Below are 70272 nucleotides of genomic sequence, written 5' to 3'. Positions count from 1 at the left end.
CTGACCACATGGGACTGCAGTGGCCAAGGTCTCAGCCATGCATAAATGGGGTGCCCCGTTTGCAAGGAGCAGGACTCCACCGAGCAGCAGCCAAGTCCTCCACCACTCCTCCAAAGCCCTGCATAGCTCTCAAGCCACCAACGATCCTGTGCTCTGGCAGTCTGGGCCTAGGTAAGACTGGTTTGCCTCAGGGGACACATCCTGGGCTTAGCTGGGCTCCTTCATCACACCCACAGTATGGCAGTGCCTGCTGCCCCTGGTCTCAGTCCTAAGCTATTCCTGGTTGTCTTTTGCAGGGGACTAACCCTTCTGGTGGTTGCTGCTGCCTGCAAGTATCAAAGAGTTGCCGGCAGACTCGCTGGCTGTTCCTTTTTCCTATGCATATACTTCTTTGTGGAACTGGTCTAAAGAGGTATAGCGCATGGGAAAATGGAGCAGTGACATCTTCCCCACCAGAAGGATGTGCTTAGACCTGCTTCCTGACCAGGCGACTTCTGCTTCCCTCCCACTGGACCTGGGGCTGGGCTCTTTCCTGTCAGCTCCTGGGCACTGTAAGAGGAGAAGAGCCGCACTACCTTCCCTGTGTCTTCCAGGGGACAGATCTTAGGAGCTACTCAAGTGTTAGAATGGAGGACCTGCTCTGGGTAGGGAACTCTGGGGCAGAGCCAACTGATCCAAGGTCTTCAGGCAATGTTAGAACAGGACTGGAGGCAGATCTGTCTGAGTTTGTGCTTAGGCAATCCTGGGTTCTGGGGACCTTGGAGGGGTGGGTAGGCTCTGATCTGTGAAATTTTCTTTACAGGTATGAAATCAGGGTATGAACTCATTTTCACAATAGTGGGTGACCGTGGGGCTGATGTTGGAGGAGATAAAAGGGCCGTCTGAGGGTTCAGTGGGCTCTGGGTCCTGCCTGTGTTGTTCCTGTCATCAGTATTACATTTTTACGATGATGGGTATGGTTGATTTTTTTTTCTTTTTTTTTTTGAGCTGAATGAAGTTCAGGCTGAGGCTGGGTGCCCCCTCAGTGGCAGAATGCTTCCCATTAATGAGTGAGGAGATCGTGGGCTCAGTTTCCAAAACTGAGGGAAAATACAAATCAGGAAAGCTGACAAAATAAAATGTTTTGAACCAAGCTGTTCTGTTACACTGTTCTTCCTTCCTATGACTGTGGCCTGGTGTGTGTGTGTGTGTGTGTGTGTGTGTGTTTCAGAAAGTGTCATATCAGAGGTATTACATAGGGGTATTGAAAAGTTTCCGCACCCCAATAAGCCTCTCCACTGATGCAGCAGCAATCCAAATCAGAACAAATCAAACTGAACTAGAAAAAGCCCATACAATGCTCCTGGATGGCCTTCCAGTCCCCCAGAGAGGAGACCAGAAAGAGAGACTGGGAAAAAACGCAGGTTTATTTTCTGGGGGGGGGGCAGTTTAAATACCCTGTGGGAGTGGTCTTGAGCATCTCTGGGGGGGAGGGGTCATCATGCAGCTCGGTTTGGAGGGATATAGAGGAGGGGACTTGGGTGGAACCTTCACCATAACCTTCCAGACTCTTTGGGTATATGGATGCCAGGGCTGGGTGGAGCTTCCACCATAACCGGTATTACAACTGGTGGTATCACATCAAGGGAAGGACATTACAAGGACCACACTGGGGTTTGTCACATTAGGGGAGGGGCATGAGGGATGGGACAGGGGAGTGGAACCCAGGATTAGAGAACTTGTGAGTATAGGGCAGGGTCTTTATGGAAGAGGAGCACAAGCTTCTGAGAGCTGAGCTGCTGAGTCCTTCATGCCCTTGCAGTTTGAGTCACTGGTCTCGGTGGGTGTGGGGCCTTCATCTTGTTAGCCTAAATCGAGCCCAGCACTTACTAGCTCTGTCTAGTAGCATCCTTCCATCTACCACAGGCGCTGTCTCACCTGTTCCTTAACCTCTTCTAATTGTCACCAGTGGGCACCTCCCCTAATGGGCCACTGCTTGAGTATGGAGAAATGAAAGGGGAGAGCAGGGATTCCCAACAGGTTCCTCGCTTTTGTTCCCCCCACCCCACTCCCTACCAGCTACCCAGTAGGAGGGAGAGACTGGAGGAGGGGGTAGCAGCAGCAAGCAGCAGAGACTGTTAGGATTAGTGTAATGACTAAGGAAGGAAGGGGAAAGTGGTCGGATCCTCCCTGCCTGTGGGAACACTGCAGCTCTGGAGAAATCGAGAACCCCATGGAGCAAAGAAAATGTGGCTCACACAGTCTGCTAGCAAGGGAAGAACCGTGAGGCAGAAAAAGGCTGGAAGCCTACAGGAGTCACTGTGTCCCAGCAAGGATGGGCTAGCTGGTGACTGCTTCTTTATGGAGGCTGGTTACCTGTGAACCTCTGGCCTGAGAGCCAGTCTCCTCAAGAACTCAAGCTTTATGCCTCACTGCATACTTGCAGCCTGTTGGGCTCCAAGGAACAACTGTAGTCTCTGGGGTAGTCTGCTACAGGAAGAACAGTCAGTTTAAGCTTGTTGGACTATGAGGTGCCCAACTTGCAAATCCTCACCTACTGAGGGAGGGGTATAGGAGCTGTGGTGGCACTCCTTGGTTGGTACAATAAGCAAACTGTCAACTCATGGACAGTGCCTCCCTTGACCTATAGACCTACTATAATCACCTATCTCCAGACTCCCACAGTCCTCAGGGGCTTTGTTTAGACACCAGTCACTGTACATCTCAGTGCAGATTTTATGTAAATCATAGGCTCATTGTAAACATTCCCATAGCATGAGCACTGAGAAAGGGAAGTCTGAAGTGCTCCATGGTCCAAGGTTGGTTTGCTGAGAACTCAGAACCTTAGAACAGGCTCCTAGTTCCTTTCCCTATAGCCTGGGGTACATGTGAACATGACTCACAAAGGTCAGTCTCACCTTCCTGAAGACTGAGCAGGGTCTGGGGACCCAATAACTTACATCCTGGCTGTCAGTGTGAAGGCCCACAGTGTAGGACTGGCAAAGGGAAGTTCACCCTAGATCACTGCACACTATTACAAGTTGGTACCACATACGCCCCACCCAACCCCCTCCCCCCAGAGATAGCTGCTGGACCTTGGCCATTGTGCTCAAAGGAGGCAGCAGGTGTAGTGCTGGAGCAGGAAGACTCAAACAAAAGACTTAGCCTCAGGTCCTTGTGCCTCAGTATATCATCCACTCTGGAAATGCTACTGAGTGCTGTTCCTGGCTACCGATACCCCATGGCCATTGGCTAGGACCTTGTCAGAGGGCTTTCAGAGACTCAGTCAAGTCCAAGCTGAAAAATATATCACCTGCCTTCCCTTCCACTGTTCTTTATTACCTGTGAGGTTGATAATTGTTATTTTTTCAGCAGGAAAACCAGTTTTGCCAACACTTTTTTATTGAATAAGTTATCTTTGCAGATTATGTTTAAACACACACACACACAACTTCACACAGAGGCCTGGTGTGGTGGTGCATACCTTTAATGCCAGCACTTGGAAGACACTCAGGAGGATCTCTGTGAGTTCTAGGCTAGCGTGGTCTACAGATTAAGTTCCAGGACAGGCAGGACTAACTACATAGATCTTGTCTCAAAAAACACCACCGCCCTTCTATGAACACACAGGAATACATCCCCCCAACACACACACACACATACAAGCTTTAAACATATCAATCCCACACCTGGCTTTTGAATCTGTATATTTATCAGTTACTTTACAAATTCACCCTTTGGTGAACTTCAGTGAAAAATTAGCTTTAAAATGTCTTCAACTGAGCTGCATATGGCAGTTCATGCCTTTGATCTCAGGACTGAGTTTGAAGCTAGCCTGGTCTATGGTGTGAGTTTCAGGACAGCCAGGGCTACATAGGAAACTCTGTCTCGAAAAACAAACAAAACAGGGTTGAAGAGATGGTCTGGTGATTAAGAGCACTGGCTGCTCTTCCAGATGACCCAAGTTCTGGGAAGCACCTACTGCCATCTATAACTCCAGTTCCAGGGGATCCAATACCCTTGCACAGACACAACAGTGCACAGAAGGGAAAAAAAAAAAAACATTAACAAAAAGAAAACGACAGACGGTGGTGGCACATGCCTTTAATTCCACCACTTAGGAGGTAGAGCCGGGTGGATTTCTGTGAGTTTGGGGCTAGCTTGGTCTTTGTAGTGAGTTCCAGGAAAGCCAGGACTACATTGAAAACCTTGTGTGTATGTGTGTGTGGGTGGGGGGGATGACGGGTCAACAAAACAAATAAATAAAACTTCTTGGGCCATAAATTCCCTAGTATCTTAGGGCTGAAGTCTCATCCATGGAATGGGAGAGTTCACACCATTGCACATCATGAATGTAAATAATGAATATCTACCAGGCATGATTTTTGAACTCTGTCAGTGGAACACAACAGAATTAAGTGCTTCCTCAAAAGACACACTTTGTCATGGGCATAGCACACAAAACCAGGGACCCACAGACAAAGCTGATCCCAGTGTGTATACCTGGCTGCCAGGGTCTGGAAGATGCTATGCACAGGCAGTGGCCTGGGGGCTTGACTCACTTGACAGAACTCCCAGGAGTCATCAGAGGGCAACACAAAAGCCTGGAGCCATGGCAAGTTTGCCTAAGGGCATAGTAGTTGTAAGTCATGGTTCAGGGTGGGAAACAGGAAGAAAGTCAAGGGTATATGCTGAAGTTCCCAGAAGGGTGCATTTATTTGATGATTCTGAAACCATCTTTGCAGAAATAAACAAGCCTGGAGGAGGGGTGAGAGCTCACTCATCCATACCTCTGGCCAGCTTCATCCATTCTAGGGACCCCAGGAATGTATGGTGCAGAAATACACCCTCCAAAGTACTTAGTTTGTACAGGCTGTGCTGTGGGGTGAGGTGTGATGGTACAGGGCTCCTTGTGCAATCCTCGGGAGGACAAGATACTGTGTACATAAGGCATGTTTCCTAGCTCAGAAGTGCCACAAAGGCTTGGGGTCTGCAGGTGGTAGGCAGATGAAGGGAGATGGAATGGCCCAAATGCCAAATCCTCTTCAATTGCCCATCCCTGTTCCAGAATCTCATTCAGTCCTGGAGAATAGTCAGCCAGGGAGAAAGGTCTTGTGGCTTCCTAGTTCTCATATGAAGAAGAATCCAGAGATACTTGACCCAGATGACCAAAGTTGAGAAGTTATATACTCTGGCAGTTTTCTTTAATGTATCCTACAGTGTTCTTCCTATGTACATACAGACTCTCTGCAGCCCAGCTACCCATTGGGGAATGCATCCCCTGCTGATTTGAAAATGACTACTGTGGCAATCATCCATGTGTTTAATCACCCAGGTGTTTAACATATGAGCCAATCAGTGCAACTGCTGAAAAGAATGCTCCAATTCTACACAAGTTGTCAAGGAATTAAAAACACCATGGCAGTATACAGTACAGAGGCGGCGCTGAGAAAATAAAGCCACACTCCATGGGAAGACGGCTAAAGGTAAAGCTGACATTTTGCTGTTTCCCAGTTTTTCTGCTGTGACTGGTAGAAACTCTGTGCTGAGTATAATAATATTCTGAAGTAATCACACTTTTGGGGGATGAGGGACACTAAGACAAAGTTTCACTATGTAGCTCAGACTGGCCCTGAACTCAAGGTCATCCTTCTGGCTCAGCCCCCTGAATGTTGGGATTCCAGGGTACATCTCCACAGGTGCCTCTAACTGTGCATTTTATGACATGATTCCAACATTTGTAAGTCATTTGATTTCTTATGTGTGTGTGTGTGTGTGTGCTTGTTTTGTTTTGTTTTTTGGAGACAGGGTTTCTCTGTGTAGACCTGACTGTCCTGGAGCTCACTCTGTAAACCAGACTGGCCTTGAACTCAGAGGTCCATCTGCCTCTGCCTCCTGAGTGCTGGAATTAAAGGCATGTGCCACCATTGCCCAGCTTTTTAGATTTACTGATGTGCTTGAGTGTTTTACTTGTATTGTATTATGCACCACATGAATACCTAGGGATCGTCATGAGCCAGTATGTGGGTGTGGGAACTAAACCCAGGTCCTCTAAAAGAACAACAAGTGCTCTTAAACACCGTGTCATCTCTCCAGCCCCTTCATTTCATTTCTTTCTTTCCTTTTGCTTTGAAATAGGGTCTTGCTGTGTAGCCTTAACTAGCTTTAAACTCCCTCTGTAGACCAGGCTGGCTGGCTCTGACCTCACAGAAATATGCCTGCCTTTGTCTCCTGAGTAAGTAGGATTAGAGGTTTACTCCCCAACATTCAACCTTTTTCACTTCCTGTATAGGGTTTATAGGGCAAACTGTTCAAACGCTGGGATTCCAGGTGTGAGCCACCATAGTGGTTTTCCAAACCATATGCTCTACCTTTCCTGCTTCTAATCAATTAATTAATTAATCATTTTTGAGACATGGACTCACTATATAGTCTTGTCTGGTGTGGAGCTTGTTATGAAGTCTGGGCTGGGCTCAAACCCACAGAGATCTGCCTGCCTCTGTCCATCGCCCAGCCCCCTCTCCTCAGTTTTGAAGTTTCCTAATTTTATTCTCATGAGGCTTTGTGTTGTGCTTTTTGAACAGCATTTCTTTCTTCTGTTTTTAAAAATCACATTTATTTATTTATTTATTTCGGAGAAGGAGGTGGCATATGCATATAGAGGTAGGTCAGAGGACAACTTGAGGGAAGTGGTTCTCTCTCTCCACAGAGTGGGACCCAGGGATAAAACTCAAGGTGTCAGGCACCTTCCAGCAGGGTGCACTGGCTCCACCACCAAGGACTCCTGGGCAAGAGTGGTTTCAGGGACCCTAAGACTTCCCTGAGAAGCTGTCCTTAGAGGCAGTAGGCAGCCTACGGGACCCTAGTTTGGACAAAATAGTGTCTTCCTAAAACTACTACCAGGAAGCCCTGGTTTCTATTATGACTATGTCTCAAAATAGGGCCTTCAAGGTGGTAATTAAAGTTGAAAGAGGTTTTGGGTCTGCTAGAATCAAATTTAACCAGAGTCTTCACCAGAGGGAAGCAGCTGGGCAGCCAAGGAGAGTCAAGGCCATGTGAAGACACCACACAAAGAGTGGCCGTCAAGGCAGCCACAGAACAGCCTTGGGTGACTAGGCTGTAGCCTCTAGGACTGTGTGTTGAAGGCATCCAGTCTGTAGGGTTGTTTCAACAGGCCTGGCAATTAAAAAACAAAAAACCAAAAAACCCCAAAACCTTCGTTTCCTTCCCAGTAGTCACCTAAATGTCCAGATAAAAAGAAACATGAAAGCTGTGCTTTCAGAGAAACAACTAAAATAAGCTAATAACTGAAGATCAGGAAGGAGGAGAGGACAGGAGGGGGAGAACACAACTGATTTCCATAAAGCCCCAGGTACAAAGCCACACGCGTAGCTCATGCTTCTACCCCCAGCATGCAGGTTGGCTTAATAGACACCTTGTTTCAAAAACAAAAACACTGAGCTCGCAGGATGGCTCAGAGGGTGAACCGGCTTGCCACACAAGCTTGGTGATCTGAGTTCCATCCTCCTCAAACCCAAGAGAAGGAGAGAACCTTGTTCACAAAGTTGTCTTCTGACTTCCACAGGACGCTGTGCAGGGCAGACATTCTTACACATACACGTACACAGTAAATGTTTTTTGTTTGTTTGAGGCTGAGGATGCAACTCGGATGGCAGTGAGCTTATCTAGCGTACCTGCCACTCTGTACCCCTTGATAGTTCCGGACATCTCCCCTTCACACTCTTGCTTTCAAAGCCCTTCTAAGGAACGAGCTCTGCGAGGGAACTTGTGAACCTCCTTAGACGCCGGCTCCCTTCCCAGCACTGCTCCAAGAAGGGCGCACTGGTTCCGGTAGTCTAGGTATTAAAGGGCTCCAAGTTCAAGCTCTGGCCAGGACCGGAGTTACAGCCACCACATGAGGGGTCCTTGGTCCAGTCAGCCCACTCTTCACTCTTGTGATCAGCTCAGCCTTCCTACACTTTAACTGCCCCCACCCTGCCCGACTTTCCAACCCTCTCCCCCTGTTCCCTACCGACCCCTCTACCTCATTTCTTCCCTAATTCATCACTCATCCTTGTCGGCTCTCCAGATCCTCCTTATCCCCTCCCCCAAACTCGCATGCTTTTGCACTCCTAGTGAAGAGGGGAAGGGGTGAGTGTGGGGGTTGCGTGGGCACCGCCACTCCCCGTGCTCATTTGGGAGCTCTGTGGGAGCATCTAAATCTTTCCGGGGGTGGGGGTGGGGTGGCTGCTCCGAGGGCAACTTGCTTTTCCCAGTATGTTTAGGAAGGAAGAGGCCTGCTTCTGTTCAGCCCACTGTCTATGGGTTATCAGGAGGGCTCGGTGGGAAGGGAATGTGGTGAACCTGGGCCTAAGCTTGAAAAAAGTCGCCCCCCACCCCAAACACACGCGGAAGCTTCGGGATGTGAGGGGAAGCCAGGTCCCAGCAGGAGACTGAGGGGAAGGCTGCAGCTGCGCATCCTGCTTGTTATGAGCTTTGTGGGAAGTCAGCCCCCTGCTGGAACGCTTAAGTGAAGATTAGAGCGCCACCTCCCGGAAGGGGGCTTGTTTCCGCCTCGTATTAGGCTTGGCCTGCGTCACTGGCTATGCCAGTAGTAGAAAAGTTTTGACTGCTAGCTCTGCCTTGGCCGGACCCAGGCTTCCAAGCATCTTACCAATCCCTCTTAATGCGGGTGCTTTAGGGGTCTTTCATGTCTCTTGTGTGACCTTTGAGTGTGTGACTTTTAGGACGGCGTGCTCATAACTGTCATAGAGTACAGGGGCCCCCTATGGGTAGTTCATTAAGATAATGCCATGCTCATAACATAACAGTTGGGGCCCCTTGACTCTTCAGGTGATTTCCCCAGAGATAAAGGTAAGAGGAGTGGGTTCTGAGGTGAATTTGGTCCTTAAACCAGTCCTTAACGGTTAGGGAGCTGCTCTGAGACAGATAACTGAACAAAGAGCTCCGGCGGCAGTGCCTCTCTGTGCAAACTTCAGTCCCTGGCTTATAACCTGTGGTGGAGGGAATGGAACTTAGTACTGAAACAAATCTAAATCTAAGGTGCACCGAGCACAGGAAGGAATAGAATTAGGAGCCCTGAGCACTTGTCGGCAGTGCCTTGAATGAAAGGAAATAAAACATTGTTTTATCAAGGTGTGGTGGTACTCCCCTGCAGTCTGAGCACTCAGGAGGCAGAGACAGGCAGATTTCTGTGAGTTCGAGAACTGCCCGAGCTCTGTGATTATACTGGTCATCCAAGGTCTCAGATAAGTTCTGGAACATTTTGCAATCCCAGGAATGCTGTTCAACACTGCACAGTGAAGGGTACTGGGTTCACTGGTGCTATGAGAAATCCAGACACAGCAACAATTGAGACAGCACAGTTTTAACATAAGGTTCAAGATCTCATCTTGGAAATGAATGACGGAGATGATGAATAGCTAGTGGTTACAGACCACCATGAGGAAACAGAACTGTTATTAAGAGCTCACTTAAGTCCACAGGCATGGTGGCACACAGCTTTAATCACAACACTCAGGAGGCAGTTCTCTGTGAGTTTAAGGCCAGCCTGGTCTACAAAGCAGGTTTCAGGACAGTCAGGACTGTTACTCAGAGAAATCCTGCCCCCACCCCCCAAAAGTTACTTAAACCTAGGTAGCGTATCCCAGGATAGAGTCACACATGGTGCACAGGGACACAGTGCCTCAGGGCTGAGAGGCCTGTGCAGTCAGGAAACTAGAGTGGCTACCAGCTATGGGCTGAGACACAGGGAGCATCAGAGAAGCCAAAGCATGGGGTCCAGGGAGGGATATGGACTTAGGGCCTCATCAGATGCCTCACCAAGCCATGTTTAAAGGCATGGACAGCCACAAAGGCCACTGAACATTACTGAGAAATGCTACAATCAGTCACAGAGAAACCAATCAGGGTCGCATTCTCTTTTAGAATGGCATAGGCATCATAGAGGATGGAGGCACAAGTGCCCTCAGCTTAGCTTGAACAGTCAGGAAATGAAAGACTCTTCACTTAATAGGAAACTTCCATGGGAGAACAACTGCTCCCATGCGTGAGATCAGGCTGAGATGAGGCTGCCAGTCAAGGAAAAGGACTGTGATGGCCAAGGCCTAGGAGTTGCCATGACCTGGCATGGCTATTCTCTGATACAAGCCAAAGATGAAGCTAGATTAACCGAGCATGGCAATGATGATGAGAAATGCCAACAGCTGACCAAGAATAGGACAACCCTACAGTGGGTACCGGGGTCGCCAAGACCAGCCAGTAACTGACTGGACAGCTTCAGGATGTTGAAGTGAGAGCTGTGGGGGAAAGGGAATCGTATGCCATACAAAGAGGGAGCACAGGTTTTCCAAAACCACAGGATGTGTTCTTTGCAGAGATGCTAGACCAAAATTCAATGTCTTGGTTAGTAAAGCCAATAGTCACAGTTTGCTGGGCACAGTGGTGCACACCTTTAATCCCAGTACTTGGAGGTAGAGGCAGGTGGATCTCTGTGAGTTTGAGGCTGGCATGGTCTACAAAGAGAGTTCTATGACAGCCTCCATGACATCTGGGACTGTTACACACACACACACACACACACACACACACACACACACACACACACAAAAAAAAAAAAAAAAAACAAAACCCTGTCTCGAACCAACCAGCCAACCAAACAAGTGGGACATTGAATAAGTGATATAATTCAGAGAAACATGGTAGACCAAGCATTAATTCAGATAGTCAAGAACCAGGAGATGGGAGATTATGAACTTTAAACTGTAAAGTATCTATGTATTGGTAGTACTAGGGCTTGAGCTGAGGGCTTTGTGTGTATAAGAGCTGCATATCAGTTATATTTGCTAAATTTTAGGAAGGATAGAGATGGTGACACAATTCTACTGAAGACCCATGCCCAGCATGGGCAAAACCTTGCCTCTTCTTTCCATCACAGCAAAAAACAAAAAAACAAAAAACAAAAAAACAACCCCAAACAAACAAAAAAAATATAATAAATATCACAGAGCCACCTAGTCTCCTGGGATAAAGAGCCCTGAACTGATAAAGTTGTTTACATATAAATATTCATTAATTAACAATGTACTGAACCACTAGAAGAGCTGACTTTACAGAGGCCCAGATCCCATTAGGCATAAGTTTGAGGAAGCATCAGGATGCTAGTACCCCTACAGCATAGACTTCCAGTGGGATGGGAAGTCCACATAGCATGACCAGTGAAGGAGGAAGTCTGGTAGGCTTACATACAAAGCCTTTGCCTCAGGGACAGCCCAATACCCAAAGGCTCATGCCGGTTTCTTATAGAAGCCTGATCCCAACTCAGGATAGTAGTTAGTACTCAACAACTGTTGTTAGGCGAGACCAGTTCATTGGCTCAGAAACTGGGAAGGTTGCCCCAAAGAGCTGGCCTGACTGTCTCACTTGGTCTACAGACTATACTGACAGGCTACAGCACAGAACTATATAGTCCTATATATATAGTATAGTCCACTGCAATGAGGAAGAAAATAAAACACTTACTCTTGACAAGGGAGTTTTCATAACTGCATTAGATGTAAAGCAAGGTGTGAATCTCACACCCACTGGGATGGCCACAATTAAATAAATTTAAAGACCTAAACCAGCCGGGTAGTGGTGTATATCTTTAATCCCAGCACTTGGGAGGAAGAGGCAGGCAGATCTCTTGAGTTAGAGGCCAGCCTGGTGAGAGAGAGAGAAAAAGAGAGAGAGAGAGAGACTGAGAGAGCAAGCGAGGGAGTTTGTTCATAACTTTAAAATCAACACTCAGGAGGCAGGAAGCTTGGTCTACACAGGGAGCTCAAGGCCAGACAGGACAACACTGAGATTCTGGCTCAAAACAAAAACCTGGTCAGGTCAGCTAACACATTAGGCCTAGTAACAAGAACAAAACCCGTAGTCTTTCCAAGGTCATTAAAAACAGACAAAACTCACTCCTTTCAAGTTTGAAGACAGAGGCCATTAGTCTGAGATTCATTCCTGTCTCCTTGTGCTCAAAGGAGCTCCAAGGAGCCAGCTCAGTCAGACCCTCAGGTGAGTCTACTCCAGGTTCAGGGACTAGCTTCTCCAGAACTAACATTAGTGTGGGTACATTTGCTGGTAAATACAATCTTTTATAATATATTTATACTTGCATATGCATATTTTATTTATTTGAGACAGGGTTCCTCTGTGTAGCCCTGGCTATCCTGGTACTGTTGACTGACCTTGAGATCCAATTCCCTTTACCTCCTGAGCTCTAGGCTTAAAGGTGTGGGCTGCCCCTCCCCTCCCCTTCCCCCTGGGCACCTGGACTGTATCTGAGGCCTTCAACTCCAGAGTTTACAACCTGTGTCTCTGACTTGGGAAGGTATTTGCAGGGTGGGCTCATCCATAAAGTTTTAGGGACTTAATTTTATTTCTCAATGTAAAGTAGGCTCTCCCCAAGTTGTTATCTCACAGGAGGGGGCCCAGTCCCAGGCTGAAGACCCAAACAGGCAGTGCAAAGTTCACTCCAAGTCTTCAGAAGGGGGTGGAGTCCTGACCTTGAGACCACCTGAACAAACTCCTCAAGACTTCCCTTAAGCAAGACTGCATCAGTCCTGGGGTTCCCAGTGTGGCCGGATGGGCCCAGAATTTGTAAAACGGAGCCAGTCAGACTAGGCATTGTCATGCTAGTGAAATGCCTGCAGCTACATCCTTTTCTAACTGTGGCGGAGCCCTCCCCCACCCTGACTCTTTAGTTCAGGGCGACCTTGGAATTTCAGCTAAACTTGGAGAATTCTAGCAGGGTAGCTTACCTGCTGTGTTGTTGGTGGTACCCATGCTGTGGCTTCTCTGTGGACCAGACATCTCCAGGGCAATCTTCCTGGGAGCTATGCTCTCTCGACTATACCCGTTCACAAGGACTGGAATCCAGTCCGTATTAAAACTGAATTTGGCTCAGGAGGAGGTAGAAATTTTGGAGAGGCTTTACACGTCGTACCAGTCCAGTTTACCCACTCAAGTTTCACTCACTGCTGACCAGACCAGTGCTACCGGTGGGCGGGACTCCGCACCTTGAGAACGTTGGCATCCCAATCAGGAAACAACTGTGTACTCCCCACCCAAAACTTCACTTAAACTCGCGCATAATTCTGAAGAGTGAGGTTGCTTAGCCTTCCCCTTAACTTCGTATAACACTCTAACCTCAGGGGTTCATTCTTAACAGATGTGGAACCTGAACTCATTCACCAGATGAAGTAGAAAATACAATCTTTATTTTTAAGAGCCTAAGGTTGGGGTGGGGATGGGGACACTAACTGGGGTCGGGGTAGGTTGGGGGTCAGCTCAGGAGGGGAAAACTGACGACAAATAAGGCTTTATTGGCGCAGATCCCCAAGGATGACCCGCTCAGAGGCTGCATTGCCCAGGATGAAGCCCACCGCCAGGGAAACTGTTTGGTCGAAGGAACCTCGCAGATGTTCCACGTGCTGGTTCAGGGTCGCCAGCTGGTCACGCAGAGGGCCCAGAACCGTCGAGATGTCTCCCAAGTGCGTCAAGGCCTGCAGCAGAGCGGTGTTCAGCGACTGGGGCGCAACCTGCGGGGGCGTACGGTCCTGGGGAAGGACAGGAGGCTCGTTCGGGTCCTCCGTGTCGTAGTCGAGGGTTGGTGGCGGAGAGGATCCGAGGACGGCACGGCTGGGCTCAGGAGCCGGAGTGCCGAGGGCCCTAGGGGTAGGGGAGCTGGTAATTCGGCGGACATCTGCAGACTTCGCAGTGGAGCTATATCTCAGCGCCGAGGAGGGGTCGGCGGCCCCGGCAGCCAGCGGCAGTGTAGGCCCTACGAGAGAAGCGCGAGGTCCCGCTAGTGATGCGTACGGAATCCTACCTCTGGGTTCCGTCCCTTTCCGGTAGACCCAGCCCATTCCTGCCCGCACCGCTGGGGTCCTACCTGGCTCGACTGATGTAGGTGCGGACGTTAACACCGGGAGGGGAGCGCGGCCTCGGCGCTGGGGACGTCCAGGACCCGTAAGGCGACGGCGGACTCGCTGGTGCCCATCGTCGCCCAGCAACCCCATGAGCTGGCGGATCTGGTCATCGTAGGGCCCGGACGGTTGGCCATGGGAGTCTCGGAGTTTGTCCTTGAGGAACTTGTAGCGGCGGCGGCACTGAGCTGCCGTGCGCCGAACTTGCTGACGGGCCAGCGCGGCAGACACGCGGCGGTAGGTGGGCAGGGCCTGCCGGCGGTCCAGCAATAGTGAGCGCCACATGGATGGCTGCAGCAGCGTGCCCAGAAGTAGCTCCGTTTCTCGGGCACTCCAGGGCGTGCGCTGGGCCGATCCCGGCGACACCGGAGCCTTGGGCGAGCCAGGCTCCGCCATCGCGCCAGGAGTGTGGGCGAAGGCATCAGAAGTAGTCACCTGGACGTCCCCGGACGGCCGCAGCTCGGCGTCGGGGCTAGTTGGCGACGGTGGTGAGAAATGCGACAGCCGCCGGGGACGAAGCAGCATCCCGGAGCAAGGTGGACGTGCGTGTGTTCTGAGGCTCTAGCCTCACTGGAGGAGGGCTGTTCCAGAGCCGCCCACACACGCTGTAAGGACCCCCGCCGTCGTCCTCTGCGTCTAAGCTGGGTCGACGCGACCCTCCCATCGTTCAGCCGCCCCGCCCCTCCTCGTCCCGCCCCTCGAGCCCGCCTAGTTCCATTTTGGAGGGGCTTGTACCTTGCGTTTTCTAACCCATCCCTTTTTGTAGCCTTTTCATTAGAGATCCTAACCCAGAGAACAAAGTTTTGCTCCATTACACGAAGCAGAACATGTAAAAAACACTTTTTTTTTTAAGTTCAAAAACATTTAATCAGCTGCATTTAATCAGCCTTTAATCCCAGCACTGGGGTAGCAGAGGCTGGAGAATCTCTCTTGAGATCCCAGCCAGGCTGATCTACAAAATGAGTTCTAGGACAGCTAGGGCTACATAGAGAAATCCTGTCTCGATACACATACACACCTCACCCCGCGCAAAAAAAAAAAAAAAAAAAAAAAAAAAAAAAAAAAGGATGGAGAACCCCTCCCCCAATATTCTGGCACCCTTTGTGTCTTTGTACACCAGAATGTATTGTTCCTTCATGTAATTAATGGCTGTGTTACCCCCACCCTTCTTTCATCTGGCTGTGAGCTTTGGAAGTTGGAGGATGAGTATCTACTTTGCTAATCTAGCTAATAGTGGGGTGTTTGTTACTGTAAGGAGGCCACTTGGATGCTAGATTTGATAGAAATCAATGGCCCACTATTGGGATTGGAGTCTTAGTTCACATACACTACAAAGAATCTCTTTAGTAAAATGTATCTACTAATAAAGGTGACAGTATCACCTCTTCCTCCAAAGTTAGGACGAAGAAAGCTGGGTGGTGGTGCCACAGGCCTTTAATACCAGCACTCCCAGCACACAGGAGGTAGACCAATCCCTGAGTCTTCAGAGTACCTGGCTATACAAAGAAACCTTGTATCAAAAACAAAACAAAACAAAACAAAACCAGGCTGCAGAGATGGCTCAGAGATTAAAAGCACTGGCTACTCTTCCAGAGGTCCAGAGTTCAATTCCTAGCACCCACATGGTAGATCACAACCATCTGTATTGAGATCTTGTGTCTTCTTCTGGCCTGCAGGAACATGTGCAGACAGAACACTGTATACACGTATACACAACTTTATACACAATAAATAAATAAACCTAAAAAAAAAATAGGCTGTGCAGTGGTGGTGGCCAAGCAGAAGAAGGCAGATCTCTGTGGGTTTGAGGCCAGCCTGGTCTACAGAGCTAGTGCCAGGACAGCTAGGACTGTTATACAGAGAAATCCTGTCTCAGAAAACAAAACAAAACAAAACAAACAAACAAACAAAAAAAAAACAAAAAAAAAAAAAAAAAAAGGAAGAAGAAAAGGACATGCAAAGTTAGTTTTGGTGTAAAATTCTGGCAAGACAAGAAAAAGCGATCTAAAGATGGGAAAAAAATCCCTAGTGACCTGACCTGTGGGCTAGCTATATAAGCCCTATTTTTACAGAGATCAGTGGAGTCAGACAGAAGTACCAGTCTTGTATCCTACTTCCTATGGTTGGGATTTTAGTAGTCTCTTGCTGTGGGACGCACTGCTACAATGCATCAACAAAGATTAGCCACTGTTTCATTATTTAGTGATTTGTGGACAGGGACTTGATCAAGGACCAAGGATTACCTACTGTTCCCCTCCTGATTGGGGCAGGCCAGGGTGGCCTCTAGTGGGCCATATCAAGGCTAGCTGCCTGGGACAGCATTCTGAGTTACAACCTGTAACTGGGTCTTCATCACTTGGTTCAAGCCCTACAGGATGGTACCTAATGGCTCTAGGGTGAGGCAGCTGATGTGTATCGCAGGGAGAGGCATCTTTGCCCATTCAATACACTGTGTGTCCATTTTGAGCTTACTCTCAGAATTGTCGTCTTAGGGTTGTTAAACTCCATCTGTGTCGGAGGCTTCCCTCAGACTCAATACTCAGGACCAGACTCCAGGCTCAGCAAAGGGCAGGGACCAGAAAGGAATCACTGAGTCTTGAAGGCCAGTGGCTGTCACTTTTTCCTCTGCATAACCACCAGGCAGATAGCTCTATTGTCATTATAGAAACACCCCTAAGAACCCACTAATGTTCATTAACAACAAAAAATCCAGTAGACACACTTAAGAGCCCCTGGCCTTAAGTCTGTCTCTGAACTGTGACTTGAATGAGTACACTGAGATTCAAGCCACTCCTCAATCCATTCTTGTCTCTGAGACACCTGGGAGCTCTGCAGAGGTCCCAAGGGGTGGTCAAGCAAACCAGCTATCCCTGTTCTGTCCACAAGCTGATCAGTAGAAACTGGTTGAGGTGGACAGGTTACAGCAGGCTACTCCTCCCCAACCTTGGTGTCTTGGGAAAATGAGCTGTGGTCATCAGAAGTCTTTTGGAGAGGTTTTGGAGAGGACAACTGAATTAGAGGTGAGTCTCCCAGACCTGGTCCCATTGATAGTGACAGTATGAATGTCCTCAAGAGTGTGGTGTGATCTGGAAGTACAGTTTTCAGTCCTGGCCTGGGTATATTTCCTATCGAAGCCCTTTGAGATCCTAGGTGAGGTGTCCCTATGGAGCCTAGAAGGACTTACTTTAGCTTCAAAGTGGGTGTTGCTTTTGAAATCTATGAAAGTGGACCATATGGCAGTAGCTTGGTAGAAATGACTTTATTTAGAAATCTGTACCTTGTGACATTAGGGCGTCATGCAAACAGTGCTAAAGCCAAAAGCCTGTTCACTTCCCCACGCAATAAGTCAGCACCGTTGGAATGCTGGTTTGCGCTGGACACCTCCTGTACTAGATACAAAATCTGGAAATGTAGGCGTAGATCAACAGAACATAATCCTTATAGAAAAGTCCCCAAACAGTTATGTTGCATGTGCATGGCCAGGATTCTCTGTCCCACTTACATCCAGTGTAAGCAGGGCCTGGAGTCTCCAGCAAATTCATGTGAGGAAACGCATCTCAGCATTAAAAATCCAGCATTTGGTCACAAGTCATAGCTTCCTAGAAATACCACTAGCTGCTTCACTACAAAATCCCTACTTCTAAAATACAGACCGGTCTTGGTCTTGTGGCAGGCAGGGCTCAGTTGGGGCCAGTTGCTTAAGGTGTCTGAACAACCTGCTGTATTCCACCATATTCTCAGCCCTCCTGGCCAGTGAACCCCTTCCCACTGAGCCAAAGGCCAGCACCAGCTGTTGAGGATCCAGAAATCCAGGTGTCTGAAGCCTCGGAGACAGCAAGCTTCGCTCACACGTTTGTCTGTCTAACAAAGCACAGAGCCTAGGGAACACAGTGGATGGGTGTGCGCATGCACAGCTGCTGAAGGCTGATAGGCTGCCATTCTCAGGACCCACATGGCAGTAAAGGGACTTTGCTCCCAGAGGCTCCAGGAAGATGAGCCTGCATTGGTGCGGCTGTTACTGTGCAGTGTTCTTTTCCCATTTCCAGGTGTCAAGAGCCTCTCCCCAGCATCCCTGTCAATTGCAGCTGTTGTAAGCTGGGAGCGGGAGGCAAGAGACAACCCCGTGGGGAGGGCCAACTGCTGAGGCAGAAGGCCCAGCTGGGACAGAGGCTTCTCCCACTCTCTGGAGGCTGAGAGGACTGGAGGGACTTGGCAGGATCGGCTGCAGATGGGGTGGGAGTACAAACCTGGCCAAGACAGGTTGTTAGAAATCTTGGGCTCCAGTGGAAGGTTCCAGACCCTTTGGAGCTGCTGAGTGCAAAAGATAGTTTTGGTCCTTCTTGCTGAGTGGAAACAAAAATACCAGTCAGCAAGGAGTTAAGTTTGAGCTCTTTTGGAGTCAAATTTGGGTGTGTGTTGGGTTTTGGAGTAGTCAATGAAAAATAGGTGGGAACCCTAGTATAGAAGTCTCAAGCTCTGGAGCTGTTTGAATCTATTCCCTTTTCATTTTTAAATTTGACTTTTTAAATTCTAGAAGAGGCCCACCAGACAACTCTGTGTCCACCCTGCCTTGGGGATAGGGCTCCTTTGGAGTTGACTTAACCCTCCAGGTGGATAGCCTCAGGCTAGTCCCTTGCAGCTTCCAGTTCTGTTCTAGGAAGTAAACACAGTTTTCTTCAGGGCACTCAGTGGGTCTGAGCCTTTGCAAGCAGACATGGGGGTTCCTTCCATCTGACCCATTTTCCCCAGTCTGGTCCTACTTGGAGTCTACACCCAGATGGAACCCTTGGCTACTGGAACGTGGCTTTCATTCTCCTCAGTTTGTCTTGGATCTTCCGGGAGTGCTTTTCGCCAGGGATCAGGTGAAAGTTGGCCCTGTTATCTGCTGCTAAGATGGAAACATCCGCCCCGCTAAAACGGGCAATTCTTTGCTTCAGGTGAGCCTGTAGCTTGGGGTCAGGGCTGAATGTATACGGGTTCTCCTGGAATGCATGCACCTGGCTTGCCACCTTGGCGATGTTTCTTTTTTGGGAAGAGAAAAGGTTCATTAGTTTCCACCTTGGCCAACTAATCCTAATGTCTTTTTCGGAAGGGCTCCAACCAAACCTTTCCCAAAGCATAACACCAAAGGGGCAATTTCCTGTGCTTACTCACAAGGACATGCACCCTACCACCCCTAGCTTTCCCACCCCATCCCCCACTCCCCCTCATCTTTCATAAATATTCAGTGAAAACCTCTGTGTCAGGTTGCTCCAGTTCAGGTCTTCAGCATGGAAAACCAAACCAGACCTCTGAAACCTACACTGACTGTCCTGTTCTGCTTGGGCCTTCTGGCTCTGCACTGGGAACACACCACGGTGGTTACTGGGACCCAGAAGCCCTTCCTCCTGCCGGGGACAGCAGACCTGCGGATGCATCTGTCCACCTCAGCTCCAGAACAGTGCATTCATTGCTTTTGCTCTTTAAAGGACAAAGGTGAAGACAGAGCTCTTCACCCTCTTCTGTAGCTTTCACCTCCAGTCTTTAATTTCCCTTCCACTGATGTAGCTTTGTTTTCTATTGCAATAGCATGTACTTCTAGTGCATTTCGCTTTTCCTTCCTTCCTTCCTTTCTTTTATTTAACTTGGTAGCTCTCTAAAAAGGGCATCTTCGGGCTGGGAAGTGGCTCAGCCGTTAAAGGCTAGGCTCACAACCAAAAATATAAAAAGGGCATTTTCAGGCTGGCTAGATGGTTCAGTTGGTAAAATGCCTGCTGTACAAGCATAAGGACCTGGGTTGATCTCTAGCACTCGTGTAAATAAAAATACCAGATGCAATGGCAAGCATGTGGTCTTTGGACTGGAAAGGTGGAGCTATTCAGAACCCTGGCTCAGGCTTGCCAGACAGCCTAGTCTACAGCGAGACTCAGGTGCCACTGGGAAACCCTGTCTCAAAACATAAGGTGAATGAATGAATGGCTCCTAAGGAATCACACTTAAGGTTGACCTTGGGCTTCCACATGAATACACACACACACACACACACACACACACACACACACACACACACAGAGGGTCTTGCAGTAGGCAGGTTGTAGTCACTGTTCACCAGATCCCCTGGGCCTCATCTACCTAGCAAGGCCATTCTCTGATCACTATGGACTGTGACAGGAGATGGGAGGATGGGAAGTGAGAAGATACGAAACATATCTATCTATGGCTAGGGCTGTGTGATTGCTCTGGGCAGAGGGGACCAAAAAAGATTTAAGAAGCAGAAACCAGAGGGGATTCAAACTTGAATATGCTCACTGGTGGGACAAATTGGACTGGATGCAGTGCCCTTACCTCTGTCTGACTTCATCTGTGTGAGCGCCCCTTTGGTCCTAGTGAAGCCCCCTCACATCTACTTGCTAGCCCGTGGGCTCCTCTAGGCAGGGTGAAGGGTCCTTACCTCAGCTTACTCCACCTATGTGCTCCATTTGTCATGGTGAAACCCCCTGTCTCCAGTTGCTGGATGTGCATGGCCAGCAGGTGGGCAGAGGGCAGGGTAGGCTGGGCCCGGAAGCGCCGACCTTCCATCAGACACAGGCTGTCACTCTTCAGGAACACCTGGGGGACCAGCCAGGAAAGTGAGCAGGGAAAATGAATAGTCATCATCTACGAGGGACAGCCCACCTATCCCTGTTAATACCTGTCCTCCTGGGGCATACGGCCCCCAATATCTCACTGAACATTAAATCCAAAATGAGCCTGAGGTTTCTGGATTGTAGATCAAAAGCCCAGATAGCATAAGCTTGCTGCCACAGAAACACTGATAGCCACTGAAAACTTTTGCTATTCAAAACAGCCAGTTCTTCTGATTCTGGAAAATAGTCAGGTGACCATCCTTCCAAATGGTGCCTGTAGGAGCTGCTGAAGGCCCTGAGCATATGTATTCATATTGATCCCAGAGAGCTGAGGCTGTGCTTTGAGCTCAGGGACAGCACATGTTGGGACTTGTCTGGGGTGTCTGCCTCAGTAGGAAATGCAGTCACTTAATCTGTGTTTCCTGTCAACTCATGAGGCCACCTCTGTGGCACTAGAGCAGGCCTCCTACTTGCTCTGCTCCCAGATCTGTTTGTAGATCTGCATCCCTTGCTGCTGTAGCCTGGGCTGGGACATCAGACCAGTCAGGTAAATCAGTAGGCAGGCATTATTGCTCTGCAGGCTTGAGACAGTTTCAGGCTGGCCTTGAACTCACTGAAATCTGTTTGCCTTTACTTCCTGAGTTCTGGGATTATAGATGTGTACCACCAAACCCAGCCTGTGTGTTTGGGATCCTCTGATATGATCCTGCTATGAGTCCCCTGAAGATGCATGGAGCAAGTTGTTTGGGGGAAGCTCGGCAAGGAACTCGTACAAACCTCCACAGCTTTCAGCTCTTCCATGACCTCAGCAATCTTCGCAGGCAGGATTTTCCAGGCCTGAGATAGAAGCACAGGTGAGATTCTTGTGACCTTGTATACTTGCCCACACCCATACCCTCAACCCCCTGAATCCAATGTACGCACAGGGGACTGCCTTACAGCCAAGTGCTCCAAACCTCCCAGGATCTGCATGGCTGTTGCAAAGTTCCTCTGTTCATAGCAAGATTTTGCAATCAGCAGGAATTTGGACAGCAAGTTCACTTGCAGCTGAAATGAGAGAATGATGCTCAGCGTCTTTAAAGATGTACGGCTCAGCAGTAGAGTGCCATACAAGCATGCACAAGGCAGTGAGCTTGCATCCCAGCACCAACATAACGAAACTAAACAAAAAGAGGAACAAAAGGAACAACTGAGACCTGTTGAAATAGTTCATCCTCAAGGCACAGAGCCCTATGACTGAGTTATTTGTTCACAAAGCAAGTGGCGTGTAGTGTAGATGCAGAGCTCTGGGTATTGCTGCGAATGGCTTGGGTATCATGTGTAATAACTTTGAGATAGCTCCCATGGGCTCTCAGGACATCATCTGAATGGGTGAGACTATTTCTCCCCAGTGCCTTTGGTTGACCCCACTGTACTGTCTGGCCAGGCTCCATGTTTCAACAGTGTTCTCTGGGACCATACGTTTGTTTTTAGGTTTAATAGTCTTTGGTGTGTTTTGGCACCACAGTAAGTAAAATGCAGAACATCAATGCAGCATGTATTTTAAAATGTCATAATCTCACTGGTTAGAAGGCTATGGTGCAGTCTTATTTCATGTCTCCTAGTGAGAGTTCTTGATCCATAGCTGAACACTGTTCCTTCTACACGATGTGAGGGACGGCAGTGGTAAAGCTGTCACTGTGGTGCATTGTGTTCTTCTCATCTTTCTAAGTTGGATGCTCAGAGCCTGGGATGTACATCCTCATGTCCTACCCTGCAGACCCAGAAGGACTACCTGTATACCAGCATGTATCATTCTGGCTTTTACCCTTGGGTTGGGTGATTTCAGGCTGGGAGGGCTGGGACTGGAACATGCCCAGGGACACAGGTCTGTGAAGTGTCTTCCACAATCTTTCTTCTGGTCCTACCAGAACTTGCTATATAGGTCAGGCTAGCCTTGAGCTCACAGTGATCCCTGCCCCTTGAGTACTAGGATTAAAGGCATACACCACCATACCCAGCCCCTGACACATTTTAATGTCATACATGATAATCACATCATCACAGATTACAGCAAACTGAGAAGCCCAAGTCCTTTGTTCCTATGTTCTGACAGAAGTGTGGATGTTGAATTTGTGTAGCTAGTGTGGGTTTCATGCTGCTGAAACCCTGATCATTGGGGTTGAGTTATCTTTATGGAAGTTGTGGTCCTGGTGGTGATGGGTACCCACCATGGTCTGAGATCTCCATCCTTCCTGTTGCAGAGGGGAAAAGCTGCATTGCACAGATAGCCTATGCATCCTCATGCTCAATCAGCCCTTCTGTTTGTTTGTGTAGGAAGGAACCCACTTGGTCCCACCTTGTACTGACTAGGGGAAGAAATTAGAGCCCAGTATATTAGAGTTTTCACTGGATGAAGGTGCAGACCCTTAGGATTGGAGGACTCTGTCTTGAGAAGCTGTGCACAACTGGTCTTCCTGGGTGGGAACCTGGAAGGAGGCCCTGACCTGAGGCAGGTGAAGGTCTTTACTGGCTAGATTTATGTCAACTTGACACAAACTGCAATCATTTGAGAGGAGAAATCCTCGATTGCGAGAATGGCTACATAAAATCAGGCTGTGGGCCAGTCCGTAGAGCATTTTCCTAATTAGTGATTGATAGGGAGGGTCCAGCCCATTGTGGGTGGTACCACACCTGAGCTGGCATCCTGGGTTCTATAACAAATCAGGCTGAGCAAGCCATGGAGAGTAAACTAGAAAAGCAGCTCCTCCATGACCTCTGTGTCACCTCCTGCCTCTGAGTTCCTGCCCTGTTTGAGTTCCTGCCCTGACTTCCTTCAATGATGAGTGATGATATGGAAATGTAAACCAAATAAACATTTTCCTCCACAACTTGCTTTTTGGTAAACTAAGACAGTTCCTTTTGGGCTGTCCAGGACATGACTGCGAGCAGACTGAATCATCCCCAGTCTAGCTCAAGGCCCATAGGACTTAAGGGGAAACCCAGGTTTGGCCTCACAAAAGCTGGACCTTGTCGTTGACCAAATACTGAGCAAAGTATTAGAATTCCACAAGCCTGGTGATATCCTGCAGTGTAGGGGTTGTCCACCAGGAACAGTAGCCAGGAATTTAGCTAGGAGGATCACTGTCTCAGTGCAAGCAGGGTATCTCAGGATGACAAGACATCCATAAATAGACTCAGGCAAAGATGGGACAAGACAGGGGTATACTGTGACTGGTAGACTATGATGGACTGTATATGAGGAACTAAGTGAGGAAACTAAGTGAGTAGGAAGAACTGTGTATGTGAATTAACTGTGCATGAGGGAGTGTGAAGACTTTGTGTGTGAGAGGCTATATAGTGTATATGAAGGAGTTTGAGGATTATATTATGAGAGACTATGTATTCAATGGTTAATCCTTATTGTTGACTGGACTGGGAAATGATAGGGGATGCTTTTCTGAATGCTATGACTATATGTTTCTCTTATTGGTTGATGAATAAAGCTGTTTTGGCCAATGGCTACCATGTAGCCACCAGGTAGGCAGGATGCTAGGGCATCATCTTGGTAAACCACTGCCACAGATGAATAGAAATGGATTAATTTATGAGAGAGAGCTAGCAAATAAGAAGCCTAAGCCCTTGGATAAACAACTATAGACAGGTATTAAACCTCAGAGTGGTTATTTCATAATGGACTGCCGGATCAAGAGGGCAGAGAGAAACCAGTCTAGTAGTACCAAGACCAAAGGGAGAAAAGTCTCCCTTTACAGGGAAATATGCCATTTAGTAAAGTGAATCTCTATGTTTCTGTTTCCATTGGTGATTAGACTATAAAGGCTCTAGTCTAGCGAATGATTTATTCCACTGATGGATTCAAAGTCCGAATGGACTATGAGAGAACTATGGAAGGATGGGCATAGTTGAAGGAGTAGATCTGGAAGGGCTTATCTTTGAAGGACCTAATACCTTGCTCTGGCCCCTTCTTGTCTCTGCTTTATGCCTTGTCCACCATGATATGAGCTACTGCATCCCTACCATAATAAACTGAAATCCCCGGAGCTCTATGTAAAACAAATCGTTCTGTGCTGGAGAGATGGCTCAGAGATTAGGAGCACTGACCTCTTCCAGGGGTCCTGAGTTCAATTCCCAGCAATCACATGGTGGCTCACAACCATCTGTAATGAGATCTGGTGCCCTCTTCTGGGCTGCAGGAGGCATGCATGCAGATAGAACACTGCATACATAATAAATAAGTCTTTAAAAACAAACAAATCAAAAATCCCAAAATTGTTCCTCCTAACTTGTGTAAGCTAGGCATTCTGTTAGTTACAAGAAAGCTGCCAGCTGTGTAAAGGACAATGTGTAATGGCTATGAGTATGTGAGGGACCATGTCCATGAAGAACTATGTGTGTTGTATGTGGCTAGTTCCAAAGGGCTGGATATATGGACTGTGTGTGTGAGGGGCTGTGAACATGAGGAACTGTGTGAGAGAAACTGAGAGATCGTGTCCATGAGTCAGTCAGTGTGTTTCTCTCCCCCTCCTTGCCTCCCATGTTCTCCCCCCATGTGTTAGTATATCTTGTGAGGGACTATGTATGCAGGACTGTGTGTATGTATATAAAAGACTGTGTCTAGTCTCCTGTACAGTGTCCTGCTGGAGGTTTCACACATCCTGCAGGTGGTCCACAGGTCTGGATTATCCTCGGTAGAAAGAGGAGACAGGATCAAGCTGGGCTGTGACTACTGTGAACACAGGGACTGATGGTGTTGGAAGTTTCTGATGACATTAGTAAGCACCTCATTTTCTTTTCTGTCTGCCTTGAGTTGACTATGGCACCAAGACACAGAGAGTGGATTCCCTGCACCTGGAGAAGGGATTGACTTTGGTCTTACAGGAGCACTGCCGTGCAGAGCTCCACAGGTCATTCTGACCTCACAGCCATGGAGGTGTCTACCTTGGAGGTATGACTGGTCACAATTTCAGCAGCCACCCAGGTGCTGACATCATCTGCGTTTCTCAAAAGCTGTAGCAGATACTTGTCCTGGACATAGTTAGGTAGGAATAGACTGCAGGTTTTCGCAGACAGAGACTCAGAAGAGCTGGCTCTGGAAGAAAAATGGTGCAAGTCACCTGGGAGTGTGAGAATGTGTCCTGCCAAGGCCTCGGAGTGTGGGCCCTCTGGGCTTATTGGAAGAAAGTCATGGCATCCTTCCCGCAGGATGAGAACCAAATGTCTCCCTTCAGCCAGGACCATCCAAGGAGACCTTAGGGGAATCCCAGTTCGCTAGACCCTCCTATAAACCTTCCAAACCAAGGATTCCCAGGGCCACCCTCGGGAGTGAATACTCACTTGGGAATGGCTGCACTTTTGTCCATGACACCCAGGGCCCGTGAATTTAGGAAGTGGACAGGGTGGCACTTTTGAAATAATTCCTGTTGGAGATACAGAAGCAGTTGGTCAGTCCACTGCTCCCAAGAATCTGATGGCCAAGATGGTGTCCCAGAGAGGGCTTCAGTATTTTGGAGCCATTTATGCAACTACAGATCAACCTGTTAAGTATGTCATGGCTCAGCTGGAAGAATTCCTTGTGTGCAGGTCACCTCAGGGCTTATGACATTGACAAGGATCACTCAGCACTGTCACATGCCTCATGACATTGGGTTACAAGATGGTGAAGACCTGGGTATGGCCTGCCTAGGCTCTGGGCTGAGGGCAGGAACAGGGAGAGTAGTTGATCGGTGCCCAGGGCTGGGAAAGGACACAAGGAACCGTATTGGCAGGGGGATGCCCAGCGTATGGGGTTCTGCGTTCCCTGTAGCTGGATAGGAGAATCTCTGCTGGGATGGGTCTTCCTGCTTTAAAGACAGAACATGTGCACTCAGCAACCAGACCCCTCTACTGACCATCCAGCTGTCCCTCTACAAAGAGTCTGCTGAGGCTTCACAACACCAGAGCATCCCTGGGCCTACCAGCAGCTGGCCTAAATGTAGAGGTCTGTGTCCTTCTCTTGGTGGTGCCAACTCCCACATACCTGCTGCAGTAGTGTCAGCTGAGTGAAGAGCTGGTTGGTGCTGTACTCTGTCAAGAAGTAAGGGCCCTTCTCACTGGCTTTGGCATAGGGGCCATAGAGGTCTTCAAAGAAGCAGGGCTTAGGCAGAGCTGATGCAATGGTGTACTGACGCTCCTTATGGTGTGGCAGCACTAGGCCATTGGCCCGGGGCAGCCTCCAGGAGAAGCTCTGCAAATAAGACAGGTGTCCCACTCCATTTTGAATGGGCCTGGCCAGGCCAGGATGGGGCAGAGTGAGGGTAGGCTGGTCCAACCCAGGACTCCAGACTGGCTCAAGTAGAGCCAGAGACTAAATTCCTTCCATGCAGGTTTGTTGGCAGGATTCCCATCCTGGTCACTTGAACAGACCACCCATGCACACTACTCAAATTTGGGGCTGTCTCCATGTACTGGTAGGAAGTGTAAGCATTTGGGAAGGGTCAGATGGGACCATTCATTGACCCCAGTGGATTTTTCCACTCATGCTGTGGCCCTGGGGATCAGGACAGTGAGTTTAGGAAGCCACAGTAGGACACTGGCTAGGATAAAGTCAACCCTACTAGTCCATGGCAGGAAGTGTCAGCCCAGCAGGGAAGAGCCTGGGTCATGAATAAGCAGCACTTACATGTCCGTGTGTGTGCACTTCCCTATGGGCATGGCACATGCATGTCTTGTTTCTGCATGTGTATACATGCAATTGCATGTCTTCCAGGATGCATTCCTGTCAAGAGAAACCCTTCCCAGGAAAGGACCCAACCTTCCGGGAGATGCCATCCTCTGAGAACCTCTTGCAGAGGGCGTTAAAAGGTTTGGCATCCTCCTCTGCCTCCTTAGGGTCCTCCAGGTCTGAACCTCGAGAGGTACTCTCAGCTCGCCGCTCCGTGCCCACCTCCAAGAGGCCCAGCAAGTGCTTGGCAGTGCCGTCCAGGGGCAGGATCTAGGCAGAACACAGGGTGTCACTGTTGTTCCTGGGATACACAGTGCTTTTCTCTGCCGGAGCCCAGAAGGCTGCCTGGGCCGGTCTGTGCAGCAGTCACCTTGGAAGAGATGAAATCCTCAAGCTGTCCCAGAAGTCCTGCATTCCTAATGAAGTCCACAGTGTAGCAGTCTTCCACCCAGGCCTGCAGGACACAGAGGCTCCGCCTGTAGATCTTGGTGAAGGTCGAGGTAGGATCCTGGTGAGCCCTGGAGGCAGATGGTAAGCCTCAGCATAGGCCCCAGCTGGGCATGCGCAGGGTAAGGAGTTCAGGGGGAGTCCAAGTGATAACAGGCCAGTTGAGGGTTGAAGGCAGGACACTCCCCTCATGTTCACCACCCCTCTGGGCACCAGTCTGGTGTCCCTCCCCCAATCTGCTGGCCTGGGTGCCCTGTGGAAAGAAGCTATCTATGGTTCACAGGCCTCGGCCCTTAGACTATCCTTGTCAGATTGGTGAGCTTGACTCTCTGTTACTTTCTTGCTTGGGCCTCGGCTACCCCCTTCCTTTTATGGAAGCAGTAAGGGCCCTACCAGCATTCTTCCCCACCCTAGCACATAAACTCCAGCTGCCATCCCCTGCTAGATTCCTTTACCCATGATCCCTCAGTCCCACCATCTTGTCCTAACTTTTCCCAGGGAAACTTCATCTGCACCCTCATCCCTGTTAGGGTCCTTCACAGGAGAAACAAGGTGCCCCAGGATCCCACCCCTATTAGCCAGGAGTTCAAGTGGTGGTACCTGGATAGGGTGCTGCTGATGCGGTCGAGGAGGAAGTGCAAGAAGTCGTGCGGTGTGCAGAAGTACCGAAAAGTATAGAGAAACTGCTGGACGTAGCCCTCAAGGAAAGCATCACTGAGGGTAGAATGTGGTGTTAGGCCTTGGGCCTAGGCCAGCCGGGACCCTACCTGCAACCTTGCCCTGCAGTGAATGAGTGTCCTGGAATGAGTGAGTGTGCCTGTGTGTTTTAAGTGCAAATGTTAACATGTGTGCAGCCTCTCAGGGTGTGTGTGTGTGTGTGTGTGTGTGTGTGTGTGTGTGAGAGAGAGAGAGAGAGAGAGAGAGAGAGAGAGAGAGAGAGAGAGAGAGATCCATGTGGTGAGAGCAATGAGAGTATGAGATTACCTGGGAGATTTCTATGTATGTGTTGTGTGAAATGTGTGAGAACAATGTGTGGTGTGACAAACTCTGAGTTTTGTGTAATCTTGTGTGTGAGTGTGTATGAGCTGTGTGCTCATACACACAGCTATGTAGGTAAAGATGTTACATTCTATGGGAGAGCAGCACACAGTTGATGGGAGATGTCATTCTGTATATGTTTCTCATACTGGTTAATGAGTAAAGCACTGTTGGCCAATAGGAAAGCTAGCTAGGTAGGACTAGGAGACGAGGAGAAAGAGGAAGTAGAAAGAGTCAAGATGGAGAGTCTGGAGGAGGCAGAATCGCCAGCCACCTCTCTCTGGTAAGACCACGTGGAAATACATAGAAATGGGTTAATAATTAAGACAGAGCTAGCCGATAAGAAACTAGTACCGGGCCAACAGAATTATATCTAATACAGAGTCTCTGTGCATTATTTGGGGCTGGCGCGGCGGCGGGACAAGACCAGCGGCAGGCGGAAAAAACCATACTCTTTATACACAGTAGTTTACTGAAAGACTCCTTGGGGGAGTAAAAGGGAGTCACTGATCTAATTTCAAATTCATGACTCTTGTGAGGTTGGTGAGGCCCTCCTCACTCTCAGCCCATCACAGTGGTTCTCAGTGTCCATAGTTCTGTGTCCTATGCACTGAGGGCTGGGAAGTCAGGCAGGTATGCATGCTCTGTGAGCTGCACAGGAGAAATTGCTGCATGAGGGAGGTAGCCCTGTGTACAGTTGTCCTTGGTACAGTAGGCAGGTGTGTGTGTGTGTATGGTGGGGGATTGTCATTTCTCATTGAATAAACATATCAACCCAGAGCTGGTGCTTCCCAGAAAGCCTCATGCAAGGAACACTTACAGGAGCCCTAAATGTGACTCTTTGACAATCTGGGCAATCTGATGGCCAGTAACCTTGCAAGAGGCCTCTTGCTCAGAGGAGTTCCAAGGTGAAAGACATCATATCTAAGATCAAGGATGCTTGGTCACTGGTCCACCTCTCTGAGCTTCTTAAACATGAGGATACTGATAGCCATGTTTCAAACCAGGGACTAAGTAGTCCCCTACCCAGCCTGTGTTACAGAGGCAGTGCCCACAGAATACTTAGAGCAAACCTCTTGTGAATGCTTACTTCAACATGGAGCCCTGCCTTCCACTGCTCTCTGCTCAGATATGCATCACAGACTATAAGCATACTCGTATCAAATTACACAGTACTGCTACCCACCACATACTCCCACATGTGATCACATCCATCAGCAAACACATTCACCTACTCTAGAGGGAGGCTCTTTAAATGAGATGTTCTAAAGAGAGGCTCATTGTGAGCAAATAAAGAACTCAAAAGTTTCAGGAAGTCCCTGAAATTTACCAGACACACAAAAGCCTCTCCTTCCCAAAGTTATGTAAGTCGTAAGGACTGCTGAGGAGACCCAGACCAGCCGAGCTGCCTAGGAGAGGCTGAGATCACCTGTATGGAAGAGACAGTCTCTGACCAACCATGCTCAATGAGAAGAAGAGACTGTGGCCCACTGATTTGCCTGCAAGTCCTGCAGTGAGCTCAAGGGTTCTAGCTCTCATGAGTAGTCACTCATGTTACCCTTGAGCCATCCATGCTCTTGTAATCCCTCCCCCATATTCCTATATGTAACTTCAATAAACTCATTGGTTTACCAAGAAAGACTTTGATGGTATTGTTACTTTTGTCTGTCATTGGTTTCCTATCTGGGGTGAGTAAATATTTATTCATGTCTCTCCAGGAGTAGTGTCACACACCACCAGCACACAAACCCACACATGTATCAGATATACCACAACACACAGTACCTCCAGTACCCACTAGGCCTCATTTTTATATGTGCACCATACACACATACTCAAACATTACATCATACAATACTGATAACATATTCCATATATGTATACATAAATACATGACATGCACACAATAGGCATTAAACTCTCACACACACACACACAATTATGTACACTATATAATATTCCACAGCATGTACATCACAAGTGAAGTACATGTCATACTATATTATACCTCAAAAGACCATACATATGTGTGTCCACTACACACGCACACATCAAGTGTATCCCAGGAGGCCTGGGCTTCTATAAAGGGAGGTTTGTTTCCTAATTGTTCTCCCAAGGCTGCCTGCCAATCAGATTTGAAGCTGATAGCCTATTGCTCAAAGAGGACTTCAAAATTGTGTTAGGACTACGGAGGTGACAATGCCTTCTGGTTCCAGGCATAGATATAGGACCAGCCATTAAGGTGACAAGACTGCAGGGAGCTTGAATTATCTAGAAACAAGGCAAGGCTGGAGCTCTATTGGTCAGAGGGAGGCGGGGTGAATGATACTGGAGGGAGAAAGGAAGGAAGGGATGAAAGCCCAGTCCTAAATCCCAGGAATAACCCCCTGAGCCTGGGCACAGGTGAGTAGATTTGAGGACTTTTTCTGCAATAGGGACAAGCACTCAGCACTTAGTTTTCAGGCTGTCACTAAAGCAGTGCTCACACTCAGAGAGACAGATACATAGAATTCCACAGATAGTGCTCTGTGCCCATTATGGCATATTTTGATTAGTGATTTGGATCCAGGTGGTGCCTTGAAGGCCTCTGCAGATGATCATGTGTGAGGTTTTTGTTTTTGTCACCTGTTAACCCTGCAGCCTGCCCTAGGCTCTCCCATAGTGCGGCCTGGCTATACCCTGTGACCAAGCATCAGGGCCTGAGGAGGTCTCGTGGGGACTGCGACAGATTGCTCTGGCTAGCAGCTTGGCCATGCAGTAGATGGAAGCTAACAAATGTCAAACTAAATTCTAACAAGTCTAAATAATTGCACAACTCATGCCAGACAGAGCATCCCTTGCTCTTCTCCTCTTTGTTCTCAAACCTGTGCCCCAGGGTCAAAAGGTCTTTCTAGGGCACCTGACACACCTGGAGTAGAGGTAGGCCATGAGTCCCAGTGGCGTGCCAGCCTGCAGGATGCGGGCCTTCTTCTGCCGGCTGCTGCATGGGTGTTTGTTGACATTGTAGAAGATGAGGGAAGAAGACTCATCCAGGGGGCTGAAATCCAACGTGTCACAGGGAGCTGCTGCAATGTTCACAATCACTGGCAGAGCACAGGGCTCCAGCCCCCAGCGCTCTGCATACATGACCTGTGGGGAAAGGAAGTGAATTATGGCTGGCCACTAGATGCATGTCTATGAGTCACTTTGCTACTGATTCAGGGGTGGCAGGGCTTCTCAGTACTTTGAACCCTGACACAGGCCCTATGTGTATGACCTAATGTGTCCTGATCGACAGAACGACTGAAGGAAACCCGTCTGAGGGCCCATACTCAATCCAGAGGCGGGAGGGCAAGATGGAAGGCTACTTGCCTGGAGGTACTTCTTGACCAGGCCTAGGAACTGCACCTTGGACTTCATTTCTTCCAGCTGTCCTCGAAGTTTGGACAACATGGTCCTTACCTCAGAACCTGAGGGCAGAGCAGAGTCAGCACATGGTTTTCAGGGGCCATGAAGTACCTCATTTGCAGCAGGTAGCTGGTTGTGCAGTGTTACCTTTGTTCCGTTTTTCTTTTTGTAAGAGTTTCTGGTAAAACTTTAAGGTCTTCCTGTAGTTTCTTTTCTCTATCATGAGCTGCTGTTCCAGCTCCTAAGAGGAAGCATAGTAGTGTGTGAAGCCAGAGCAACCGTGGGTTCAGGTACCACTTGTCTTCCATACAAGATGCAGACACAGAAGACACATTAACTTAGTGGGCTGCCTGAGTGGTCACAGGGCTGGAGCCATTTGGTTGACATAAGAAGGACAAAGGAAACATATGAGGGAACATCTTAGGAGCAGGCTCGAGGGGTTCACCTTGAAACCAGTATTTGATGGATGATCCCTCAAGGATGCCAGACCCTACTAGTATCATGGGTTGACTGCCCAAAGGGGAGGCACAGTGAAGGTCCTTGTGCCCCATCTTCACCTAGGGTCATATTTTGATTCCTGAGACATGGTCCAGTCTTAGGATGTGTCTGTCTCCGGAGGTATCCTTCCCCTCACCCAGTCCCACCTGGCTGCTTCTGAAGAGATCTCTACACTTCCAACACAGAAGGGCTTCCTTGCACTTGAGGATCAGCTGCAGAATCAGGGTCTACTGAGACAGGGGCTTATTCAGTAACAAAGGCAAACTCTGTATGTGTAGCCTGATAGTCCCCTCTACCGTTTCCAGCTGCCCTGGCTCCTACTGGGATCAGGGCAGGCTGCCTTTCTTCTGTGGCCACAGGGAGCCTTCTCTCCAGGTCCTTCACTTTGTCAGGCTCTGGGGGACACACAGGTGACAGTATGGACCTGTGGGTATGTGGTTGCCGTGCTCCTGTGTCCCGTGGAAATGAACTGTGGCTCTGATGTTTGTTTGCTCCCTGTTTGAACACATAGGCGGCAGTATCTCTAGCCTGACTGCACTGTGGGGAGAGAGGGGAATCTACCCCAGGGCTGGATACCTTCCCAAAATGGCTTCCTTCTGGTTTTTAATCACTTTCTTTTTTTCTCTCTTTTCTCTTCTCGTTGAGACTAGCCTGATGTCTCAGGCTAGTGTAGAACACACTCTATAGTTCACCATCACTTTGAACTCACAATCTTCCTGACTTATCTTCCCTATGCTGGAATTCCAGGTGTGTACCACATGCTTGGCACGGCCATGGTCTGCTTCCTTCCTTCCTTCCTTCCTTCTCTCCATCTTCCCTCCCTTTCTCTCCTCCCCCTTTCCTTCTTTTTTTAAAGTTTATTTTGGTTTTCTCTTCTAGGAAATATATCCATCACAGCAGGGAAATTTTGCTGGAAAGGTAGGATATAGCTGGTCACATTGTATCCAGTCAGGAAGCAAAAAGGGCTGAATGCTATGCCTTTCTTTTCAAGTTAGGCTTTAAGAAACCTAGCCATATAAATTTCTTTAATGTGCAGATAAAACCCCCAGTCTTGCTTTGGGAATCCACTAGCTGGACTGTGGAGATTGGCTGCACTGCATGACAGGGTTTACCTCAGCTTTTCCAGGCGGCTATGCTGTCCAGGCTCTGGGCAGTCATTGAAAGCAAACAACTTCAGCAGAATGGCTATGCTTGGCGGTCTCACTGTGAAGCCAAGAAGCTTAGGACCTCTGGGTCCTGCTCCAGCTCACTGTTGAGAGTGTGAATTCACTCAGCCAGCACTCACTTCACCTGGTGAATGGTGTGAATCCACTCAGCCAGCACTCACCCTCACTGGGTGAATTCACCCAAAAAACTGGAGAAAACTGGCTTGAAAGGAAGCCAGCTAGATGCTTTTTTAACTGCCCCAAATTGCTGGGACACTACTTTCCCATGTCAGGTTCCAGAGGAGAGTCTGGGTTCTGGCATCAGATATCTTGGCTTTCAATCTGCTTCCTACTGGATGGACTGCCAGACAGTTTCTTCTTGTGGGCAGGGATTAGAGCCAGGTTTGAGATGCCCTGTACCTAGGCTCCCCACATGGAGCCGCTGGGCATCTGAGGATGTCCAGATTAGTAAAACTACGATGAAAATGTCACTTTCTCAGTCATGTGGGCCACTGTTTGAGTGATCAGCAGCTACCAGTGACTGGTGGTTCCCCCATGGACAGTGCACGTCTAGGGCACTGTCTAGTCAGTGAGGGTCTATGAAGATTCAGAACAGTGTAGGCGTAAGCTACAGGGTAAGCTGTGTTCCAGGTTGTGACCTGCATCCTGTTAGTTTGAATGGGGCCTGAGGGCTGGGGGCCTCTGCAGCTGTCCACTCATACTCTGTTGTGATCCTGGTACCCTGCTAGGGAGGGTTTGTGAGCACTGAGGCATTAGGGAACTAGAGGAGTCTCATAAGAACTCACTGAAGTTGGTGTCAATAACCTTGGGTTGTAGTTTGTTTTGACATTTGTTAGCACCACTTTGCTCGATACTAATGGCAATCAGATTCTCTGAGGACTTTTTTGAATTACTTTGGAGAAATGCACATGACCTAAAATCCATGCAACACATAGGATGTTGGAGAAGCTGACTCAGGACATAAGATCTAAGTTAAGTAGTGAGGGCTTCTGCCTATGACCAGATCTGATCCTGAATTTGTTATAGAATTTTAAAAAGCTTTGTGTGTGTGTGTGTGTGTGTGTGTGTGTGTGTGTGTGTGTGTGACAGAGAGAGAGAGAGATTTGAGGAATAATTTTAAGCAGGAGGGCTACTGAGTTGAGTTGGAAAAAGGCTAATAAATATCAATCCGGTTACATATAAAACAACAATCAGAAGGAAGTTGAGTAAGCAGAAATTGTAGACAAAAAGAAGATAAAGATGAACTGAATCACAGCATTCCTCTAAATTCCAAAGAGAAGGTCTTTTGGATCAGCAGAAGCAAGGCCTAAAATCAGGCCAGGAGGCTGGGGTAGCAGGAGCTGCCTGTCTAAAGTGTGGAGATGCCTGTGGTTCACATATGCCATACATACAGACATACTCAGGCTACCAACACTCCCTCCCTTCTCCCAGAAATGGGTCTGCCTCACATTCAGCACCTCCAGAGCTATCAGAGTTCTTTTGTATACCATGCTGGCCAGGTTGACAACTTCACGACTCCTTTCTCCCTATTGATCAGATCTTTCCCCATGCTTCCTGCCAGGGAAACCCTTGCTAGTGTACATTGACCCCAAGTCTAGCTTGAACTTGCTGAGGCACTGCTGCTTCTGGTGTTTTCTCTTACCTAGGGTCAATACTCCATATGGAAGAGATTCCCGCACCTGCAGCCATCTGCAGGAAACTTAACCCAACATTTACTGTGCTCAAAAAGGCCAAGTGACCCTTCCTTGAGTAGTGGCATCCGGGAGCCTCAGACACAGCTAATGGGAAAAGGCATTCTCTGCTTCCGAGCTGTGGGAACATGTGCCCACAGTGTAGGACCTCCAATGTAGGCTTAAGGAAGTCAGGCCACTACAGTGGTAGAGACCTGAGACTAGACACAGTCTGGATAGGGCCTAGGTGGCCGGAAGCCTTGCCTGAGCAAAAGCCTCCTTGCCTGTAGTGCTACTAAGGCCACTAATGCCCTCCCCACCAGTACTACTCACTGGACTTTGGGCTTCCAGTTCTGTGTGCCCATTGGCCTTCTGTCTCTCCAGACCCTTCACATAGTTGTAGACATCAGCTCCGAAGCAGTCAGCTTCATAGAAGGCACTGGACCAGCCAGGGCTGCAATTCTGGAAATCGGCTGCTCCTGGGGACAGAGCTGGACCACTGTCCTCAGACTTGGCAAGCCGGGCCACTGTGTCTGAGGCATTACTGGTTGGCTCCTGGCTTGGGCCTGGCTGCCCATCCACTTCAACACCTGGTTGTTGCTCTCTTGTGGCTTTTATTGACTTCTGAGACCGAAATCCAACCTCAAAGTTTCCCTGAGAGAGCGTGTCAGAGTCTATATCCGATAGTGCTGTAGGCGAGCAGGGCCCCCCACTGCCCCAGGTTGTGGCTGGCTTCTCCTTGCCTTAAAAGAAAGATGATGGTCAGGAGGTAGCACCCCCCCCCACCACCTTCAGCTGGGGAGGAAACCCAGACACCTTCATGAAAGACCCTAGCCACAGCTACCGTGCTAGTCGGAACTGAAAAGGGGTTTGGGGGAGGGGACACACTGCAGCGCAGAAACAGGCTTAGCCAGGACCAGCTCCCTCAGGTACTCTGTTACCCTGTTTCAAACTTCTCTGGGACCTGGACTTCCTCCTCTCCTAGAACTGATCTCAACCAGACATGTTCCCTATGGTCCTATGTGCTCCTCCAGAGCATTTAAAAATCAAACCTAGCTCTGTCATATACATACATTTCACATACAAACCTGTCAGGGTACTTGGAACTCTGACAACTCCAGAAGCTTCTCTCTGTGCTAGCAGCCTCTGGCCATGCAGGAGCAAGTAGACTTTGTGCCCAAGACATGATCATTTGCTCCTTGATTTACTTAAATGGGGATGATGCCACCACAACAGTCTTATCACGGTCAGTAGACAGAGCCAGGTGATCACAGCCTTGCACTGGTCCCCACGGCTGGCTGGCCTCTCTTCCTGAAACTGCTTATTGAGGCTTTTGTTTGTTTGTTTGTTTTTATAAACAGGGTCTTTATGTAGTCCTAACTATCCTGGAGCTTGCTGGTTCCAAACTCACAGAGATCATTCTGCCTCTGGCTCCCAAGTACTGGGATTAAAAGGCGTGTACCCTTAGGCCCAACTCTTTGAGTTTTAAGCTGATCTGGGTTTCTGGATAGCAATCTGAAAGGCCAACTCTGGTATTTAAGGGGCTTATACTTTCAGAATAGATGCGAAGAGCCAGTATCATGCTGGCTAGTAAAAGGATGGGGAATTGTCCCCTGAGAGCCCCAAGCCCTAAGGTGGGGTTCTTGGATGTCTCCCAGCACAGGGCTATCCTTGACAACAGAAGTTTTCTTGCAGCTCTCCAGGGGACCCCACTGAAAATAGTTCTTGCCTGTCTTCACGATTCAGGCCGTGTCTCTTACCCAGTCCATGCAGTGAGGGCCTTTTGCTTGATACTGAGCATCTGCTGGGTGAGTGTTCTGGCTGGGATCCAGGCTCCTCAGAAGTGCTGGTAAGGAGAACATCAGTCAGCCCCCCATTGGGTTGAGGCCTGAGGCCTATGCAGAGAGGCACCAGCATGGAAAGTCACCTGAGCACACTGGGGAGGGTAGGACCCTGTCATCTGCCTGGTGTCAGACCCTCTGGGCACTGGCTCCACAGCGGCCCCGCTTGAAAGCGGGTGGGTATAGTCCAGAGAGCCTTCTCAGAGCTGTGGATATGCTGTTGGGTTGGGTGCAGGATGGGAAAGCATGTTTGCCAGTGGCTATTTATTTGCTTGTTTATCTATTTTTTTTTGAAACAGAGTCTTAGTATGTGGCCCTGGCTGACCTGGAACTAAGTATGTAATCCATATTGGCCCCAAACTATGGCAATGTTCCTGCCTCTGGGTCTTCCAAGAACTAGGATTACACTTGTAAACCATGATGCCTGGCTGCCTAGGGCAATTTTGCTGTTAAAAAGGAAAACTTCTGTTTACCAGTGACTCCTTCCTTTCTTGCCCCTGTCCCCAACCATGCACACCAGCAAGAATCACATGTCACACCACAGAGTTGCCCTGGGCTGTTTTGGGGCAGCCAGAATGGATGAGGGCAGCTGTAGGCACTGAGCCAACAGGGTTTGGTGGCTTGATCTGCCTAGAACCCTGGAAAGGGAATGCTGGGTGGGCCCAGATAGTTACCTCTCAGAGGGTGAGGCTGACCCATTGACGACCTTGAAGAGGTTCCGCAGCAATTGCTCATCCCAGTACAGGTCACAGAACTTCTCAGATATGGCGCCACAGAAGGTGGCAAAGGTGAGGTCTTTCAAGGCGTAAATATACTCCCCTGGTTTGCAAAGGATGGGTCAGGTTACACAAGGAGGAAGGCTTCCTGATTCCCTTGCACTGGATCACTGGGAGGTGGTCTTAGGGCTCTGGGGTTGGAGGGATTTGGGCTGCAAGGCTCTCTTCCTACATGATGTAAACTGGAAGCTGCCCTTGTCTGTTCTGACTGACTGTAACAGGACAGATGTGTGAGCCTGAGTCCCTTTCATACCAATGCTTTCTGGACTGGGTCTGCCTCCCTCAACCTCTCCCTCGTCTTGGGTTTCCAGGGTGGCCCCTGTGGCTTTCATACCCATGATCAGAGCCTCTAGCCCATTGTCCAGGTAGCCATCGAAGGCAAATTCTTCCTGGATGAGGCGCATGGCTTCCTGCAGTGAGGGACAGGCTGTCATCTTAGGGGGTAATGAGGTATCCACACTGGATGGACAGAGCTTGCGGTCTGCTGGCCGAGGCTTCTCAGAATGACCATCTGGGCCCTTAGGGCTGCTGGGAGTCACTGTAGCCTTGCCCCTGGGTGGCTTACATGGGTGTCGAGGATCTTGGCTGGTTGAGGTGGACCCCGAGGAGAGAGTGGCTCCTAGTGGGCCCTGACCATCCGGCCTGTGCTCAGGGGGCAGGGAAGCGGCAAGAGAGCTGAGTGTCCCTGATGTTCCTTTTTGGTGGGTGGCCAGAGAAGGGCCATGTGGGCAGGAGCACTCCTTGACTGAGCTGTGGGACACTGAGTCACCAGCAGGATCTGGAGCTGCTTTCTGCAGCCCCAGACCAGGTGGCAGTTGGTCAGACACCTTCAGGTCAGGGTCCCCAACAAGCTTCTGGGATGCCTGCTTTGTCGTTCCCTCCCTGTCCAGCTGGCCACTTCCATCTTTGGGCTTCTCATTTGACTCTGAGGACAAGGCAAACTGGTCTCTGTAGGGAGAGAAGAGAACTCAGGAGGGGCCACCTGTGCCTGGGACCACTGTTAGCATGGAGTGGGGAGAATATTGTTAACAATAGTTATTTGATAATTGTTTTGTTATATATTTTACTATGTTAAAGTTAAAACCCTTCTTTTATTTTAGACAGAAAAGAGGAGATGATGGGGATGTCATTCTGTAAATATGTTTCTCTTATTGGCTAATGAATAAAGCACTGTTGGCAAATAGGAAGGCAAGATAGGTGGGACTAGGAGAGGTGGAGGATTCTGGGAGTTGTAAGAGAGGAGAGTCAAAATGTAGGGCCAAGAGGAGAAAGAGGTCTGGACCCTTTCTCCAGTAAGCCAAGACCATGTGGAAACACTTAGATTAATAGAAATGGGTTAATATTTAAGACAGAGCTAGCCAATAAGAAACGCTAGTAACAGGCCAACAGCTTTATATCTAATATATCATCTCTGTGTGTTATTTGGGGGCTGTCGCAGCTGTGGGGCCAGGCTGGTGGGAAAACTGGGGGACACTCACCTGGAAACACCTGTGTCCTGAGCCAGGACTATGGGCTTAAAGTGAGTAGCCTCAGAGGTGTAGGCTGCTGGCAGCTCGCAGGCTTCTTTGCTGCAGGGGGGTAGACTAGGCACAGGCCCTGGGACAGCAGCAAGCTTGGTATCACTGCTGATCTGCAGGAAGCCTGGGGACAGGAGGTAGTTGGAGGACAAAAGGAGCAGTAGGGGGAATCAGCAGCTACCTTTGAATGACCCTACACTTAAGGTTCCACGGCTAGACACCACAGATATCCATAGGCTTGTTCAATGTCAGGTTAAGCCCTGGAGCCTAAGCGTGTGTGTGAAAATGCCTGAGAAGAGCTATCGTGAGGAGACAGGGCCATAGCCAGGAGGCTGTGATGCTGGTGAAGTGGGATCCCTTATCCACTGGCTTACAGATATGGACCGGGAAAGGAAGGTTGGGCCTGACTACAAAGAGAACACTAGCAGGTGGCAGAGTCCTCAGTGAGGGAAGATAAGACTTGGGCCAAGGGCAGACAGATTTGACCTGATGATCCTGCCTTATGGGTGAAATGTGTTGCAAGTGTCCACTCAGGGCAATACTACAATGAGGAACAGAGGTCAGCTAATGGCTAAGGGGTACAGAAGCCAATGAGTGGGAAGGCTTGGGCAGACCCACCTGGACTACGCTCAGGAGCAGGCTCCATGGGAGTTATCAGTTCAACCATCGAGAAGGCATTTTGGAGACCAATGGTCTCTTCCTCTGGGTGAACCTGGGATGGAAGGTCATAAATGGTCAGTTGGGGCTCATTGGGGCTGAGGATGTATAGTATGGGTGTATGCTTTATAGCCACCAGACACGGCCTCCAGGGATGTTCTATGGCTTGGGGGAGCTGGCACAGAGAGTCAGAGCCATCGGGCCTTTTCAGTGAAGCTGTGGTGGGATTCTAGGGAATGTGAAAATAGTGGAGGACTAACCCCCAAAGCCTGCCAGAGAGCCCAGGGTTCCTGCCCACTGCTATCTATAATTCTTGGGGTGGGACCCCTTCTGGATCCCCCACCCAGTTAGGGGGTTACAGATTCCTATGTAAAGGTTGCTGGGGGGACCATCAAGGGGCAGTCTTCCTGATAAGTGCCTGCACTGTGCAGTGGTGGGCAGCACACCTCCGCAGGGATTGCTGGGAAGGCAGCTGGCAGGTCACTGCCTCTTCCCCAGATTCCCTCTAAGTCTACAAAGCAGCTGGAGACAAACAGGGCCCCATGGGTACAAGTGGTAGCATGAATAAGTCCTTGTAACTTTTGGGAAGCATTGTCTTGCCTTGCAGGTGGATGCCCACAGGTGGGCTAGAATCTTGCTGCTGTCCATGCCTCGCTGGAGGAGGTAGCTGCTGCACACCTGAAATAAAGGAGACATCCCTCCAGGATAGTCCAGCCTGGCAGACATTGGCTCTATTGCACCTGCCCCATTTCTCCTGATACAGTAGGGAACACTTGTGACTGAGACCCTTGGCGTCAGACCGTTGGCGCTTTTCTGTATAATGCTAGTCCTGGGCAGCCTGGCGTCTAGATTTCCTGTTATGGCTGTAAATGAAACTGAAGAGCTGGAGTCTCAGGTAACAGGTTCAAGGGGGATGTCACAGGCTGTCTGACATTGGGGAGTTGAGAGGCAGGCACTGGGAAGGAGGGTGTTGTGACAGGGTCATGTACAAAATGTGGCAATCCTTAACATGCTGCCTGCTCAGGTGACAAGTGTCATCATCAACTTCAGCATCACAGGCTGTGGCCATGACCTCTCTACTGCCCCCCCCCCCACCCTAACCCTTGAGATTGTGAAAGGGCCTGGCCATCGTGCAGTTACCTTGATGGCTTCGGCTGCAGATGGCCGTTCTGAGGCATGGCGTCTGGCCATATCCAGAAGGAGTGTCTTGAGCCTGCGTGGCAGGGCCAGTTTGTGGTCTCGGGGTACACTGAACTTGGCTGCTGTCCACAGAACTGCAGCCACACAGTACACAGAGGCCTGGATAGTGGGAAGACAGAGGACAAAGAGGTGGTAACAGTAAGGCCAGGGGAGATCACTGGACCTGACTGCCCACATCCCAGAGCTTAGTACCTCAGATCAATAGCCTGCTCATTGCCTGGAGCCCCTGCTTGGCTAGATTCCTGGAAGCCAGGGTCACAGCCAGGGGAACCTACATGTTTAACAGAACCAGGTCCCCTCCCCCATCCATTTGGGTCTTAGACACTGTAAAAGACTGCAGTCAGACTTGCTGTCTCCCTCCTCATGAGACCAAAACCTAATAGTTTGAGAACCACTTGCTTATGGATCACCCAGAACCTGCCCAGCTGGGGGGACTCCCTTCCAATTAACACTGTTCTGCCAGATGCTTAACAACATGGCTCTGAGTGGACAGCCCTCTGCGGTCACAGCAGTCACCCTGTCTCTCTGATAGAGGGGTGCATAGCTCAGGGGTTAAGAAGTTCTCTATCAGGCCAATGGCTCATACTGAATGGTCTCCTTAGTTTTCACTCAACTGCATCATCTTGCAACAGCCTTTGGCAAATACATGATTCTCACATGTGCCTGGGATGTTTTCTTTGGTCATTTAAAAAAATTGTTTTTTTTTTTTCTTTTGAGTCAGGGTTTCTTTGTGTAGCCCTGGCTATCACAGCCCAGACCAGGTTGGCCTTGGAACTCAAAGAGATCCGAGTGCCTTGGCCTTCCGAATGCTTGATAAGTAACATTAGAGAAAGCATATCAGTGGATAGTGGCATGCACCTTTAATCCTAGCACTTTGAAGGCTGAAGCAGGCAGATTTCAGAGAGTTTGAGGCCAGCCTGGGCTACCCAATTTCAAAACAATCAGATAAAACCAAACCTCTGGGTGGAGGGAGATTACTTTTTTTCATCTCCTGGGCCACACAGTGTAGCAGGTTTTGCTAACTGATCATTAGCCATTTTTATCATCACTGTGACCAACACCTGAGAAAAACAAAATAAAGGGATGCTATACATGTCTGCTGCAGTTTAGGCTTTAGCCTCAGAGCTTTAAAAACACAGTCCGGTCAAGGACCTGCCTGGCTTTGCCTTGCTTCCCTTTGAAGTTTTTCCTTGAGCCTCCAGGGCCCTTGTAACTCCTGCACTCTCTGCAAAACCCCAGCATTCTGTGGGTGATGCCAGACGTGCTGTGAGCTGGAGCAGTGGCTGAACTCACTGGGACCATGGCTGTGACAGTCTCTGAGAGTCTGGAAGGTTGAACTCACTGAAAGGAGTGCTAAGGAAACATGTTTCCAGGCTGATCTGTTGCAAGCAAGTCACCCTGGAACAACACTTTGTCTGCATAGGAGTGCTTCTGTTAGACGCAAACTGCAAATGTCTCAAACTTTCACTCTACTTTTTGATCCCAAGTTGCATTGTAAATTCTAGCTAAAATCAGTCAGCAAGAATCATGCCACAACCTAAACTATGTGATGTCTTGAAATTTCCCTCATAAAAGTAATGAGTCCATTACTTTTGAATTCAGTCTCTTACTGAAGTGATTTGCCAGAATGGAACACAAGTGGCTTCCAGTCCAATTCCCAGTAAAGTCTCCTTTCCACTTGAAACCATGTGCACCCAGCCTTTCCTGCATTTCTATCAGCATTTTAAACTACCCTCCCCATTACTTCTTTCTTTCTCTGTCTCTCCCTCCCTCCTTCCCTCCCTTACTCCCTCCCTCCCTTCCTTTTTCTTCTTCTTCTTCTTTTCTTTTTCCAGACAGGGAATTCACTTTGTACTCCAGGCTAGCCTCAAACTCAGAAATCTACCTGCCTCTGCCTCCAGAATGCTGGGATTAAAGGCACATGCCACCTCTGTCCCTCTAGCATGTTGAACTTTCACCAGAATTGCCCTTTGAGCTCTGTTTATGGCTTTCTAGGACTTCTCTAGTCTCCCTCATTCAGTGTTTCCAAATTTCCACAAATGATTCCCAAGACTTTAGAACCACTTATCCAGGCAGGCAGAGCAATCACCCCACATCCACATCCCTGCCACCAGAATTTACTTTAAAAGTTTTGTGTGGATGAGTTTCGTTGTCTTGTCACGTGGGTGCTAGAAATCGAATCAGCAGTCAGTGCTCTCTCCCTGAGGTATCTCCCCAGCCTGCCCCAGTTTTTTATTTATTTTGTTTTTTAAAGTTACTATGATTAAATAAGTACTTGAAGCTGGGCATTGGTGACTCACACCTTTAATCCCAGCACTCAGGAGGAAGAGCCAGGAGGATCTCTGTGAGTTCGAGGCCAGCCTGGTCTACAGAGTGAGTTCCAGGACAGGCTCCAAAGCAATACAGAGAAACCCTGTCTTGAAAAAACAACAGTATAAGTACTTGACATACTGAACTAAAGGAGAAAGTGTTTATTTAAGCTCATGACTACAGAGGTGCCAGTTTGCCATGACTGCGGGGATAACGTGGGGCAAAACGGTCTATTTCAGTGGCCAGGAAAAAGTATGGATGGGGCAGATCATGATACAGCCCTGAGAATGAGTCTCCATTGACTTCCTCCAGCTAGACTCCACCCCTGACTTACTTCCTCCTGGGAACAAGTGTTTTAACACACCACTCTGTGGGAGACAATTCATATTCAAACCATAATAGTCTGGCTGATAAATAAAATAGTAGCTGAGTCATGATGTGTGGCATTTATATTTCCCACAATCTAAATATTCTTACCCAGCTAACCTCTAGCTCTCATAGGCTTCACTAAGGCACAGCTGGGATATTTCAGACACTCAGGTTACAGTCAGCCCAAGAGCAAAGCCCACAGTCAACTGTTGCCATGTGATGGAGAAATTGCCAGTTCGGTGTTTATTAAAGTTTTAAAAAATTAAGCATTTTTTACTTTTAAAATATTTAGTTTTGATTTTATGTGTATGAGTGTTTTGCCTGCATTATGTATGTATACTATATGCATGGCTGATGTCTTTTGAGGTCAGAAGAGAGTTCTGGATCCCCTGGAACTGGAGTTACAGATGGGTGTGAGCTGCCATTCAAGAGCTGGGAATTAAACCATGGTCATTTGCAAGGGTGGCCAGTGCTCTTAACTGCTGTGCCATCTCTCCATCCTCATAATTATTTTTGAATGTTTATCTTGTATTCTGTGACATTGCAGAATTTACTTGTAAGTTTTAGGAGTTTGTTTGTTGGTTTGTATGGTAGATTCCTTGGGATTCTACCTAAACAGTGCAATCTATAGCCTTATTTCTTCAGCTGTAGTTTTGGTGCTTTTATTTTAGTGTGTGTGTATGTGTGTGTGTCCTGGAACTGGAGTTACAAGAGCTACCTGCTGTGGTTGCTGGGAATAAAACTCTGATATTTTGCAAGAGCAGTACGTGCTCTGAACCACTGAGCCTTGTTTTCAACACAGTCTTTATACTTGACAGACAAAACCCCACCTCATTATTGTTGTGTGTGTTGATGGTGTGTTTGGGTACTGCAATGTGTGTGCAAGTCACAGAGGATAGCTCTGTAGTGTCAGTTCTCACCACAGAATCCCTGGGTTGTGGGGCTTGAACTCAGCAAGAGCTTTACCCACTGAACCATCTTGCCAGCCCAGTCTTCACGCTGCTTAGAAGTATAGTACTATGACAGCCTGTGATTTATTTTTAGTTTAGAGCATCTTGATACAAAGGTGTTTTCCTAAGACTCTGGGTGAAAGGTCATCCAGAAGGAACTCACTGACATTTGAACTGTTTTTCCCCTGTTCACATAGAAACTGTTTTGCTTTCTCTTTTGATCTCTGCTGTCAGAGGTTTTACTATAACTTGGTGTTGGTTTCTCTAGCTTTATCCCCATTTCCTTTCCCGTTTCTTGTCTGTGTGGGCTTATGTCTTTTGCCATAATTGGATATTTTTCATTCCTTACTTGATTACTCTTCTGCCTCACCCACTGTTTTCTTTCCTTCCAGAATTCTGATGACACGAATGCTTGGTTTTCTAGGGCAAGCTCCTTAGGCATGTTCAACGTTTGGTATCATTTCTTTTTCTTGTCCAAATGTCTAAGGTTCTAGCTCCCCTGCAACTGTCGTGGGTGGATCCTCAGCATCAGCAGCCAAGGTCAATGCACCCTTGTTGCTCTCGGTCTCAGCCAGCCCAGTAGGCCCCATGTGCATTGCATAAGCAGAAGGCACAGGCAGGGCATCTGAAGTCACCTTGCTTTTTCCTCGCCCCTGGCTAGAAAACCTGGCCTTGGGGAGGTTCCGTTTGCCTCTGGAATTTCCCAGGGGCCATTTCTCTAGCAACAGGGTCCAGCACAAGAGGTTGAAAACCACTGGGCTTGCTCTACCCTATCTGGTATCACCCTGCTCCCTTACTCCTTCCATCCAAAACCTTTCTGCCCTAGCCCCTCAAGGCCCCGCCCTCCACATTTGTCTCACCCCTCCAAGTGACCTGGTTCCGGTCCGCCGAGTACCAAGTGAGCCAGAGCTAGAAGGATCTGGTAACCTGGCCCCCAGGGTGGTGGTTTGCACCAGGTTCTGAGTGTAATTTAGTTAATTTCATTTAAAGTTTGTAAAAGTCTATTAGCCTGTAAGTGGCAGAGGGGTCTAGGCCCTCGGGATAGGAGTGTGTCCCGCCCAGGGTCAGGAGGCACGCCAGTAACTGCAGTGCACATCGCTGTGGCAGCACCACACCCGAGGTGGGTGTAGCATTTGGGCCCTTTGGCATGACCGACCCACCGACTGGGCAAAGGGCTGGGATCGCGCAAGAGTTGATGCACTTACCTTCTCCGTCACCAATTTCTCTTCAGACACCTCGGGAGCCAGGAAGAGTGAGTTGTAGGAGCCTAGAAGAGCAACCACAGTCTAGTTTTCCTTCCTACCTTGGCAGGCAGCTCTGGTCCTCTGCCCCCCTGAGAGTGACCCGTGTGTACCATTGGAAGGCGGTGGTCCGAAGAACACAGTCCCGTCCTCAGCCACCAGCACGTTGTCTAGGCACAAACGGGCTGCAACAGAGCAGATCAAGGATGCAGCTGCATGTGGGCAGCTCCCTCACCAGCATCAGAGGACTCCGGGGCACACAGAGATCCCAGAGACACCTGTCAAGACTGGAGAAACACTGGAGGGCTTTCCATCCTAACAGGCACAGCCTTCTGGGAACACTGTTGGGGCATATCATCCTCATCAAGTTAAGAATAAACAGGAGGATGGATGTGGACAAGGCCCACACTACTCTGCCCTTGGGAATGGCTGGGTGAGGGAGGTTGGGCTCTTCAAATTCTCCAGACTCGTGGCTGAGAGGCAGCTTAATTGCAGATTGTCCCTGGACAATATTTCTCTGAGAGTTGCAGTCTGGTCCCCTCAGATGCTACCTCCATTACTGCACATGCTATTTTGAGAGCACAGATGACTGTCCATTTATGTGGCTATTCAACAGGGTTGAACATGCAGGGTCACAACCTAGTTTAACATCCTGAGCCCTTCTTTCACTCCTGGGAGGAAGGGGTCATTGGCATTGGGGCCACATTTTAGGCAATTGTCTCCACTGTCCCTTTTTGTGCCAAGACCCAGGTGCTTCCCCTAGGGCGTGTTGCCCAGTAAAACTGAGCCATTGCCTCTGGCTCACAGCATTGATTTTGTTACTCCCCCCTCTCCCTCCCCAGCTTTTGGGCCCCAGGACTCAGGAGAAGTAGTGTGACCCATCATCACCTGGGTGCTCCGTGTGTTTCTGCAGAGTGCTAAGGCAGGAGAGGCACAGGGCCCATAGCTCGTACTCCCTGAAGGGCCGGCCTAGCTTAGATAGAAGGTCCTGCAGGGAGAGGCTCTGTGAAAGAGATGGGTCACATGTGAACACTCAGTCCTCTTGGTGCCACGGGAAGGTTTCATGGAGGGTAACAGTGAATAGTGATTCAGTTTTCACATGCAGCATCCCCTATGCAAGGGGCTGGAGAAATTCTCCAAATTCAATGGATGGGTGTGCGGAGAAATTGGAGCCCTCACCCATGAAATGGTGCAGCTTTCATGGGAAAAGATGGCAGTTCCTTAGAGGAAGTACAGGAAACCACCCTAATATCTAACAATTCCACTTTTGGATTACCCCTAAGATCTGAAACTGGAGTGGACAGCTGTTTGCTCAGGTTCAAGGCAGCACCGTTCACCACACCCAAAAAAGGGAAGAAGCTCAAATATCAATAATGGATGAATGGATAAAGAAATGTGGTTCAGGGGCTGGAGAGATGGCTGTTGTAGAGGACCTTTCAATTCCCAGCACCTACGCAGTAGCTCATAGTCATACATGCAGGCCAAACAGCCATACACATAAATTAAAATAAAGGTTAATTAAAACAAGAGAGAAGAAATGTAGTCCATCCACGGGACATTGCTCAAGCTTTAAAACGAAGAGCTTTCATTTCCCCGTGTGTGTGTGTGTGTGTGTGTGTGTGTGTGTGTGTGTGTGTGTTAAAATACAGAACATAAACTTAATGTTTCAACTATTTTTAAGGGCAATAGAACATTAAGGAGTTGGGCATGGCGGCCCCTGTAATCCCAGCATTTGAGAAGTGGAGGCTGAAGGGCCAAGAAGCCAAGCTCATTCCTGGCTCCAGAGTGAGTTCCAGGACTATTTCAGGCACCATGAGACAAGAAGGAAAAAGAGAAGGGAGGAGGAGGAAACACTGCAGTGTTGACTATTGGTGGATCTTGAGGACATTATGGGGAATGAAACAAGCTAGACAACAGACAGAAGCTGTTGGATTTCATACATGAGGTTGCATTTGTAAAAATATAGAAGGTGGAGAGGCTGTAGAAAGGAATGGAGGGGAGTCAGTGTTCACTGGAGGCAGAACTCAGGTGTAGGAAATGGAAAACATTCTCACCCTTCCTTATGCTGCAACCCTTTAATGCAGTTCCTCCCATTGTGGTGACCCCTCAACCATAAAATTATTTTTGCCATTACTTCATAACCATAATTTTGCTGCTACTATGAATCATAATGAAATTATCTGTGTTTTCCAATGGTCTTAGGTGACCTCTGTGAAAAGGCCATTTGATCCCTCACCCCAAGAGGTCAGACCCACATGTTAAGAGAGGCTGCTCTGGAGACAGTGAGATGTAAATGTCTTTAATACACTGGGCCATGCACTTACAGGTGGTTAGGATGGTAAATTTTGTGTTTATGTGTATCTTAACACATCTTCAAGCGAATAGAACTAATGGAGCTTAGAAGTTGTCTCCTGCCTGTGGAGACTACCGGGAGGTCTGGGAACAAGGTCACCACAGAATTACACACGGTTAGCAGAAGTTTTCAAAGGCCATCAACTTCACCTGAGATGCTATCCACTAGCTCTGCGCACAGGAAGGGTTGCTACATTAGACAGCTCAGTCCTGTGGCTCTCTGCTAACCAGCTCATTTGTTCTGCTTTTGGTGGGGTGTATTATTATCCAGGGGTGGGAGCAATGAGCCTTGAAGCTGAGGTGAGGACTCCCAGCTCTGGAACATCTCTATGTGGGAGTCTGAGGTTTGGAGGGCCCTGGGCATTCTCTATCTGAGGCAGGTTGTCCAGATGGTTAAGGTGAAAGCTAGACTTCAACTTTCCTCCTTAGCAGTACATTTCCCACCATAGGCTACTCAGCTACCCAGACCTCTGTTTATCCATCTAGAAGATGGTGTTGTAAGACGTCTGTACCCTGTGGAGAAATCTTGAGACGGTAGCTGAGCATATGTGAGTATCACAGGCCCAGACAATGCTGATCATCTGTATCACCAACCCTACTCCAGGTATCTCTTTAAATAACCACACTCCCAAGCTCTTATCAGTGTGCAAATGATAATAAACCACAGAAACACCTGTCTCACACTCTCTCCTTTGGGACAACAAAGACTGGCGGGAAATAGCACTGACTTTTTTTTTTTTTTTTTTGACTTTTGGAGACAGGGATTCTCTATGTAGCCCTAGCTGTCCTGGAATTCAGTCTGTAGATCAGACTGGCCTCCAACTCACAGAGATCTGCCTGCCTCTGCCTCTCAAGTGCTGGGATTAAAGTCGTGCACCAACACCACCCAGATGGCCTGATAATTCTTGATATACAAATGTATACTGGGACTCTGGCTCAGGTGTCCTCACTTTGAGAAACACCTGGAGGACACAGAGCTTTGAGGAACCCATTGAACAGCCAAGGGAGAAATATACTCAGTGCCATGGTCCATATCTGGCCTGCAGACCCTTGTACTGGAATTCCATCCTGCTGTGAAGTATGAAGCTCAAGGAACCTAGTCTGAGATAAGGCTTGGGAAGTGGTTGGGCCCCTGAAGCCCAATCTAGGAGCTGTCTACTTCAGTTCTGGAAGATAATGAACCATGGGGATGCACCTGTACATGGGTGGATCAAGGCTAAGGAAGTTGGTTCTTTCTAGGGTGTTCAGAGATTAACTTGCACATCTAGAAAGGCCACAGGGACAGTCTAAGGGACCTCTGACAGTGGAACCAGGATGTATCCCTGATGCACGAAAGGAATTTGGGAGCACATTCCCCATGGAGGGATACCCCCTAACCTAGAGGCAGGAGGGAGGGCCTAGTCCCTACTCCAAATGACTTGACAGATTTTGATGATCCTTCCTGGAAGGTATCACCCTCCCTGTGGAGTAGGGGGTGGGGAAATGGGATGGGAGGGTGGTCAGGGAGCATGGGAGGAAGAAAGAGAGGGAGGAAGGGGGGGGGAGAGGGAACTGGGATTGATATGTAATATAAGAAAAATAATAATAATAAAAATAATGATAAAAAGAAAAGAAAAAAGAAAGAAAGAAGGAAAGACGGAAAAGCCACAGGGAGGGTTCTGGCCAGGGACCCACGCCTGGGGGTGACATCCAGCCCTTCCCTCGATTTGCATTTGAAGTTCCCTTCAAAAATAGGGAGCCCACAGAAGACACTGCTAATTATCAGTCAAGAGTGAAGGCAGAGAGGGGCTGGGCTTGTATGAGCTGCACATCCAGGCTAAGGAGAAGCAGCCTCTGACCTCCTCCTACCCCACATACCTTCTCAGTAGCTGCACTTTCCAGTTGTCCGCATCCTTCTGGGATCCCCTCTTCACTCCTAGCTATTTGGCCTTCATTGTCTGAATCTCCAGGTTCTACTGGATGGGACAAAGGTTTGTACTCTGCAGTTCCCTGGTTAGGAAATAAAGCCTCTAACTGTCCCGAGGCTCCTGGACTCCTATTAGGATTACGGCCTGCACCCAGTGCCTTCTCCCGTTGGACTCCAGGTTCCTGCTCTGGCCAAAGCCTGCTTTTGGACTGTGTCTTGAAGCCAGAAAGGCCATTTTTCCCTTCCAGGAAGAGCTTGCTGGGATCTGAGGGGAAGAACTCAGATATGGTCAGCTGGTTTCTTGAGCTGGTCAGTGACAGGCAGAGGGTGCTGGCCTCCGTACTCTCCTGCAGTAGCCTAGGAAATGTCTGAGCCTTTTTCAGCCGGCTTCGTCTGAGGATGTCTCTGTCCAACTCACCCAGGGGGCACCTGGCATCCAGGACAAGGTTGGCCAGCCCTTCCTGTCCTGGGTTCTCACCATTTCTCATGGGTGCTGACAGCAGTGGTTTGGGGGAGGGGACTCTGGGACCCTGACCAGCCTCTTGCTCTGCATCTCTTGAGGCAGGAGGCCGGAGTAGGCCCCTTGGTGAGGACAGTGCCTCTGGATCAGTGCTGAGGTCTCCTGCCATCTTCTTGGGCCCCACATTTCTTGGAGCAGGTCTTCCCCTCCATGTGTTCTCACTGAGGTCTGAACAGAAGGCAAGAAATGGTTACTGCAGGGAAGTTTGGATCAGGAGTCTGTGCTAGGGTGGTGACCTGAGAGCCACCCCTGACCCTGTCCTACTCATCACCACAAACCCCTCCCCAAAGTCTCACAGGGCAGGCTTACATGTCCTGTACTCCCAGATTTCCACTCATCCCCTTAGCATAGGCTCCAGAGGTCCCCAGGATCTACACTTCAGTCATGTAACTCAGCCAATTATAGTCTCTGAATGGAGGCTTCTGGGTCTCCCTCTTGGCTGAGCTTCCCAGGGGATCAGCCCTTGCCCATCTAATTAATTACTTTATCCCAAAGCTCCTCATCTTTCTATTGTGATTATACAAGCCACTCTCTAGGGGGAGAAATGGAATCTGGAGGCAGGCATAGGGCACATAGTCTTCTACATACACAGCATGCAGCATGGTCTTGCATACATGCTATGGCACACAATTGCACACACATGTTGTGCCCCAAAGTTTTGCATACATGCCACAGCGGCTCAGCTGCCTGTTTTACTCAATATTTTGTCTATGCCTGCATTCAGAAGTTACCCTCTACTGTTGCTGGGGTGATCACTGGCAGTCACCAGGGCTGTGGCATTACAAACACTGCTGCTTGCTTGTCAGGGAGGACCCTCCAGCCACTCTGAGGCTCTGGGTAGTTATGGAGGCCAGCACAGTCCTGAGACTGTGATAAATTCTAGATGGACAGCAATAGCTTTGCACATGGAGAGGTGAGTGCACCAGACAGGGCTGCCTGGAGTCACTAAGCCTGAGTTGGAAAATGGTAGTGTGTGCCCAGCACGTACATGGGTACATGCATGTGGTATGCACTTGAATGTGGATGTATACACCAGTCTGCATACTTACACTTGAGTGTGTAGTATAAACAGGCATTTGTATATTTATATATGCAAGGGTATAAACATGGGAGCATGTTTGCATGGGATACACATATGCTGTATTTGAACAAGTGTGTGACTGTGAGTGTGGTATTTATATGGTGTATGAGAACATGTGATCATGAGTAAGGGTGCATGTTTCTTTTCTTTTCTTTTTTCCTTTGGATTTTCGAGACAGGGTTTCTCTGTGGCTTTGGAGGCTGTCCTGGAACTAGCTCTTGTAGACCAAGCTGGTTTTGAACTCACAGATATCTGCCTGCCTCTGCCTCACCAAGTGCTGGAGCTAAAGGTGTGCACTACCACTGCCCGGCCAGGGTGCATGGTTCTATACATGTATACTGTGTGCATTCTTCTGTGGATGCTGTGTAGATGTATATGTGTCCCTGTGCACATGTATGAACTTATATGTATTCATATGTAGGCATAGACGTATAAGTGTTGGCGCTTACCCTGGAATGCTCCAAAGGACTCAATGGAGAGCACCCTTCTTCCAATGGCTGAAAGACTGCGGCACAGGCGGCATGAGGACGCAGGCTGCATCTTCTCCTCGCACAGTGCTATGATGCTCTGCAAGCACCAGGGTGCCTCTCAGGTGTGCAGCTCTCCAGGGAAGCCTATCCTCCTGAGACCCACCCAACTGCACAGCTCTGGGATGGCACCCATCACCCTCAGATCCAGCCACCTGTTTCCACATGTATTTTCTGATACATAAAAAAAACAAAAAACAAAAACAAAACAAAACAAAACAAACAAACAAAAAAACCCAGATTCTAGCCAGTGAGGTTGCAGGGTCTGTGCTGTCTGTGTGGTCATGCAGCATGCATGTCTAGCTGAGAGCCTACCTCCAGGTCTGGCCGGTCCCTGGGGTCTTCTGCCTGCATCTGGCTCAGCAGTCCTTCCAGGTCTGGGCTCAGCCTGGGCTCCAGCTCTGGTTCTGCCACATACTCCAGGGCAGCCTTCAGTGTGGCCCCCAGGGAGTAGATGTGTGCCTGTGGTACCAAGGAGTGTTAGTACCTGCCCTGCAAGCAACTGTTTTCCCCTGCCAAGACCAGCACGTTTGCCATTCCTGTGGTCAGCATGATGCCTGGGCCTGCTGCCCACGGTATAGAAATCCTATTCTCCCCAGCTGCCTACTTGCCTTAGGCATTCTTTACAAACAGGAAGTAAGCAGAAGGAAAGAAGAATCTTCTTTTGGTTTGAAAGTTGGCATTGTCCTGTCTGTGCACAGGAGAGCAAGGGAGGGCTCTATACAAGACTAGGATACTAGGTGTGTAGAAGCCCCCCACCCCGTGTGTGTGTGTGTGTGTGTGTGTGTGTGTGTGTAGAAGCCAATGTTATTCAAGAATGACTAGCCCCTCTTCTAATCTGCTTGCAAAATGAAATAATGATACTTAGTCAGAATATTTATTTATATTTTAACTTTTAATTCACAAATAACATCTATATTTAAGGGGACAATGAAATGTCTCAATGTATGTTCATCATGTTGACTTATGTGACTTTTCTATTTCTTAAAAATCTTGTTGTCTTAATTGCTGGACTCCTGTGGGTTTTGTTGCTATTATAAATGGCACACTTAGTAGGACCACGATATAATCCCAGTACATGAACTAGCTTGTTGGACCCCATTCCCTATGGTAGTATGCTGTGTTCAGTCTTAATGCATGGAAGAGGGGCCCGGCCCTGCCCCAACCTATTGTGCCAGACTACGTTGACCCTTCATGGGAGCCCTTACCCCTGAGGAGGAGTGGACTGGGACTGGGCTAGGCCAGAGTTGAGGGGACGGGTGGGAGGAGGTGGTGCGGGTGTGGGAGGAGGGGTAGGAGAACTGTGGTTGGAATGTAAAATGAAATTAAAAAATGGGAAAAAAATAAATGCCACACTTAAGTTACACCTTTACCTTGAAACTATCAATACAAAGGAATCCATTTGTTTTGGGCTGTATTCTGGTTTCATATATTGGAAGTCTTTTATTCTTTTAGGCCCAGGTCCTATGTGCACTTGCTCTGGATTCAGCCCATGCTATGTGCACTCTGTTCGGGGTCATTGTCTGCTGCACTCTCAGCCAGTGCTTGGATCATTCTGTCACATTCTGTGAGGGGACTGCAGACCTGCCTCTCGTGGCCAGTGAATATCGGCCTCCTTATCTTTTAAGTGGGTACTCACTCCCTACCCTTCTACCTCCCCAGCTCTTGTTCCCCTTGGACTCATCCTGCAGTCTGTAGCCTGAAGTCTACCTGCTTGCAGAGACCTCCAGCCCCTTAATGAAAGCCAGCCTCCTTGTTTCACGTCAGCATTGCTCACAGGTCCCAGACTCACAGTCTCCCATCATCATCCCTCCGTGTGGATTGTTGTCTCAAGCAAATGACAGTGTGACAGGACTGAGCCATCCTGGCTGGTACCACAGGAGCCCACCAGAGTGACAAAGGCAAGAAAAGGGCCTATGCACGTGGAGGGGGACGTGCAGAGGCTGGGGGATTGTCAACTTTTGGAACCTAGGCAGGCTGAGGGGGTTTGGACAAGGGGGTTGACCATACCCAGTTCTGAGATGACTGGCCACAACAAGCCTGGGAGATTCTAGAACAGGTTTTGGGCAGTTGGCCTCAATAGCAGAAGAGAGGATCAGAAGAGGTGGCTAGATGGTGTCTGGAACCCAGAGGGTCCAGGTGGATACCTGGATGGGGGACACTGGAGGAGATGCTCCCTGCTGTCTGGCTTCTGTGGGGAGCAATGAGTGGGACGATTCTGTAGTGAGAAAAAGCCCAGGTCAGGTGGAGAAAGAAGTAGGGTCTGGGTCTGGATAGGTGCAAAACGCTGAAGGTGTGGTGGAGCTATTGATGTTAGGTCAGCAGGTGACATGGTGATCAGGTAGGTGATCAGGTAGGTGATCAGCCTGGTCACAACAGGCAAACTCTGTCCAAAGGAAGGCTGTTCTGGAAGTAGTCCAAAGACCCAAGGTTAGCTGTGCAGCATGTGCCTGTAGTGGCCAGATGCCATGGAGCAAGAGAGAAATAGCACAGGGATGAACTGATGCTAGAAGGTTCCAGAGAAGGTGTCCATGAGCCAGAGTGAGGCTTGTCCAAGTCATACACTTGAGCCCTGTGTCCCTGTCACTGTTTGTATCACCTGAGCTGCTTAAAACTTTTGGCAGGCCCCAACAAAGGGTTCCAGAGTAAAGCTAATCTGGGGCAGAGCAGAGACTCTGGGCACCTTGACTCATGTGAGGTCCATATGTCCCAGAGTGGACATGGGAACACTTCCCAGTACGTGCAAAATCTCTCCATAATAAGGGTAAGGTAGGAAGGACTGACTGTTGTGTGTGTAGAACATAAGGAAGTCACTGATCATCCAGGGACCTGGAGAAGCTCTGAGACATGGGGCCCCTTTCTGACATACATACCCCAGCCTCCTGTTTCTACCCTGGCTAACCACACTGGTGTTCCGCAGTCAATCCACAGGAAATCCATTTCTCACAAGGCTCAGCCCCAGGGGAGCCCCCTTCTGGATCCTCTCAGGTTTAGTGGCTACCATGGGAACACATTACCTTTACAGGAAGAGCCCCAATTACTTGTCCTTAGGGGCAGATTTTGATGGTTACTAGGGTAAGTAAGTAAATAAATAAAAACAAAATGGATGCCACGGAAGATTCTGACAAATGATCAATGAGCCTGAGCTACATGGAAAAGGCTGCATCTTGACCGAGGAATAAAGGAAGCCTGCACGCCCTCTCTCTAGTGAGTGTGCAGGGGACATTGCTTCAGCCACAGCCTTATTGAGCTAGAAAGTCAAAGGAGAAAGGCTGCATTAAAAACTCCCAGTGTGTTCAGAAATAAGAAGCGATGATAGAGAATGAAAGCTTTCCAGTGACTACACTCTCATGACAGTTGTCACCAGCCCCACTGAGTCCAGCCACAGGGAGCAAGAGGACAGGATGAGATAAACATCTCTGTTCTGTGTGGTTGGACCGTCACTGTGGGGGTGGGGGAGTGCCAGTGTCTCATTGTGAGGACTCTGTTTGGATACTGACTGCAGAGATGTCCGTTTTTGAAAAGTTGTGGGTGTAAGGATTCAGGCATTATGCTGGACTGCCTCTGTCACTTGGAAGAATGCACTCTGGCAGTACTCTGGTCAGCCCAGGGTCCCGGTCCCATGACTACTAGTCCTGAGGCAGGTGCAAAGGGCCCCTTTAAAAGAAAGACCCATGCCTACTTATGTTCCCTCCCGCAATTCTTTCCCTATAGTTCCCCTGGGGCAGAGAGGACTTTTCTGTCTCCCTCTTCTCTTCTGTCCTCTCTTTCTGTCTCTCTTTACCTCTTTTTTCTTTCCTTCCCCCCTCCCTCCCCTTCCTAATAAAATTTCTTACTTAAGCTTTGTCTGCCTGGCATGTTTGTCGCTCCGCCTTGATCACCCTCAACCGCCATGGAATTTGCCAAGGTTCACCACATGCTTTATCATAACAGTGGGGTTTTATACTTGGTACATGTGTACCTTCTGTGTATATGTCTTCCTAAAAAGGGAAACCCAACCTATTCACATAACTGAATAACTCTTGGACTGAACTAAAAAAAAAAAAAAAAAAAAAAAAAGTACCCAGAAGCAAACATGGTGTGACAAAGCTCACATGCTGAGGGAGACTCACAGCCGGAGATAAAGAAGATGAAGGTGGATGAGTTTCCCCCTGAAGTGAAGAAATAGCCATTGAACTCAAAGCAAACAAAAGAAGAGAGGCTCAGAACCAGGGATGTGGAGGACGCTCTGAAAGAACTAACAAGGTAAACAGCCTCTGGTTAGACCCACAGCAGAAAGAAAGAGAAATTGAAGAAGAATGGGCCAGTGCTTGGGAACAGGAAATTAAAAGACATCACAAAGATGCAAAGGGCATCACCTGCAGCCCATAGATGCATATTTTCTCCTGCTGTAGTTTCAAAAAAATAAAACCAAACCAAAAAAAAAAAAAAAAAAAAAAAAAACAAAAAAACCCCTTTTTGTAGCACAAACAAGATCACTGCTGTAACTATTAAAAATTGATGTTACTTAGCAATCATTCACAAAGAAAGCCGATGTCCTTTTCAGTGAGTCTTCCCAGACTTCCAAGGCATAGATAATGCCATTCTTGTACAGAGCAAAGAGGCAAGCTCAGAGCAATCCTGAAACCAGAGCTGGTCATTTGCAGGGTGGAAAAGTACCAACTGCCCATAAAACCCCCGGAAGACCCATAATAAGTACTAATCAGTCAGATGCAACAGCACCTAGGTTTTCTTAAGTGGAAAAGGGTGATAATGTTAGGACATAAAAACCTAACATCTCAATGAAGGAAATGACATGATCATTTCAAGGGGACAAAAGAAATATTTCATAATATGAGATATGTATTCATGGTAAACCTTGATAATCTCAGAACAGATAGGAACTCATGTGGCCAAGGCCAGTGCCATCCATATGGTTAGATCAGGGGTCACCAGTTCCTCAAGGCAGGATGGGTGATCTCTGCACTTCCACCATAGACTAGAATCTAGTCTCTAGATACTGCACTTCCTGAGGATTGGAATGGAAATAAGCTTTGTCCCTGGAGGAGACAGTATGGAACACTGCTGGTGATTTGATCAAGAGGAAAAAATGAAAACAAAACAAAAAAAACCAAACCTCTAAGTTGCTAGAAATAGTAGCAAGATTCTGCAAGATGTTTTGATATTAAAGTAGATAAAGTTAACAAAGGAACAGAAAACTGAAGTAAAAAACCAATGGAAGGTAGTTGTATGTGTACCACAGCTAGCCAATAAACAGAGCTGGGAAAATGGCCAGCCATCCACAGAAGAAGATGAGATAGTTTCTATCTCGTACTGGGTAAAAAGAAATGTTAACTAGTTTGATTGGGTCATTAAAGCATCAGTGTGTAATGGAACATCACCTTTTATGATGAAAAGACACAACTTTGGTTTGCCAGTCACAGTTTAGGGAAGCTAAGGAAACCAGCTTCTGAGGGGCTCAGTGTGAAGACTAGCGCTTTGAGACTTTTGGCAGTGAATATATATGTTTGATTTCAGGGCCAGGAGGTCTGCTAAGGATGCAGAATACATTAACAATGTAAGGAGCACTGGTCACTGTGACTGTGTTGTTGCTGGGAAATGGGGCAGATGTGGTAGTGCATACCTTGCCCTTGCATTTGGGAGGCTAAAGCAGGAGGATCACTTGAATCTAGCAGCTGTGAACTATCCTGGTCTGTTGGTTAGTTTTACATCAACTTGACACAAGCTAGAGGCATCTGAAAGGAGGGAAAGTTAATTGAAGAAATGCCTCCATAAGTTCCAGCTGCAGGGCAGTTTCTTAATTAGCTGTTGATGAAGGAGGGCCCAGCCCACATGGGTGATGCCATTCTTGGGACAGTAAGAAAGCAGGCTGAGCAAGTGAGCCATGACATGGAAGCCAGTACCCTTCCTTGGCCTCTGCATCATCTCCTGCTTCCAGGTTCCTGCCCTGTTTGAGTTCCTGTCCTGATTTCCTTCAACAATGGACTATGCTGTGGAAGTGTAAGCTAAATAACCCTTTCCTCCTCAAGTTGCTTTGGTCATGGTGTCTCATCATAGCAATAATAATTCCAACTAAGACATCTGAGCAATATAGCCAGACCCCATCCCAAACAAAACAAACTCTTTCCGACAGTGGACACCTGAAGGAGACATCGGATCTCCTAGGAGTGGAGTTAAAGATGGTGTTAGCCATTATGTGGGTTCTGGCAACCAGACTTGGGTCCTTTGCAAGAGAAGCGAGTGCTTTTGGCCATTGAGCCATGTCTCCAGCCCCCAGAGGCATTTTTTTCCTGTTTCTTTTGAGACAGGGTTTCTCTGCATAACAGCCTTGGCTATCCTAGAATTCACTGGGTAAACCAGGCTGGTCTTGAACTCACAGAGATCTGTGTGCCTCTGCCTCCTGAATGCTGGGATTAAAGGCATGGTCTAGCTCCCCAGAGGCATTTCTTAAGGGCAGTGAACACCTGTAGCCTTTTCTGGTTCCTCCCACAAGTCCCTGGTGAGACTAAGAGGCCTTCTGACTTGACATTGCAATAAGTGAACTCAGTACCAACCCTGACTGAGATGTCTGAGGCCACTGCTCCCAAACACCCACATGTCTTCCAGTAGCCACTAAGCATGAAAGTAGAGGCCCCAAAGGCAGCCCCCAACTGGGGACAACCTACTACACAGAGGCCACAGGACTATAATAACAAAGGTAACCCTAAAGATGAAAATGTCAAGGCTTGGAGAGTCACCACTTACCTCAAAGGTGTTTCCTGTCAGGTCAAACTCTGGGGGTACAAAGGCACCCTCGGGGTCATCTTGGAGAAGAAAAGAGAAGGCATTCTGATCTTATCTTTTGGTGAAGAAAGAACCCCACCTACCAGAGCTCAGACCCTGGGAGCCTTCGGGGACAGCCAGGAGAAGGCTGCAACCCTTGGAGCCTCTTTTCCTTTGCTCAGGCTGAAGCCCCCAAGGAAGGTTGTAAACATCCGAGGCAATAACACACCATTCTTGAACCATACATGGTCCAAATCAGAAGGAGGAAATGAATTTGTTTGGATTCTTGAAAAAGGAACAGTGGGCTCTTAATATGAGAAAATCATACTTTACCTGGAAGAGGCCTAATGGGTGTCCAGTCTACCTGGCCAGATAAGTCTCCCCTTCAAGCCCTTGTGTCAACTTCCAGCAGGCTGGGAGTGCCAGCCTAGGGGAGACAGTGACCCAGGCATCCTCTTCCGAGGAAGGCCTGAATAGAGCTCATATTATGTCTGAGCACTTCTCTGGCTCCCTGAGGGAGTGTATGGTAGTCTTAGGATGGTGGGGCTTACAGGGGCCACTGGAACTCAACATCCAGCCTGCCCTTCTCCTCTGTGCTGCCTTGAACAGAGGATCCCCTCAGATTCCAAAAGAAACCCAGGGCTTGGGCCCTCCCTTATGGTCTCAGATGCTTGGTGCTCACACCCGGCCTCAAGGTACCACCAGTGTGCTGTACTAGGTATCCCCCACCCCTACTCCGTTCCCCTTTTGTCCTCACCACTGAGCTGCTCCATGAAGCACACGTTGCCACTGGTGTTGAATGCCAGGGTGTCAGGTGTGATGCACAGGGTCTGGAAGATGGCTGCGTGGGCGACACTCTGCATGGACAGGCTGCATTCTAGGCATACAGCCCAGGCTTCCTGCTCACTGAGACCTCTGTCCCGCAGGGAGAGGATGTCAGCCAGAGACACATTTTCCTGCCAAGACAGGCTTGGTGTAAGCCCTCAGAGGGCTGTCCCAGAACGGACCTAGTACTCCATGCTGAGGCTAACGCTCTAGGGAAACAGATGATTTCTGGTGGTGCTTCACTTACACTCAGGAAAAGGGTCTTAGGCCAGGCCTTTTTTAGACAGTCATCCTGCTATTCCTTGAATATCACAGCCATGGAGCATTTCGTGTGTTGCCCAAAACAGGCACACGCATACACAGGTAGTTAGTTGTCTTTACATTTGTACACTCACACTTAGCAAAAACCACTCCCATACAATAATATGCATTGCTATACCCACCTATACTCACAAGCATAGCCACAGTTGCCCACACATGCTCACATACACCTGGACTCATTCATATCAGACATCTTAGGCTGCAAGCCTCTTGCCTGGTTGCTGTCAAGTCCCTGTTACTGCCTGTGCTCATGTTTTTGTGTACCACCCACTTACAAGAGTGGCTGGGGGTTTCTTCTGGAGCTGGGCCGAGGGCTGTTGTGGGCAAAGGATGTGGACGCCCCTTGTCAGAGGGGAGTGGGGTGGTGAAGAATAGGCATCTGTGGCCATGGCCCCAGGACATGAACTGCTCAAGTACAGGCAAATGACAGGGTTTTTTTTTTTTTTTTTTGTCTTGACAGTTCATAAGGGTCTCTGCCTGGAGATGACACTGTAAAACATCCCCACAATCACAGGTCACAGATGAGAAGGCAGTGATTCAATTAACCAAACAAGCACTTAGCCAAATGGATGAAACCAAGAGCAGGGTCCTGAAGCTGCCGGCCAGAGCCTTGAGGCTCTGGGTGAGTGTTAGACCCTGCGTATCTACAGGACATTTCATTCTTGGAGCTCAAGGTGGGGGCTTGGTGAGGACACATCCCCAGACCTACTCCTGTGACGAAGGTCCCTGACAGTTAAGCTGTTTTTCTAAACATGGCTCAAGCCTGTAGTTTCTTTGTAGTATTGAGGATCCCTCAGAACTCAGAAGAACCCGAGCTCCCGGTGATGCCAACTGGACATGGCTGAAGAGGCACACACATACACTTCACACACATGTGTACACCATCCCTCCACACCTTCACACAGGCATGTGCCAGCACAGTGTACAATACAGGGCAACATGCTTGTACATACGTATCCTTGCAAGCCTACACAGACATACAGGTGAGGTAGTATGCAGCCTTGAAGACTCCATGGGGGCCATGTAGGAGAAAAGAAGCCAGCTCACGACATGAGTCTGAGTCAGTCTCAGTCCCACGGCAGGGCCTGCCGGCACCCCACTGTCGTTGTTCATGCTGGCCAGCAGGCCTGCCTGCTCACAGCCATGACAGGATGTGCCGCCAGCAGAAGGCAACCCTGCCAGACATACTGCTTGGCCATCCTGCAGCTTACATCACTGCCTCCTACTTAGGTCTGTTAGGAAGATGCTCCTGAAAGCAGGGGGTGGGGTTGGAGGAGTCTGGTCAGACCTCAGAGCAGCTGAAGACCTGCTGCCCTCAGGGCCAATTTGTGGTAGGGGTATGTGACTTGGGAAAGCAGGAGCCCAGGATCATTTGTATGATTCTGGGATGAACCCCATGGGCCCTGAGTCATTGCTTCCAGCTATGTCCAAGGCTTTCTCCAATGACAGGGTTATCAGCCCTTCCATACATAACACCCTCAGGTCAGAGTCTGTTTACACAGCTGATGATCCTGTCAGTGCTCCACGATAAGAGCCGAGGGACCCAGGCCTGAATTCTGGGCTCTGAGGTCACCTCTAGGACCTACAGATGCTCCAGTTTTGCCAGGTAGGAGAAAGGACAGTCTTTTGCCTAAATCTATGCCACTGGCGAAGGGCAGGGAAAAGCTTTGGCTAATGTGTCAGGCACAAGAATGACAGCCCAGAGGGACTCAGATATCACTCACCAGTTGCCCAACCTGTCTGTGCCCTTCCCTATCCCTATTCCAGTAGACCCTCTTGGTCTCCACCATGGGTAGGAGCCCACCTTGTGTATCTTTATTGGCTTCTTCATGGTGTGACCTGGAGATATGGTAGCCAGTCTATCTGCCACACAGCTCAGAACCCAGTGAAATATATTCAGCCTGCTGCAGGCCTCTGACTTTGGCTCCACAGGTAACATGTCCAGGGGCCATCAAAGAGGTAATCTGCTGTGAGTCCCACGAGAAGTTAGAACTCACTCATGTAGATGTGGGTCTGTATGGCATCCCATGCCAACCATACTAAGGGTCTCATGCAGACCTGGGCATTGCAAGCTCCAGGCCTTGCAGTCTCTTACAGCTCTTGCCATGGAGATCAGCTGATGGCCTGATCTGAAGCCAACTCAGTAGCTCCATTTTCCCTCTATAGGCTCAGGTCTTGATGGGTGAGAAGTTCCTTCACAGTCTAGCCTGCCCCTCACCATCCTTACTAGGGTGGCACTTATGGGTATGGGGTGGGGATCACCTATGTAATTTCCCTGTAGGTAGGAAGATCAGTCGTCTGCTTGCAGTGCTCTGGTGCAAACTTAACCTGATTTTGGCTGGAAGGATTGAGACCCTGGGGATTGGGGGCTATGCTCTGGGGAAAGACACTTCAGCTGATCCCTGAGCTCCAGAGACCAAGCCCTTATCTGTTTACCTCAGAGTGCCCTGCTTAAGGGCCTATATGTACTTATGAGCTCCCCTTCCTTTGGACAGACTTGGAGCTGGGTTACATGGGTTCTAGGGGTCACTGTGCACATTTCAAGTATATTTATAGCCAATTAACTTTTCAGCTTATCATAACAGGACCTGCCAATGTAAAACTCAAATTGATGCTGGCACCATGTGTTGGCAGTCTCAGTTTGTGAGTCTCAGCCAAACCCCAGCAGGGAGGCAGGAGCTTGCAAGGTGCTCTGTGGGCTGTGTCTGCCCCCGAGTGCCCACCCTGCTGGCTCAGTTCTTTTCTAGTTTTAGGCCGCCTTCTGCTTAGAGCCTGTTTGGAAACATATTACATGGACTCTAAGGGCATGGTGGAGAAAACTCCTTTCTAATAGTAGAATTTCTGCTGTGGGTCACTGTTCATTTTCAGTCCCTCAGGCCAGCCCAGCACCAGGAGGTTCTGAGAGACATTCGGTTGGCTTGGGAACAATAAGAACTCTCTGCTGACACCCAATGTTGCCATCTTCACTGCCAAACCTGTACCATTCTGTATTCTTGAAGACCAATGAAGGCTACTTTTTGACCAGCACTATCGGGCCCTCAACCACAGCCACTTGGTGCATGCCTGCCTTTCTGGCAGCTCTGGTTCTGCTTGGATCCAATCTCACAGATTTGTTCCTGATTCTACTTTGCATGTTCAGAAAGGCTGAATTTCTATGTTGAATCCTAGAAAGGTCATCTCCTCCAAGAAGTCCACCTTGCATAGCTCTTGGTCAGAACAACTTTACTGTGTATCCAGGCTCTTCTTGCTGTATCAGTTTAGGAGACCAGGGACAGAGCATGGCTTCAGCCTCCACAATGTAGTGGGACATGCTGACCCATTAATGGTGATTTCTAATCGTTCAGTAGGTTTTCTCACGGGCACATGCCTGCTCATATGCCATGTTTTTCTGGAGAATTGCTGGGATGCAGGCACTGGTCTTTTCAATACAAGAAAATGCCAAGATGATCTCTGACAGGCATTTCCCACTCCCACCACTGAGGAGGGGCCTACTCACACATGCCACTGTCCAGTGTGTTGTCTCTGGCAATTACGGTAAGGCCTTCAGTGAGCATGTTTAGTACTGTACCAGTTAGCTGGAGGTTAGACAGCATGTTCCCAAGTCATTTGGATTTTCTTTGGGTCATGACAGGGCAGAGCTATTCAGGGGCCTTTAGAGGCTCTGTAGGATTCTATTTCTTAGCTGTAGTGGAGAGAATTCTAATATCCTATAAGCTCTTTATGTATGCTCAATCTGGCTTCATCTCACCTGTAAAAAGGCTATCATGGCCTGGGTTACACAGACCCAAGGGATTCTCCAGCATTGAGCTCCAGGAGGGATGGCAGCCTATCTCGTTGCTACCGTCTGGACAGCTTTCAAATGCAACCAGATACAGAATGCTGTGCCAGGGACAGAGTCATGTGACCTTGATGTACATGAATTTGAAAACCTTACTGGGGACTGAGCTGACTGCAGGAAGCATCGAATCTAGATCTCAGTTGTATTCTTAGACTCGGGACTGTGTTGGTTCAAGGCCAAGCCCCGAAGACTCTTCTCCTATTTTAGAGAATAAGTTTTTGTTGTTGGGTTTTCTTGTGGCACTGGGTGTTGAGTCCAAAGCCTTGTGTATGCTAGGCAAGCATGCTACAATTGAGCTCCATTATTGCCCCCCCTTCTTTTTATGGGAGTAGCACTCTTTCTCAGGCAAGGGACTCACCTGAACTTCCCACTGAATGCCATTGAAATGGGGAATTCCAAAAAAGGACTCATCAGGGTCAGAGGACAGAAACCTCACACATTGTGTATATGGAAACTCTCCAACCCAGAGGGACTGGGGACATTCCTAATACAGAATGTATCAGGGCATGGTAAACAGATGGCCCTCTGGGTGCAAGGCTCGGCTTCAACCTGTGGTCCTAGGTGCGGTCGATGTAGTAGTCCCACTGCCTCAGATGCCAGGCCCAGAGTGAGCCCTCCAAGCTCAGTGGCTGATACAAAAAGGCACAGAGGTTCTCAGATCTGCTTCTGGTGCTGACCAAGAGCCGAGGCTCCCACAGATACCCTAGAACACGTCCTGTCCTCCAGCAGTTTCTGAAGGCTGTACGCTGAGGGCACCCTCTCTTTCCCATCAAAGCCAGGGAGATGTCCAAAGGTTTATTTATTCCCTGGCCTCTCCTCTCTGCAGCCTTCAATTGCACCAAATCCAGGACACTTCATGGTGGGGGCAGCACCAACTCCAGCACTACTCAGAGGGCCCTGGAGGCAGGGCAGGCAGGAGCAATGGATTTTTATCCTTTCAGAGTCCACTCCTCCAGGGAAGAGGAATGGAAGAGCTGGCAGGGCCTAGTGCTGCAGACCCCAGGCTTATGCTTCAGGAGGGTTCTGGCTGACTTTCATTCATCAGATAGCTAGGCCAGCTGCAAAGGTGGGTGGACAGTCTCTAGCACCCGTGTATTCAAGGGGCTAAAGAGTGGTGGATTCTTCCACAGGGACTCCAGAGCCTGGCTTGGAAAGGTCTCCTCAATGGTCCTGGCTTGGAAGGGTCCCCCAAAGATTCTTGAGGGAGGTCAAGGTGCCCCTGGGAGCATTGGGGGGGGGGTGCTTGCCATGCTATTCCATGACATGGAGTTTGTGCATGACCATCGTCTGGGAGCTTGGGGGCGGGGCACCTAGCTCTCCAACCAGGAGGGGCTCTGTGTAGTTCTGGACTAGCAGCTCTCAGGGGACTTGGGGAGGGAGGTTCCCCAGAGCAGGAAGCACCCGCAACGCTGGAAAGGGGTCACATCCAGCATTCTCAAGCTCATCTGCTTTCGCACTAGGCAGCTGAGTAGGTCAGGAGTTACCTATTGTCCATACCTGCCAGGATCCCCAGCCCCCAATGTGTCCAAGGATTAAAATACTAGGAACCCACCCCTTCAGCAGCCAACTTTTGCAGGGACAGTCCCATTGCTGTCCCATACAACATTCCAGCTGTTCTGTGGCGGGTGGGGCTGAGGACAGGAACCCTTAGCAGTGGGTACCCCAGGGGCCAAAATTTATGCAGCAGGAGAGCTGTGTTCTCTCCACTCTTCTTCCCCACCCCTCCTCAGGGACAGGTGGGGGCGTCTGGGACTAGCTCACCTCATCCTCCGGCAGGGTGGGAAGCGGTTCGAAGTCGTAGAAGTCCAGGTCCTTGCCATCTTCCTGGTAGAAGCCCCGGGAGGCTGGGTCCATGGCCTGCATCTTGGCGCTCAGCAGGGCCTGCGTGCAGGTTGGAACTCCAGCCCTGAACCACCTCCGGTCTGGGATCCCCTCCCCAGCAGGTTTCCTCTGGGTCAGATCCCCTCTCTGGTGGGTCCTTTTCCGGCAGATCCTCTCCAAGCTGGCCGCCGCCTCTGTGCTTGCCGGGTTGAGCTGGGCACCGCCAGCTACGCGCTCCTGGCCGCCATGGCAACGCGCCCGCCGCCTGCCGCAGTGTCGCCAAACGGTGGCGCGGGGACGCCTGGGGCGGGGCCGGGGGTGGCGCCCTGAGGGCCGTGGTCACTGGCGGGCCGGGGCCGACTTTGGGCTCCGCAGATGTCTTCGGCTACGTCAGCCTCCGGGGTGCACCCTCCGCCTGCTTGCGCTGTCCGTGACAGTTGGGGGCGGAGCCACTCCGCGCAGCGGCTGCCCGGGGGCTCTGCACACTCCTGGGCGCACAGAAGGTAGCAGGGTTGAACCCACCTAGACTACACCAGGCCCCAGGACTCTCCCAGTTCCCTCCCCACCTATCCCAGGAGCTGGGTTGCTGCAGTCACTTCCAGTGGCAACTACCAAAGGGGGTCTGGAGCAGGTACAGGGTTCCTGGGCTCCTAGTGCTTTTCCCTTGGCTGGGTCCTATTATGGGCAGGGAGTCAGGTGTTCACCCCAAGCACAGCAAAGCACTAGCTAGATCTCCCAAACTTGGCAAAGGAAGGATTCCCTTCCACAGGATAGTGCTTAGTTTCTGACAGTTTCCTCAACCTTAGGGAGCAGAACTATGGGCCACAGTTCTTGAAGAACACTGCAGATCAGCCTGGCCCCTTGTGTTGTTGGTTCTATCCTCAAAGCCTAGCGGGGCCAGGCACAATAGCAGATACTTTAATATATGCTCTTTGAGTGAAGGAGGTGGACTTGTAACTGGTCACCCAAAGTCCAAGGGTACAACGCAGGTCAGAACACTAATTCTCAGCAGCCTGCCACATTGCTGGTCGTTCATGAGCTTGTAGCCAGAGTAGGTGATGGAGGGTACTGGAAGCTTGAATTGGAGAAATGACATCTCACAAATGTGCTGCCCTGACCTGCTCACTCCTCCGAGGTGGAGGCAAAGTCTGTGCTCCTCTATAGCCTATCCTGCCTTCAGCCTGTTCTCCCCTACCCTGTGTCCCAAATCTGTGAGGCCACAGCTTATGCTTCCCAGCTCTCACCACAGTCGGTGCTCCCTGTAGTCCATGTTCTTCCTACCTGTGCTCCCTAAGCCTGTGCATCCCTCTCCTAGTGCTCCCCCCACCCAGCTTGTGTTCTCCTGTTCCCCTGAACCCATGAGGGGCAGAGGCAGCCCCAAACTTAAGGAGTAGTGAAACTGTGCAACTCCTGGCTCTAATGACATACCATCTTCTTCAGGAAAAAGTATATCCAGCTTGGGAGAAGTTTGAATACAGAGGCTGGCTCAGCTTTGGCTGCAGCCACTGAACTTGCTTGCCAGGCCCTTGTCTTTTTTTTGTTTTCCAGACAGGGTTTCTCTGTGGCTTTGGAGCCTGTCCTGGAACTAGCTCTTGTAGTTAAGGCTGGCCTTGAACTCACAGAGATCTGCCTGCTTCTGCCTCCCGAGTGCTGGAATTAAAGGCATGCGACACCACCTCCCAGCAAGGCCCTTGCCTTCTAAGTTAAGTTATGCTGTGATTTCTTCATAGGATTGGAGCATGAACGTTGTGGGGGATGAGGAGACTTTGGAGGGCTCAGATCTACTGTCTCTCTTCAAACTACCAGCTACTTTCCTGAAAGTAAGCTTAGCCCTTATCAGCTGGATGTTTCATAACTCTCACTGAACATCTGTCAGTCCATGTGCATGTATAGTGAGCTTACTGCAGGGGAAGGATATGGTACTGGCACTGGTTCTTGGTGTTTTGCTGGAGGTCAGAGCAAGTTTAGAATGGGCAGTCCACATTATCAGCTGATGAGCAGCACAGAAGGTACCCGAATGTCCAAGGGACCTCTGGAGCTTCACTCCAGGAATAGACCACGGGAATGGCTTCACCCTGTCGCTCCTGCTTATGCAATGTGCTTAACATCTGCTTGACATTTTCCTTCTAAGTCCTATCCCAGGCAGTCGGAACTCTGGAAAAGTGATGACTGTACCTTCAGGTCCCTAGTCCAAGCCATGACGTGATGCACTCTGGCTTTCTGACAGCCGATTTCTTCCATTTTTGGCTGGTCTACTTATTCTTTACCTGTCCCATCACTCTTCCCTACAAGACTATCCCACTGCCTACTACTGTTCTTGGCCTGAGCTGTTCTCCCTGCCTGGGGGTTGCCTCCTTTGGCCTCCTCCTGATCTACCCCCTCCACTTGGTACTAGGGACCTTGACCCATTTCTTCAGAGATCTTGTTCCATACTGGTCATTTTCAGGCACGATCAGGATTTATCTTCTCCCATGACCCCATCTGTCCACCCCACAAAGGCTGCCTTTACTTCATGGCATCGGTCAGCACTCAGCTTGACCCCAACTACACGTGGTGGCAGGTGGAGTGGGAGTTTCAAAGTTTGGCTCACATTTTTTTTTTCTGATAGGAATTTTGACAAGCTGTCAAACCACATGTACATTTTGAAGCCAATGTATTTTTTTTAAATGCAAAGAATATAATCTTTGGCGTGGGGTACATATTGATATTCTGGAACATTCTTATATACATATCCAAGAATCTAAATTCCAAAGAAGCTTTGATGCCCACTATCAAATTCAAAGATCCCAGAAGCACACATTTCTCTAGTCAGAACTCTCCCAACACTTCTTTTCTAGGCTCATTGCAGGCATCTGGTTTTGCCTAGAATTTGATCTTACTGTCATGTTCCTATCTCTAAAACTTTAAATAGAGGCTTTATCATAATTTGCTGATTTCCCTAGCATTGTTACTTTTGTTTCCAATGACCATAGATCCAGTTTATGAGAGTACACTGCTAGCTGACTTCGATGCATAGCCTGCATCTATTCCTTTGTAACCATGATGGAAATGATGACACACACAAGGACAGAAGTCTCCAACTCAGCTGCTCACCCTGAAGCGAGCCTTGGGGAGGACATTCCTAAGAACCTGTTGTTTCATGCGGACCTGTGGTAAGAAACTACTGACAGGAAAGCAGGGGCTAGAAGGACAGGAAGCCACGCTCCAATCTGAACGTGCTCAGGCACACGCAGGTGTGTGCTACGTGCCTGTTTCTGTTTCTCTCTCTCTTTTTTTTTCTTCTTCACCATGTGCTGATGTCATCACTCACAGTAGTTTCATCTGCCCGTTTTATTTTTCCTTTGTGGGTACTGGGATCTTATGTGGGTAATGCGGACATGGTGAGGGGCTTCTCTCATACTATGTTTTTGAGATTCAGTCATGTTGTCATGTTGTTGATGATTTGCTCACTGCAGTTGCTGAACTGGATTCAGAGATTTGAACCTGGCACTTGAGGGTGCTGGGTGGCCTCTAGGTCTGAGGGTGTGTGAACCAAGATTTGGGAACTACTTTCTGTTGATTTCTCTTTGCACATGTGCACTTGCTTTGGATAAGTCTATATTTATGAACTGGCAGGTTATCATGATGCATGTGTTAAATTTCATATTTTTCCCTCACAAGGATGTTCAATGGATTGGGCATAATTTATGGAGAATGGTTCTTTGCTGTCAGCTCTCCCATTTTTTTTTCAAGACAGGGTTTCTCTGTTTAATAGCCCTGGCTATCCTGGTATTCACTCTGTAAACCAGGCTGGCCTTGAAGTCACGGACATCTGCCTGGCCAGCTCTCCCTTGATTTTGTTAAGTGTGTTTTATTTTGTCTGTCAAATTCTGTCCCCACAATGGCAGAAATCTCTATTCACAAAACTCACCCTTCCTCCTTATGTTTCTTAAAAGAATGTCTTGGCAACAGGTTGGGTTGATGGCTCAGCAGTTAAGAGAACT

The 70272-nt window shown here is 48.9% G+C and overlaps 2 protein-coding genes across 2 annotated transcripts; both read right to left on the bottom strand.

Moving 5' to 3' along the window:
* Positions 1-13234: 13234 nt before the first annotated feature.
* Utf1 (undifferentiated embryonic cell transcription factor 1) lies at positions 13235-14589 on the bottom strand. The gene is made up of 2 exons (XM_051192064.1): positions 13931-14589; positions 13235-13819 (listed from the first exon to the last, which is right to left on the bottom strand). Exons 1-2 carry the CDS (start codon positions 14487-14489, stop codon positions 13359-13361), a joined length of 1020 nt encoding a protein of 339 aa, XP_051048021.1. The 5' UTR covers positions 14490-14589; the 3' UTR covers positions 13235-13358.
* A 3902-nt stretch (positions 14590-18491) lies between these two features.
* On the bottom strand, positions 18492-66742 carry Kndc1 (kinase non-catalytic C-lobe domain containing 1). Its single transcript, XM_051193283.1, has 30 exons — positions 66230-66742; positions 60242-60440; positions 59467-59525; positions 53038-53184; positions 52645-52762; positions 50546-51282; positions 47225-47339; positions 46450-46521; positions 46301-46362; positions 41407-41565; positions 40867-40944; positions 40228-40321; positions 39571-39733; positions 38427-39040; positions 37991-38135; positions 37236-37321; positions 35809-36218; positions 32289-32382; positions 32106-32203; positions 31663-31883; positions 28317-28430; positions 27640-27787; positions 27360-27539; positions 26586-26792; positions 25904-25986; positions 25508-25658; positions 21494-21616; positions 21347-21406; positions 20395-20552; positions 18492-18986 (listed from the first exon to the last, which is right to left on the bottom strand). The coding sequence occupies exons 1-30, from the start codon at positions 66329-66331 to the stop codon at positions 18755-18757; spliced, it is 5229 nt and encodes a 1742-aa protein (XP_051049240.1). The 5' UTR covers positions 66332-66742; the 3' UTR covers positions 18492-18754.
* Between the last annotated feature and the right edge of the window lie 3530 nt (positions 66743-70272).

The sequence above is a fragment of the Phodopus roborovskii genome, unplaced genomic scaffold, assembly GCF_943737965.1.
Source record: "Phodopus roborovskii unplaced genomic scaffold, PHOROB, whole genome shotgun sequence".
Classification (NCBI taxonomy): domain Eukaryota; kingdom Metazoa; phylum Chordata; class Mammalia; order Rodentia; family Cricetidae; genus Phodopus; species Phodopus roborovskii.
This window is presented reverse-complemented; position numbering and strand designations above follow the sequence as displayed.

What these genes read in the sequence shown, in the direction of transcription:
- Kndc1 (XM_051193283.1), bottom strand. Translation starts at nt 66,331, where the DNA reads ATGCAGGCCATGGACCCAGCCTCCCGGGGCTTCTACCAGGAAGATGGC. An exon ending in CAGGACACAGGTGTTTCCAG is followed by an intron (nt 39,041 to 39,570) that starts GTGAGTGTCCCC and finishes CTCTCCCTACAG; the next exon opens with AGACCAGTTTGCCTTGTCCT. An exon ending in ATCAGCAGCACCCTATCCAG is followed by an intron (nt 27,788 to 28,316) that starts GTACCACCACTT and finishes ATCTGCCTCCAG; the next exon opens with GGCTCACCAGGATCCTACCT.
- Utf1 (XM_051192064.1), bottom strand. Translation starts at nt 14,489, where the DNA reads ATGCTGCTTCGTCCCCGGCGGCTGTCGCATTTCTCACCACCGTCGCCA. An exon ending in ACCTACATCAGTCGAGCCAG is followed by an intron (nt 13,820 to 13,930) that starts GTAGGACCCCAG and finishes CTTCTCTCGTAG; the next exon opens with GGCCTACACTGCCGCTGGCT.